The sequence below is a fragment of the Antechinus flavipes genome, chromosome 3 (assembly GCF_016432865.1).
Source record: "Antechinus flavipes isolate AdamAnt ecotype Samford, QLD, Australia chromosome 3, AdamAnt_v2, whole genome shotgun sequence".
NCBI classification, from domain to species: domain Eukaryota; kingdom Metazoa; phylum Chordata; class Mammalia; order Dasyuromorphia; family Dasyuridae; genus Antechinus; species Antechinus flavipes.
In genome coordinates this window covers 628,534,901-628,595,848 of record NC_067400.1, presented here as the reverse complement: position 1 = coordinate 628,595,848, position 60,948 = coordinate 628,534,901, and the positions used below count along the sequence as shown (strand labels likewise).

At 35.6% G+C, this 60,948-nt stretch overlaps 2 protein-coding genes and 1 pseudogene across 2 annotated transcripts in view; all 3 read left to right on the top strand.

Moving 5' to 3' along the window:
* Positions 1-5,598: 5,598 nt before the first annotated feature.
* LOC127556678 (vomeronasal type-2 receptor 26-like) lies at positions 5,599-11,643 on the top strand. The gene is made up of 2 exons (XM_051989974.1): positions 5,599-7,782; positions 10,266-11,643. Exon 2 carries the CDS (start codon positions 10,280-10,282, stop codon positions 11,168-11,170), a length of 891 nt encoding a protein of 296 aa, XP_051845934.1. The 5' UTR covers positions 5,599-7,782; positions 10,266-10,279; the 3' UTR covers positions 11,171-11,643.
* Positions 11,644-26,708: 15,065 nt separating this feature from the next.
* LOC127557650 (vomeronasal type-2 receptor 26-like) lies at positions 26,709-45,987 on the top strand (annotated as a pseudogene).
* Positions 45,988-53,042: 7,055 nt separating this feature from the next.
* The window catches only part of LOC127557649 (vomeronasal type-2 receptor 26-like), a 12,349-nt gene continuing 4,443 nt past the window's right edge, over positions 53,043-60,948 (top strand). The window contains exons 1-2 of the mRNA XM_051990960.1: positions 53,043-53,294; positions 56,882-57,109. Coding sequence (XP_051846920.1) covers positions 53,043-53,294; positions 56,882-57,109 — 480 coding nt within the window. The remainder of the gene's footprint in view (positions 53,295-56,881; positions 57,110-60,948) is intronic.

Genomic DNA, 60,948 nt, shown 5'->3' with positions numbered 1-60,948 from the left:
TGAATAATAAGTATTGTACCAGATAGAAATGAAGGAATTAATTCTATAGAGAGAGAAGATGAAGAAAATAGGTTCAGAGGTAGAATGGTGGAGCGATTAAATCTTTTCTTACCATAAACTCAATAAACTGAAAAAGGCTCCTGTTTGGTTCCTATTTAGATCAGCTATGGTGTCTTTGATCCGCTCCTGAGTGACCCACTTCAGTATCCTTCTGTTTATCAGATGGCCCCCACGGACAACTCTCTTGTACGTGGTATGGTCCAATTAATGCTGCATTTCAAATGGAACTGGGTAGGTCTTGTTGCCTCAGATGATTCTAGAAGTGAAAAATTCCTGAGAGATCTTCAAGAAGAAATGACCAGAAATGATGTCTGTGTGGCCTTTACAAAAAAGATCATCACTGGTCAGAAAGGGGATATTGGCTCTTTAAACTACTTTATAATAAACATATTAAAGTCAACAGCCAAGGTGATTGTCATTTATGGAAATACAAATTCACTCTTGAGCTGGATGTTTATGAAGAATCCTTATGTCATTGTAACAAGAGTGTGGATCACCAGCAGTCACTGGGATATTTCCAAAAAACCCAGTTACGTCTATTTCAATTATTTCCATGGAGCTCTGGTATTTTCAGATCAGACAAGTAAGATTCCTGGTATCAAACATTTTCTGAAAACCATTCACCCAAGCAAATACCCAGAGGATATCTTTCTTAAAAAATTCTGGGAAACAGCATTTGGGTGTACATATGAACAGGGAGAGGGAGATGAAGGGATCTGTTCATCAAATGCTTCTTTGGACACATTACGTTTGAGCTATTTAGACATCACTATGTCTGACAAGAGTTACACTGTCTACACTGCTGTATATGCTGTGGCCTGGGCCCTTCATAAAATGTTCTTGCTGACATCAGAAAAGGAATCTAATATATGTGGAGATGAGAGGGCTTTTCATCCATGGAAGGTAAGGTTGCACCCTACCTAAGCACTAATACTTAAATCTCTTATTGTGGGAAAGCCACATACTGAAAAGATATAAGGGATTAGGAAATCAACTTCTGACTTTTTTCAGTGAATGTCCTCTGTACAACAAACTGAGAATGAGACCTCATTTCTAGTCATTTCACAATTGAGATCATTTCAGATCCTGTGGCAGAATGCAGGAGTGAGAACCCAGATAAAGTGGTACTTGAAGGTTTTTGATGAAGAGGGTGTCAGGGAAGGGTAAGACCATTAAGACTATAAAGTCCTACTTTCACTATAGGCTAAATGGGAACCAGGCATCTCTCCTCACCCTGGCAGTCTTAGTACGCTCCACTACAACATAGTACAATGGACAGAGCTTTGTTCTAAAGTCAGAGAAACTGTACTCAAATCCTGACTCTAGAACATATTTCCTGATTTTTCCAAAGTTTAATCTGTAAATTTAAAAAAAAATGAATTAAATAGCCATAGATGTTGTTTCCAGCTTTAGATCTAATTTCTTTCCTTTTTTGCAATACAATGAGAGTTAAAGTGACTTACCCAGTGTCCCACAGTTAGAAAATGTCAAGTGTCTGAAGTTATATTTAAATTCAAATCCTTCAGACTCCAGGGGAGTCCACTATCTTATTTGCTACCCAGTTAATCCTTTTTATGTAAATATTAAAATGAGATTTTTAATCTTAGTAAAAGAATTTATATATCATCATTTGGAAAATATTAGCTTCTTAAAAATAAGAATTTCTCTTGTCTTTGTCTTCAGTCCCCAGTCCAAGCAGCATACTTGCATGATGTGGGAGGCACTTGAGAGGTGCTTGTTGAATGAAAAAGCATCTAAACTATTAGATTTTTATTAATCCTGTCTCCAACTCATCACTTACAAAGCTTCCAATCAGTCAAGAAATATGCATTTAGAATGGTTCTAAGTGAAAAGATGTTACACAATAGGATATAAACACAGAGATTTTTTCAAATTTCTCTAAAGGATCTGACAAGGGAAGAAGGCAACGAAAATGTATATGTGTAAATGCATCTATATATAGAGTTGTATATGGTTATATGTATATATGCATATTTATTATGAATATATAAATAATAAAGATAAAATTTAAAAAGATATAGGAACATAGTGCTTATATATGTATATAAAATAAATTTAATATATATAACACTAATAGAGAGCCTAATAATTACAAGATTTTTGGGAAAAGAAGATCAACAAGATCATCATAAAGAATATCTAAATATGTCCCTCTCTTGGTCTAAAGGTAAAACACTCTTGGTCAGAAATTATAATCAGCTCAGTACTACCTCTAAAAGAAAATGAAAAAAAAATTCTCAGCTTGGAATCAAAAGTATTGCATTGTCTGATTCCACTTAAACAAACTCATTTCACTCTTTGACTCAACATATTATGTTTCAGCATAAAACCTAACTGAGTGTACTATGAGTTAAAATTACATTACCAAACTACAAACTTTTGCCCAGTCACTTATACCTAAGACATACTGCAACCTCACCTCTGACACTACTTTCCTTATGGGCTCAAATACTTGCTGCCACTTAAGAAATCCTTTTTGAAATCCCTCATCTATAAGACCACATTGATTAAAAATAATATTCAGCATAGTATTGCGTGTAGTAGGTGCTACATAAATATTTAACCTTTCCCTTCAAATTTGATAATATTTCCTTTTCCTTGAATCACACAGTAGTTCTTCTTCAAGATCAATGAAATATCATGCAAAGAAACATGGTTTCCTTGAAGGTACATGCTTATTTTTTTCATATCAGATCTTGAGCACTCAATATAGGGACAGGAAAATACTGGGCACTGAATAAATCATTACAGCTCTATGGGTAAGCTCTGTTACACCCCACCTACAATAAACCACTAATGCAAGCTTCCTTTTTCGGTCTTCTTTCCAACTCCACCCTCATTGAATAGAGAATAAACATTTCTGGCCTTTTCCACTGGGTTAAATTCTTTCACTTCAATCTCGAGATTTGGCTAACGTTCTAGCCAGGTGAGAACTTTTTGGATCCTAGTTCTGTTATCCAGCTTATTAGCAATACATCCCAATTCCAAAACACTTGAAAAGCCATAGTATTCAACTCTCTTTGCTCATTAGAAACTATTGGGGGAAATAATAGAATGTATAGATTCTACCAAGTATTTTGTGTGACTCTTATTAGTGAATTTCCAACTACTTTTCTTCATTTTCAGCTCCATTCCTTTCTGAAGAACATCCACTTCAACAATAGTGCTGGAAAGCAGGTGGTCTTGGATGAAAAGAGGAAGTCTATGGGAAACTATGACATTCTCAACTATGTGACCTTTAGCAATGATACCGAAGTCCTGGTCAAAGTGGGAGAGTTTATTCCTCAGGCTACAGATGGTGAAGAATTCACCATCCAAGAGAAAGCAGTAGTATGGGGCACAAGGCAGAGAAAGGTGAAGGATAATTAAAATGTTAGCTTTGTGAAACATATAAATATAAAAATAGACCATCAAAATATTCACTAGCCTTTTTAAAAGAGGCAAATGCCACAAAAACAGTTTGGACAAAACAGCTTACAAATCAAGTCTTCATACACAATTCAATCCAGAAAGGGCAAAGAAAAAAAAAAAACAGAGCATGTGTTTCTTTGGATGAAAAGCCCAAGAAATAGTGAGATTTCCCTACTGCATGGCTGAGATAGTAGGAGAAGCATCTGGTCCATGGATTCCAAAAGAGAAGAAGTAGGAAACTTCTTTTGAGGGCTCATAATTTTTGACCATTTCCCGCAAAACTCAGTAAAGATGTCATGAAGATGCAGTGTCCTGATTAACATCTCAGCTCTCAATACACTAGACCTCTAGTATAATATCTTGGATTTCCTCATGCCTAGCTTGAGACCCCATTATTGGGAAAACATTTTCCATTTTTATTCATACATTTCAAACATGATATCATACAGACATAAATTTGTCAAACTTTTATAAACTAATTTCTCTGCTGGGACATCCCTTTCCTTATCTAGGCACTGACAGAATTAAAGAACAAAATATACAGTGACAAATGGAATTTGACAAATCTAAAATTTTACTATAATGAAACAAACCACAATATCTGATCAAGTCAGTATAAATAAATTAGTCACTTTCAGGTTTTCCAGTGATAAGGGTATAGTATTCTAGGAATGTAAATTGTGTTAAGATTGAACAGCCAGTAGGGCTGAAGAAGAAATTGATCTTCTTTTTATAAAACAATCCCTTTCTCCCTCATAAAAATACAATATACAAGATACAATTATCTTGTATTCATTCAAATAGAACTTAATGACTCGATAAATATTTGGGGAGATACAAAGATCAAGATCCTTCACAAGTGGCTCCTTCTTGTTGACATTTGACTAAAACTTATGGGTTCAAATATAATTGTGCTGAACACATGATTATTTTAATCTGCAGATAGGGTTCCAGTCCAACTTCACTTTCCCTCACTGTGGTGTTCTTGTTCTTTAAAATAATAATGGTTTTCTCTTGGAGAGCAGGTTTCTTGGGGAGGTTTTCTGAAGGCAGCCTCAGTTTCACTTAAGAGTAATAATCACCCAAACGCAGCCAGTTGATAAAAATTCAGATAGTTTATTGCTTTCACCAAAATAGCCCAGTTTGTTTTCTTGGTGGCCTCTCTCTCTCCTTGGTTCTAAGAGCTCTTGCAGCTTTGTCCTTTGCTTCTGCCTCTGCTTCCTTCAGCCTCCAGGCAGCACCAAGGTGAATGTTGAAAATGAATCTCACTTGCCTCCAAGAGAAGGCTTGTGGGCTTCCTCCCAGAGTGCTCCTCTCTGACCCCTGGGAATGTTCAGAAGTAATTCACTAACCCGAAGCTAAGAGGCTCTTTATATATCATCTTCCAAAGGTTGACTCCTCCTTCTGGATGCAGGGATTAAGGGAGGTGTGAATTTTGATATCTCATACTAAACCCTGAAATCTCCCAAATGTGTGAACTCCAATGAGTACTTAAATACATTAGTGAGCTAGAGGATTTGCCAAGTACCCTGCCAAATTAGCACTTTGTAAGGATTCCAACACCTCACAGCCCTCTTTCTTCTTGAGATAAAATTTAGTTTCCTAGAAAGCTGCAGGTAACCAAGTAGAATGTGTATTTATACTCTCTGTCAATATACAGGGCAGTATGGAAATTGAAGAAATAGCTGACTTTTTCAGAGCATTTCCTGCAATGTAGGGCTTCTACTCCAAAATGTATATAGAGCTATTGATTCTCCTGGCTTCTTCCTTTTCTACAAAAGCTCAGTCTTTACTTTGCTCATGAAAGTTATTGAAATACTGAGATTATTCAATCCCTCCACACCCAGACCCTCAGAATCTTTACTTCAGAAAAAGATTACTGCTTTTTATATAAATTATTTTGTTTATTAGCAATTTTCTCAAATAATAGCTTTAAATATTTCTAAGAAATGGATAGGTACTTTCACATTCATTTCTGATAATAAAATGCATAATGCCCTTACTTAACAAAAGTGATCACTTTTAAGTAGGAGGAATAAGCAATGAAGCACTACCTTTACACTCTACACACAGAAACACACAAACATACACACAAATACATAAACACAAACACTAGTTTTAATATTTCTTTTCCTGAGGAAATTCATGAGAATTTATTCAGAAAAAAGTCTTTAGTCTCCAACTTCTGATACTTTTACATGATTTGGAAAATGACTCCATTAACTTTTTAAATACTTCTCCAATACATTGGCAAAAGCCTCTTTTGGTCATAAATTCTGATATTTTCCACCCCAGGAGATTTTTAAATCCTTCTATAATAAGAAAAAACTGCAATTTCAGCCTTGGATGTTGTTATTCTTCATACATTCACGTTTTCCCAACTCTTTGAGACACCACAGAAGATGCCACACCATGGTCTTTTCTCCTCAACATCTCATGAATACTACTATTGTTTTCTTTCTTTTATAGTATATATCTGTCTCTTCCTCTGTAATTCACTTTTCTTTTTGTTACATCAGGGACTTTTCCAGTGGGTACCATTTTCTCAATATGGGGACAAAATATTTAGGCTACAGTTTCATTGCTTGACTGTCCAAATCTTTAGCCTGGATTCATTTTTGTCAGTACTGACTGGTTTCATCTCTGTGCTGTTTTAGGCAGTGTCAAAAATCTTCTCCAGCACCACAATTCAAAACAGTTAATTATGCAGGGTTCAGATTTTCCCAAAGTCCAAATCTCAAAACCATAGTTACCAGAAAAGTCACAGCTTTGTGCTGTTTTTTGCTCCTTTTTATATGCTGTTTAGATCTATCTGCTTCAATTCTTTCTCTGTTTGTTAACAAGGAAGTGATGCAACAAATCAGCAAGATCTTAGCTGTTATTTTGTTGTTTTTATTGTATATTTCTAGCTTTAAATGTAATTTTTTTCAATCAAATCAAGAGGGTTCTTGATTTTTCTTCCCTTTTCTCCTCACAAAGTTTTGTCTTATTATCAGAGATTGTTGGTATTTCTCTCAGAAAAGTTAATTCTAGATAATATGCAACATGTTCATAAGGAATCTACATTTTGAAACCATTAAGGTTTCTCTGATTTAATTCTATGTTATTTCTTAACTTGCATACAAATTACTCAAGTGACAGGAAAGGTGATTTGTTACTTTCACCTCTTGAAGGACTACACACATTCGTTAGGGTAACCCAATCCATGCATAGTCAATGAAGCAGACAGAGAAGATTACATGTTTGTTTTGTGGAACTCCCTTTCATTTTCCACAGTCAAGGGAATATTGAAAATTGCATCCCTCGTTCCTCTGTATATATGAAAAGCAGATGACTCTTCTTTATTCACTTATTATAGAAATAGCTTGAAAATCTTGAATATAAACTTTCAGGGATATAAAAAGAATGCAATGGCTCAGTAATCTGAACATCCCTTGGCTTTATAATGCTTTGGAATAAACTGATCTTTCCAATCCAGTCACCACTGTCAGGTTTTCTAAATTGACCGGCATTGGAATACAGCACTTAAAAACGGTGCTTTTTTTTAAGATTTTTAAACAGCTCAGCTGGAATTCCATTTCTTCTACCAGTCTTCCTAATGGCAATGCTTCCAAAGGAACACATCGTTTCATTCTCTAGGATATCTCCTTCTTGAAACAAACTCCCCACTGCTGCAATTATTGGTGATGTGAAAGCCTTCCTTGGATAGTTACATTCTCTATTCTTTCCAACTCTTCAGATTATGTCATGTTTCTATTAAATCACTAAGATTTTGTCTTTTATCATATTTATATTTGCATGAAATTTCCCCTGATATCTCGAATTTTCTGGAAGAAATCTCCTATCTTTCCCATTCTACTGTTCTATTTCTTTGTATTGCTTAAGAAAATGTCAACTATTTGTTCTTATCCTAATATCAAGTAGGATGTAAGTAGGAAGAAATATCACTTCTCAAATATTTAGTAATCTGTGTCTTTTTTGGAAAAAAAATAAACTGAATCTGTCTTTGACAGAATGACTATTTTACTGATGTAAAATATCATTGGGAAACTTTATCAAACCGTCAAACAGTGTATATATAGCTACAAACAAACTAAGCTTAGGTTAACAAATTGTGCTAACTAATGATCAATACTGCTTTAAAAGCCTTTGGATATTTTCCTGTGTAGCCTCCTCAGTCAAGGTGCAGTAGTTGTGGTCCTGGATTTCAGAAGAAATCCCGAGAGGGAAAGGCTGTCTGCTGTTATGGCTGTGTCCCCTGCACAGACAGGCACATTTCCAACCAGACAGGTGAGTCTGTGAGAATACTTTTGTTCTTCTTCACTAAACACAGATGAAGAATGACCAAATAATGCTGAATGAGTCTCCCAGGTGACAACTAGGCAATGGAAACCTGTTAGATCAGAAACCAAAAAAAGGCTAGAGGAAAGGTAAAAAAGATGAAAGGCACTGAAAGCCCAAAATGATCAATATCAAAAGTGTTTGTGGGCTTGAGGCGCACCAAAGCAGGAATTTCTTGCCTAGGATGTCTGTAATTCATTGGTAGAAATACATATGTAAAATGTGTTTTCCCATTGATGTGGAACTTTAGTGTTTTCCACACAAATCATTTCCATCACGACAACAATTACAAAATGCAATTCTTGATTTACTACTTGTAAAGAAATATGAAATGACCCTTCATGGCAGCACAGCTAATGAAGAGATGTGGGACACTAGCCAGGATACTGAAATGCCATCCATTGTAATTTTCAGTTCACCTCAGCTGTCTCACCTGACTGTTACTCATTTGATATGCAATGGCTGCCAAGAAGGCACAAATTTACCTAATCTAAAACCAACTGTCATTCACAACATTTCTTGGAATCTGCTTCTCACTAACTTCTGTAAGACCCAACTTTCACTTACTCAATAAAAAATTTTGATTTTGGAGAAGATTCAAATATGATTTGAAGATAGCTTAAACAGAAAAGGCTTTGCAAGTAAGCTGGAATAAGGCAATTCACTGCTAAAATGAAGTAAAGGAAAATAATGTATGTTGTGGAAATAATTTAACCCAGAGCACTACCTCCAGGCATAAGACCTCTGGGAAGAAAGATCTTGCAGTCGTCTTTGATCATTAAGAGAAAGTGGGAGCATGGTCCTTCCTCAGCAGATCAGGGAAAGTCATAGCTTATGTGGGCTTATTCTACCTCTCACCAATATATATCAGACATTTTCTTCTTTGCTTCATATAGAAGGAGTAGAGTAAGGAAATGCCTAAGACACAACTGGAAGAAATTTTTCCTCCTAGAACTGAAATATACCTCTATCTCGCCATTGTTCTTTTAGTAAAAACATCTCATTAGAACATCTTCTTTATGAAGAGAAGTATGGCTGCATATTTATAAGTTCATGGGTGCCGACAATCATTGTAATTCAAAATTGGAAGGCCCTCGGCAGTCATAAAGTCCACCATGTCAGATACCCAGCAAGTAACCATCCAGAATCCTCATGAATATGCCCCAGGAGAGGATCTCAGGGCATTTCTAGATCACTCACGTTATAAAAAATTTACTCTGACACGGAAACTAAATTACCTGTTCTCAATTCCCAGAGTGCTTTAGAGTTTGTCCTCTAGCATCAAACAAATCAAGTCCACTCCCTCCTTTGGCTATAAGAACTTTCTGTGAATAAAGACATCCCATCAGCTGCCAGCTTCATTCAGAAGCTTCTCTTCTCTAGGCAAATCATCCTCAGTACTTTCTATTGTTCCTAGAGCATTCAGAGTTGATGTCCATCAAAACAACCTGAGCATCATGTGGGTAAAGTCTAGAAGAAAATGTCACTAAGTAGCTGTATACAGACATGTCATTGATATCCAAAGCATCAACAGGAAAGAGAAACACATCAAGATCTTAAAAAGTTGTAAGGAAGTTATCATCACACACATGCCAGAAAGAATAATGTTTTCAGTATAATGGAGTCGTTTGCCTCTGAGGAAAAAAAAAAAACTATAAAGAACAGAGAGCGCTAAGCTGAGGAGATGAACCATTAAAAACATTATGGTCCAATTCCAGAAAATGAACTCAGCAATAACTTGATTTGACAAAGAGCTGTCACATTTATTTTTATTGTTGTTATTATTAATAAGAATAATATGTCATATTTTACAAGAATTCTGACAATATTATTCATATAAGAGCTATAATTTATGTAGCAGCTGTTTGTTAAATAGTTCAGAAGGCTTGTCGAGGGCCTGCAGTCAGGAAGATTCATTTTCCAACTTCAAATCTAGCCTCAGAAATGTACTAGCCATGTGATTCTGGGAAACTCACTTAACCCGGTTGACCTCAGCTTCCTCATCAGATAAATGGGATGGAGGAGAAAAGGAGAAATACCAATTTCTTTGCCCAGAAAACCTTAAATGGGAATATGAAGAGCCACATAAATCAAAATTGCTGAAATGTATATAGTACTTAAGATTGCCAAACTCTTTCCATATGTTAAATCATGTGATCTTCATAACATTCCATGAGATTGGCACAAATATTATTCCCTTTCTTCAGGTAGGGTAATTTAAATAGAAACAAGAAAATTGATTAAATATACATCATAAAGTCACAGAACTATCTGAAGCAGAAATCAAACTCAGACCTTCCAAATCCTCTGTTCATAACAACCAGATTCTGGAATCAAATTGAGCAATTTGAATATTTTTTAACTATTTTTGGTCGTCTGATAGGAAAAATTTTCTGAAAATAAAATATTAACACTTTGTTTCTTCTCTTCAGACACAGAGCAATGTATGAAATGCCCCGAAGATCAATATCCCAATAAGGAAAGGAATCAGTGCCTCCCCAAAGTAGTGACCTTCCTGGCCTATGAAGAGCCCTTTGGGATGGCTTTGGCTTCTATAGCTGCTTGCTTGTCTCTCCTAACAGCTCTGGTGCTCTGGGTCTTTGTGAGAAACAAAAACACCCCCATTGTCAGAGCCAATAACCGGGATCTCAGCTACATCCTCCTCATCTCCCTTATCTTCTGCTTTCTCTGCTCTCTGCTCTTCATTGGCCGCCCAACTGCAATGCATTGCCTCTTTCGACAAGCAACATTTGCAGTCATGTTCACGGTGGCTGTCTCCTCGGTTTTGGCCAAAACCATCATTGTGGTTCTGGCCTTCAGAGCCACCAGACCGGGCAGCAGGAACAGGAAATGGATGGGATCCAGGACCCCTATTTCTGTTGTTCTCTTTTGCACCTTGATTCAGATTCTGCTCTGTGCAATCTGGCTGCTGCTCTCTCCCCCATTCCCAGAAGCGGACATACACTCTGACCATGAGCACAATATCCTGGGATGCAATGAGGGCTCTCTCATTGCCTTCTATTTTGTCCTGGGCTACATGGGAGTCTTGGCCCTGGGGAGCTTCACTGTGGCTTTTCTAGCCAGAAATCTTCCTGACACTTTCAATGAAGCCAAGTTCATCACCTTCAGCATGCTGGTCTTCTGCAGTGTCTGGGTCTCCTTCCTCCCCACATATCAGAGCACCAAGGGGAAGATGATGGTGGCCGTGGAGATCTTCTGCATCTTAAGCTCCAGCACTGGATTATTAAGCTGTATCTTTATCCCCAAATGCTATGTGATCCTTCTGCAACCCCACAAGAACACCAAGAAAATTTTAAAAGATAATTACACTTCCTGAGTCAAGAATCATTCTGAAATAGTCTATGTGTCTTTCACTGATAGAATGATATTGAAAACAACACAAATCAATTTATCTTCAAAATTCCCAATGAAATCGTCATAAAATCTATATTCACTAATCCTACAACAAGGTGTTAAGACAGCGGAATTATACATGCCCCTATTTCATTGAATGCCCATCTTCTTCCCTGGAAGTAAATGCTCAGTTTAGCAGAAAAGTTTATCCTGGCTACATTCCAAATTCCTTTGCTTTTTGGAATTATTTAGAATAAATAATAATAAATGATAATAAATGAATAATAAATGATAAGTAAATAAATCATTAAATATTAAATAATTTGGAATTATTAGATTCCAGTCCCTGCGATTCCTTATGATGAAAGCTGCTAAGTCCTGAGTAATCCCTTATGTGGCTCTTCAGTATTTGGTTTTTTTTTTTTTTTTTTTTTTTTTTTTTTTTTTTTTTTTTTTTTTTTTTTTTTAGAAGGCAGAAAAGTTGTTTATTTTTTTTTATTTATTTATTTTTATTTAATAATTACATTATATTGACACTCGTTTCTGTTCCGATTTTTTCCCCCTCCCTCCCTCCACCCCCTCCCCTAGATGGCAAGCAGTCCTTTATATGTTGGATATGTTGCAGTATATCCTAGATACAATATATGTTTGCAGAACCGAACAGTTCTCTTGTTGCGTAGGGAGAATTGGATTCAGAAGGTATAAATAATCCGGGAAGAAAAACAAAAATGCAGATAGTTTACATTCGTTTCCCAGTGTTCTTTCTTTGGGTGTAGCTGCTTTTGTCCGTCATTTGTCAATTGAAACTCAGGTCTCTTTGTCAAAGAAATCCACTTCCATCAAAATATGTCCTCATACAATATTGTTGTCGAAGTGTATAATGATCTCCTGGTTCTGCTCATTTCACTTAGCATCAGTTCATGTAAGTCTCGCCAGTCCTCTCTGTATTCATCCTGCTGGTCATTTCTTACAGAACAATAATATTCCATAACATTCATATACCACAATTTACCCAGCCATTCTCCAATGGAGATAATTCCACTCCAATGGAGATAATTCCACTTCCTGAGTCAAGAATCATTCTGAAATAGTCTATGTGTCTTTCACTGATAGGATGATATTGAAAACAATAAATACAAATTAATTTAGCTTCAAAATTCCCAATGAAATCCTCATGAAATCGACATTCCCTACATAAATACTTCTTGCCTATTCCAAAAGCAGCTGGGGCAACACTTTAAACCTCTCAGTCTTATGGAGAAGACAGGAGGTGGGGACAACCTGTGTTGTAGTTGAAGCAGAGTGATACCAAGTGGCAAAGAGTCATGTACATAAAATAGCAAGCGGTTTAGGTAGTCTCCATGCCCAGTATTGCTTTGGTTATACAAAGGTATTAGGGTATATAAAGCTGAGAGAATTTGGAACAAACAGACTCCATCCACATGACCATCCACATGAGTCTCACTTCATAATTTCTCCATTAAGACCAAGGACTTGGGCTGGTACTAAGATCTTCCAGAGAGTTAATCTGGCCACAACATAATATAATCATAATTATCTATTTTGTGATCAATAATGATCTCTAGTTCCTCTTTGGTCACAAATTCCTTCCTCCTTCACAGATCTGAGTGGTAAACTATCCTATTTTGTTTATAATATTATTCTTTACATCTAGATCATGAACTTATATCAACCTTATCTTGGTATATGATGTTAGATGTGGGTCAATGCCTCATTTCTATTATGCTATTTTCCAATATTCCCAGCAGGTCTTTTTTTTATCCCAAAAGCTGGGATCTTTGAGTTTGTCAAACACTAGATTACTATAGTCATTGCCTATTTTGGCCTGTGAACCTAACCTATTCCACTAATCACCTAGTCTGTTTCGTAGCCAGTACCAAATGATTTTGATGACCATTGCTTTATAATGTAGTTTTAGATCTGGTACAACTAGGCCACCTTTAGTTCCTTTTTTTCCATTAATTCCCTTGAAATTGTGACCTTTTGTTCTTCCAGATGAATTTAATTGTTATTTTTTCTAGGTCAGTAAAATACTTTCTTAGAAGTTTGATTGGTATGCACTAAATAAATAGATTTATTTGGGCAGCATTGTCATCTTTATTATATTCACTGGACCTATCCAAGAGCACTTGATATTTTTACAATTGTTTATATCTGACTTTGTGTGGAAAATATTGTGTGGTTTTGCTCAAATAGTTCCTGACTTTCTCTTGGCAGATAGATTCCCAAATATTTTGTGCTAATAACATATATTTCCATGGAATTTCTCCTGCACACACAAAAAAGAAAATAGCCATGAAATGAACTTATTGCTTCAAAAATAAAGGCAGTAAGCAATTGTCCGCATCAGAAAGCTTGAGAAAAACCTCAGAGAAAATTCTTGGAACTTAGGTTTTGTTTCAGTACAGTTGAAACATTTCCACTGAATCAACAAACAGTAGGCCCAGATGGAAGCCAACGAGGCTTTAAGAAATTTCACATCAATTTTCATATCATTTATGTTCTGAAATTTCAGCTCAGAAATATTCACCTCACCAAATTTTATCTTTAAAAAGATGGAAAGGAAATGCAGGGGAAAGACTGAAGGAGTCCCTACTGTTCTGGAAGGTACACTTGGTAGTACTAATTAAAAACAATTCCAGGCTGTGGCTGTGGGCCAGGAGGGAATGACCACAATGGTGGTGACTGCAGAATCACAGGGAACAAGAGCATTCTGGGAAGAGATTGGCTGTTCTTTGGGACAGGCAAGAAGTTGTCCTTGAGGTTGATTCCTCAGACAGAATTCAGAAAAAAAAACTGGAGGACTAGGAAATCATTATTCACAAAAGGAGATTAAAATTTGATAATGATAATACTAAGCTTATAAAAATAAAATAAGACAAATAAAAATATAAAAATGAGTAAGAAGAGAAAAAAGAAACTGCATTTTGATAGCCATTTTGGTGTAAATGAAAATATGGGCTCATATTCAGAGGATGATAGTCAGATGGCAAAAACCACTTCTACCCCCAAAGACTATGGGAAGTGGTCATAGTATCAAACACAATGTCAGAAAAATTTAAAAAGGAACTAAAAAATCAAAAGAGATAACAAGAAAAATTAGAAAAGAAAAGCAATCTAAAATAATTGTGGGAGGAGAGTTATGCAATTAGAAATGGAAAACAAAATCTTACAGAAAAAAATAACTCCTTGAAAATTAGAACTGGCAAGTGGAATCAAATGACATTCCCAAAATATTATAATGTCGAAAAAAAGGAAGAGAATTTGAAATACCTAATCAGAAAAAAAAACAGATATAAAAAAGCAGTCAATAAAAGACAATATAAGAATGCTCAGACTTCCGGTTAAGATGGCAGAGAGGAGGCTCACAGCTGCATAAGCTCCGCGCTTTCTCTCACTATCCACTTCATTACAAGCCTCTGAATTAATGCTTGACTGAAAAAAAAAAAAAAACCACAAATAGTTACCAAGAGAAGCCATCCTTGAGATTCGCCAAAAAAGGTCTGTCTTTACTGGAGGGCAGGGAAGGTTTTAGATCGGGCGCAGGCTGAGGGCAGAGGCAGTGAGAGCACGGGAGCAGACGGGAGAGGAGGTGGGGAGTGATCGCAACCGTCTCTGCAGGGAGAGCTTTGCTACAGGTTTGGATACTTTGCTCCTGCAGCAAGTCAGCAGCCCAGCAGAGAAGCTAAAAACACCGGGGCTGAAGAATACAACCCCAAACAGCTGGAGTCTCTCGGACCTGGCCGCTCCTCCCCCCCTCCCCCAGTGACTCAGCACGCTCTGGGATCTCAGAGCGCAGGCACAGCACAGTCCTGCTAGTGCCTCACTACTGCCCCCCGCAGTCTGGAGAGGAAGCTCGGTAACACACCCAGCCCCTTCCCCAAAGAAAGACTCCAGTTTTTTCTGTTTTTCTTTGCTAGTTTGTCTCTGATTATTAGACAGAATGAGCAAGAAACTGAAGAGGACTTTAACCCTTGACAGCTTCTATACAGATAGAGAGCAGACCCTAAATCCTGAGGAGACTAAAAACAGACAGTCTCCAGGTGAATCCCCAAAGGAGGAGACCATCTGTTCCTCAGCACAGATGAACCTCATAGAAGTAATTAAAAAGGCTCTCACAAGGGAGCTAGAAGAAAAATGGGAGGCTTGGCAAAAGAGCCTGGAGAAGTCAGTTAAAGAGAGAGTGGATAAAGAAGTAAAATCCTTGAAAAATAGGATTGGTGAACTGGAAACAGAAAATAGCTCTCTAAAAAACAAAATTGGCGAAATGGAAAAAAATTCCACAGAACAAAAGAACTCAATGGGACAATTAGAAAAAGATCTTTAAAAAGTGAGTGAAGAAAATACCTCACTGAAAATCAGGGTCGAACAAATGGAATTGAATGATTCGAGGAGACAAGAAGAATCAGTCAAGCAAATCCAAAAAAATCAAACAATGGAAAAGAATGTGAAATACCTTCTGGGGAAGACAACAGACCTGGAAAACAGATCCAGGAGAGACAATCTGAGAATCATTGGACTCCCAGAAAAACATGATGAAAAAAAGAGCCTGGACACTATTTTCCAGGAAATTATCAAAGAGAACTGCCCAGAAGTCATAGGAACAGAGGAAAAAATAAACATTGAAAGGATTCATCGATCACCCACTGGAAGGGATCCTAAAATCAAAACACCAAGGAATTAGTGGCCAAATGCCAGAACCCTCAGATGAAGGAAAAAATATTGCAAGTGGCTAGAAAAACCCAATTCAAGTATCAAGGAGCCACAATAAGGATCACCCAGGATCTGGCAGCATCCACATTAAAAGATCGAAGGGCCTGGAATATGATATTCCGAAAGGCTAAGGAACTTGGTACGCAACAAAAAATAACTTACCCAGCGAGAATGAGCATCTTTTTCCAGGGAAGAAGATGGACATTCAACGAAGTAAGTGAATTTCATCTATTTCTGATGAAAAAGCCAGAACTTAACAAAAAGTTTGATCTACAAATATAGAACTCAAGAGAAATCTAAAAAGGTAAAGATTAATCTTGGGAACTATATTTTGACTATATAGATGTATAAAGAATACATGTATACCTTGTTCTAGAAATTGATGTGGAAAGGACATTGTACCAGAAAAAGGGTAAAGTGGGGGTAGTACATCTCATGAAGAGGCATAGGAAACCTATTATATCTGAGAGAAAGAATGGAGGGGGATGAATATAGTGGGTATTTTACTGCCTTCAGAATTGGCTTTAAGTGAAAAATCTTAAGACATATTCAATCTATGGTGAAACTTCTCCCACCTCATTGAAAAGTGAGAAGGGAAAAGTGAAAAGGGAAGGAATAAGCTAAGCAGAAGGGAATACGGGAACTGGGAGGGAAAGGGGTAAGATAGGGGGAGGAACTCTAAGGCGGGGGGAGGGATACTAAAAAGGGAAGGCTGTGAGAAGCAAGTGGTGCTCACAAGCTTAATACTGGGAAGGGGAGGAAAGGGGAAATAAGGGAGAAAAGCATAAACCGGGGTTAAAAAGGTGGCAAGTAATACAGAATTGGTCATTCTAACCATAAATGTGAATGGGGTAAACTCCCCCATAAAGAGGAAGCGGTTAGCAGAATGGATTAAAAGCCAGAATCCTACAATATGTTGTTTACAGGAAACACACCTGAAGCGTGGAGATACATGCAGGTTAAAGGTAAAAGGTTGGAACAAAATCTACTATGCTTCAGGTGAAGTCAAAAAAGCAGGGGTAGCCATCCTGATCTCAGATCAAGTTAAAGCAAAAATTGATCTAATTAAAAGAGATAAGGAAGGGCACTATATCTTGCTAAAGGGTAGCATGGATAATGAAGCACTATCTATCTTAAACGTATATGCACCAAGTGGGGTAGAATCTAAATTCTTAAAAGAGAAACTAAGAGAGCTGCAAGAAGAAATAGACAGTAAAACTATAATAGTGGGAGATCTTAACCTTGCACTCTCAGAATTAGATAAATCAAACCACAAAATAAATAAGAAAGAAGTCAAAGAAGTAAATAGAATACTAGAAAAGTTGGATATGATAGATCTCTGGAGAAAATGTAATGGAGACAGAAAGGAATACACTTTCTTTTCAGCAGTTCATGGAACCTATACAAAAATTGACCATATATTAGGACATAAAAACCTCAAACTCAAATGCAGTAAGGCAGAAATAGTAAATGCATCCTTTTCAGACCACGATGCAATGAAAATTACATTCAACAAAAAACCAGGGGGAAGTAGATCAAAAAATAATTGGAAACTAAATAATCTCATACTAAAGAATGATTGGGTGAAACAGCAAGTCATAGACATAATTAATAATTTCACCCAAGAAAACGATAATAATGAGACATCATATCAAAATGTATGGGATGCAGCCAAAGCGGTAACAAGGGGAAATTTCATATCTCTAGAGGCCTATTTGTATAAAATAGAGAAAGAAAAAGTCAATGAATTGGGTTTGCAAATAAAAATGCTAGAAAAGGAACAAATTAAAAACCCCCAGTCAAACACTAAACTTGAAATTCTAAAAATAAAAGGTGAGATCAATAAAATTGAAAGTAAAAAAAAGAATGCTCAGACTACAGGAAAGTTATGATTTTTAAAAATCTGGACCCCCTATTGCAAGAACTTATTAAGAAAACTTTCCTGAATTTCTAACATGGAAAAGTAGCAAAAAGAAGAATCCATGAGAAAGAGATCCCAGCAAAAAATCTTAGAGCAACCTACTTTACATGTATAGGACTGCTTGCCATCTGGTGGAGGGAGGGAGGGGAAAAATCAGAACAGAAGTGAGTGCAAGATAATATTGTAAAAAATTACCCTGGCATGGGTTCTGTCAAGAAAAAGTTATTTTAAAAACAAACAAACAAACAAACAAACAAATAAAATAAACTTAGCTACAAAAAAAAAAAGAAAGAAATCTTACAGCAATATGATGAGCAATTTTTAAAACTCTGCAATTAAAGACAAAAGATTGAAAGCAGCAACAATAACAAGAACCAAAACAATTTAAATAGTGTGGCGAAATAATCAGGATTTCCCAAACCTAATACCCTCTACCCTCAAAGTCCATGTATCTTGGAACATTTTATTTCTAAGGACAAAACTTGGGTTGCATCCCAGAATTACTTATCTAGCAAATGGAAAATAATACTGATTGAAAAAAAAAAAAGATGGATATTTGATAAAGCGAAGGACTGTGAGGAAAATGTTGATGTAAGAGAGCCAGGAGAAATAAAAGGTAATGATTTTTAATGAGTTTAATGATAAAAGGTAATCATTAAAAATCATTGAGAAGGCACTAGTTAAGTTCAAACTATTTATTTTTGTAATATGAAAGTGTTATTCATATTAGCAATTATTAGCTACTACAAGTAATAACAGTATTCTTAAAGCTATTATCATTACTAAGGTAGTTTGAAAGGAAGGTTTGAGGTTAGTTGTGTATGATGTGGCAATTCTTAAAAAATTATAGAATAGTTAAAAGGAGAAAAAAATCCTAAAACTGGGAGAAAAAAAAGGAAGAAAGAGTACAAAAGAAGCAAGTTGGGTTGAAGGATATTGGAAGCATATTCTTAATTAGACTGAAGACTTTTCAACTAGAATGCTCTCATCAAATACTTCCACTGTTGGAATTTCCAGAAAAACAGAAAAACAGCCCAATATATGAAGTTTTCTCCAGATGGAAGTTAAAATTTAAATTCTCCTAAGAAGGTTCTCAACTAGATTATGGTTAAGAAAGTTCACCTCTCATTGGAAATGAAAAGGAATTCAATGATATCACAAGAACAAAATATGGTTCCCACAGAAATGTAGCTAAAGTGAGGCTCTTTATATATGATTTTCCAAAGGTTGACTCCTCCTTCTGCAGGCAGGGATTAAGGGAGGTGTGAATTTGGATATCTCATACTAAACCCTGAAATCTCCCAAATGTGTGAACTCCAATGAGTACTTAAATATATTAGTGAGCTAGAGGATTTGCCAAGTACCCTGCCGCATTAGCACTTTGTAAGGATTCCAACACCTCACAGCCCTCTTTTTTCTTGAGATAAAATTTAGTTTCCTAGAAAACTGCTGGCAACCAAGTAGAATGTGTATTTATACTATCTGTTAATATATAGGGCAGTATGGAAATTGAAGAAATAGCTGACTTTTTCACAGCATTTCCTGCAATGTAGGGCTTCTACTCCAAAATGTATATAGAGCTATTGATTCTCCTGGCTTCTTCCTTTTCTACAAAAGCTCAGTCTTTACTTTGCTCCTGAAAGTTATTGAAATACTGAGATTATTTAATCCCTCCACACCCAGACCCTCAGAATATTTACTTCAGAAAAAGATTACTGCTTTTTATATAAATTATTTTGTTTATTAGCAAGTCTCTCAAATAATAGCTTTAAATATTTCTAAGAAATGGATAGGTACTTTCACATTCAGTTCTGATAATAAAATGCATAATGCCCTTACTTAACAAAAGTGATCACTTTTAAGTAGGAGGAATAAGCAATGAAGCACTACCTTTACACTCTATACACAGAAACACACAAACACACACACATACACAAACACAAACACTAGTTTTAATATTTCTTTTTCTGAGGAAATTCATGAGAATTTATTCAGAAAAAAGTCTTTAGTCTCCAACTTCGGAAACTTTTAAATGATTTGGAAAAGGACTCCATTAACTTTTTAAATACTTCTCCAATACATTGTACTAAATACTATTAGCAAAAGCCTCTTTTGGTAATAAATTCTGCTATTTCTCACCCCAGGAGATTTTTAAATTCTTCTATAATAAGAAAAAACTGCAATTTCAGCCTTGGATGTTGTTATTCTTCATTTATTCACGTTTTCCCAACTCTTTGAGACACCATGGAATATAGCACACCATAGTCTTTTCTCCTCAACATTTCATGAATACTACTATTGTTTTATTTTTTAAATAATATCTATCTATCTCTTCCTCTTTTATTCACTTTTTTTTGTCACATCAGGGACTTTTTCAGTGGGTCGCATTTTCTCAATACGAGGACAAAGATCTTAGCTGTTATTGTGTTGTTTTTATTGTATACTTTTAGCTTTAAATGTAAATTTTTTTCAATCAAATCAAGAGGGTTCTTGATTTTCCCCCCCTTTTCTCCTCACAAACTTTTGTCTTATTATCAGAGATTGTTGGTATTTCTCTCAGAAAAGTTAATTCTAGATAATATGCAACCTGCTCATATGAAGTCTACATTTTGAAACCATTAAGTTTTCTCTGATTTAATTGTATCTGTTATTTCTTGACCTGCATACAGGTTACTCAAGTGACAGGAAAGGTGATTTGTTACTTACACCTCTTGAAGGACTACACACATTTATTACGGTAACTCAATCCATGCATAGTCAATGAAGCAGGCAGAGAAGATTACATGTTTGTTTTCTGGAGCTCCCTTCCATTTTCCACAGTCAAGGGAATATTAACAATTTCATCTGTCATTCCTCTGAATATATGAAAAGCAGCTAACTCTTCTTTATTCCCTTATTATAGAAACCTAGCTTGAACATCTTGAATATGAACTTTCAGGGATATAAAAAGAGTGCAATGGCTCAGTAATCTGAATAACCATTGGCTTTATAATGCTTTGGAATAAAGATGTAAACTGATCTTTCCAATCCAGTCACCACTGTCAGGTTTTCCAAATTGGCTGGCATTGGAGTGCAGCACTTAAAAACGGTGCTATTTTTTAAGATTTTTAAACAGCTCAGGTGGAATTCCATTTCTTCCACCAGTGTTCTCAATGGCAATGCTTCCAGAGGAACACTTCATTTCATTCTCTAGGATATCTCCCTCTTGAAACAAACCCCCCATTGCTGCAATTTTTGGTGATGTGAAAGCCTTCCTTGGATAGTTACATTCTGTATTTTTTCCAACTCTTCAGATTATATCATGTTTCTATTAAAGCACTAAGATTATGTCTTTTATCATATTTATATTTGCATGAAATTTTCTCTGATATCTCGAATTTTCTTGAAGACATCTCCTATCTTTCCGATTCTACTGTTTTCTTTCTTTGTATCACCTAAGAAAACATCAACTATTTGTTCTGATCCTAATATCAAGTAGAATGTAAGTAGGAAGAAATATCACTTCTTAAATGTTTAGTAATCTGAATCTTATTTGCAAAAAAAAATTAAACTGAATCAGTCTTTGGCAGAAAGACTATTTTACTGATGTAAAATAGCATTGGAAGATTTTATCAAACCGTGAAATAGTGTATATATTGCTACAAATATTAGGTTACAAATTTTGTTAAGTAATGATCAATACTGCTTCAAACGCCTTTGGATCCTTTCCTGTGTAGCCTCCTCAGGCAAGGTGCAGTAGTTGTGGTCCTGGATACCAGAAGAAATCCCAAGAGGGAAAGGCTGTCTGCTGTTATGACTGTGTCCCCTGCGCAGACAGGCACATTTCCAACCAGACAGGTGAGTCTGAGAATGCTTTTGTTCTCCTTCACTAAACACAGATGAAGGATGACCAAATAATGCTGATTGAGTCTCCCAGGTGACAACCAGGCAAGGGAAACTTATTAATCCAGAGACCAAGAAAAGGCTAGATAAACAGTTAGAAAGATCAAAGAGACTGAAAGCCCCAAATGATCGATATCAAGAGTGTTTGTGGGTTTGAGATGCACCAAAACAGGAATTTCTTGCCTAAGATCAATTCAATTCAATTGTTCAGTGTTAGATCAGTAGAAATACATATTTAAATGTTTTTTCATTGATGTAGGACTTTAATTTTCCACAAATCTTTTTCATCAAGACAGCAATTACAAAATGCAATTCTTGATTTACTACTTGTAGAGAAATATGAAGTGACCATTCATAGCAGCACAGCTAAGGAAGAGATGTGAAACACTAGCCAAGGTAAGGACATGCCATCCATTGTCATTTTCAGTTTACTTCAGCTGTCTCACCTGACTGTTACTCATTTGATGTGCAATGGCTGCCAAGAAGGCAAAAATTAATCTAATCCAAAACCAACTATCATTTGGAACATTTCTTGGAATCTGATTCTCACTAGCCCCTTTAAATCCCTACTTTCACTTACTCAATACAAAACTATGATTTTAAAGATGATGCAAATATGATTTGAAGATAGCTTAAAAAGAAAAGGCTTTGCAAGTAAACTGAAATAAGGCAAATTACTGCTAAAATGAAGTAAAGGAAAATAATGTATGTTGTGGAAATAATTTGATCCAGAGCACTACCTCCAGGCATAAGACCACTGGGAAGAAAGATCTTGCAGTCATCTTTGATCATTAAGAGAAAGTGGGAGCATGGTCTTTCCTCAACAGATCAGGGAAAGTCATAGCTTATGTGGGCTTATTCTACCTCTCACCAATATACATCAGACATTTTCTTCCTTGCCTCATATAGAAGGAGTTGAGCAGGAAAATGCCTAAGACACAACAGGAAGAATTTTTTCCTCCTAGAACTAAAATATACCTCTATCTCCTCCATTCTTCTTTTAGTAAAAATATCTCATTAGAACGTCTTCTTTATAAAGGGAAGTATGGCTGCATATTTATAGGTTCATGGGCTCTGACAATCATTGTACTTCAAAACTGGAAGGCCCTCGGCAGTCATAAGCTTCACCATGTCAGATAACCAAAAAGTAATCATACAGCATCTTCAGGAAGATGTCCCAGGAGAGGATCTCAGGGTATTTCTAGATCACTCACATTACAAAAAATTTAACCTGACTCCGAACCTAAGTTGCCTCTTCTCCATTACCAGAGTGCTTTAGAGTTTGTCCTTTAGAATCAAACAAAGAAAGTCCATTCCCTCCTCTAGCTAAAGGTACTTTCTTTGAATAACGACATCTCATCAGCTGCCAGCTTCATTCAGAAGCTTCTCTTCTCCAGGCAAATCATCCTCAGTACTTTCCATTCATAGTTCTAGAGCAATCAGAGTTGATGTCCATCAAAACAACCTGAGGATCATGTGAGTAAAGTCTAGAAGAAAATGTCACTAAGTAGCTGTATACAGACATGTCATTGATATCCAAAGCATCAACAGGAAAGAAAAACACATCAAGATCTTAAAAGGTTGTAAGGAAGTTATCTTCACACACATTCCAGAAAGAATAATGTTTTCAGTACAATGGAGTCTTTTTCCTCTGATAAAAAACCTATAAAGAACAGAGAACTCTAAGCTGAAGAGATCAAGCATCAAAAAGATTATGGTCCAATTCCAGGAAATAAACTTAGCAATACCTTGATTTGACAAATACCTGTCATATTTATTGTTGTTGTTGTTATTATTACTGAGAATAATACCTCATATTTTATAAGAATTCTGACAATATTATTTATATAAAAACTATAATTTATGTAGCAGCTGTCAGTTAAATGGTTCAGAAGGCTTGTCCAGGGCCTGAAGTCAGGAAGATTCATTTTTCAAGTTCTAATATAGCCTCAGAAATTCACTAGCCATGTGATTCTGGGAAACTCACTTAACCGGGTTGAGTTCAGCTTACTCATCAGAAAAATGGGATAGAGGAGAAAAGGCCAAATACCAATTTCTTTGCCAAGAAAACCGCAAATGGGAATATGAAGAGCCACATAAATCAAAATTGCTGAAATGTATATAGTACTAAAGATTTGCCAAACTCTTTCCATATATTGAATCATGTGATCTCCTTAACACTCCATGAGATTGGCACAATTATTATTCCCATTTTCCAGGTGAAAAATTCAAATAGAAAGAAGAAAGTTGACTAAATCTACATCATAAAGTCACAGAACTATCTGAAGAAGAAATCAAACTAAGACCTTCCAAGTCCTCTGTTCTTAACAACCAGATTCTGGAATCAAATTGAGGAATTTAAATATTTTTTAAATTATTTTTGGATCTCTGATAGGAAAATTTTTCTGAAAATAAAATATTGACACTTTTTTCTTCTCTTCAGACACAGAGCAATGTATGAAATGCCCCGAAGATCAATATCCCAATAAGGAAAGGAATCAGTGCCTCCCCAAAGTAGTGACCTTCTTGGCCAATGAAGAACCCTTGGGGATGGCTTTGACTTCTATAGCTGCTTGCTTGTCTCTCCTCACAGCTCTGGTTTTCTGGGTCTTTGTGAAGCACAAAAACACCCCCCTAGTCAGAGCCAATAACCGGGATCTCCACTACATCCTCCTCATCTCCCTTATCTTCTGCTTTCTCTACTCTGCTCTTCATTGGCCGCCCAACTGCAGCCCATTGCCTCCTTTGACAAGAAACATTTGGAGTCATGTTCACGGTGGCTGTCTCCTCGGTTTTGGCCAAAACCATCATCGTGGTTCTGGACTTCAGAGCCATCAGACCGGGCAGCAGGAACAGGAAATGAATGGGATCCAGAACCCCCATTTCTGTTGTTCTCTTTTGCATCTTGATTCAGATTCTGCTCTGTGCAATCTGGCTGCTGCTCTCTCCCCCATTCCTAGAAGCAGACACACACTCTGACCGTGAGCACAATATCCTGGGATGCAATGAGGGCTGTCTCATTGCCTTCTATTTTGTCCTGGGCTACATGGGAGTCTTGGCCCTAGCGAGCTTCACTGTGGCTTTTCTAGCCAGAAATCTCCCTGACACTTTCAATGAAGCCAAGTTCATCACCTTCAGCATGCTAGTGTTCTGCAGTGTCTGGATCACCTTCCTCCCCACATATCAGAGCACCAAGGGGAAGATGATGGTGGCCGTGGAGATCTTCTGCATCTTAAGCTCCAGCACTGGCTTACTAAGCTGTATCTTCATCCCCAAATGCTATGTTATCCTTCTGCAGCCCCACAGGAACACCAACAAAATTTTAAAAGATAATTCCACTTCCTGAGTCAAGAATCATTCTGAAATAGTCTATGTGTCTTTCACTGATAGGATGATATTGATAACAATAAATACAAATTAATTTAGCTTCAAAATTCCCAATGAAATCCTCATGAAATCGACATTCCCTACATAAATGCTTCTTGCCTATTCCAAAAACAGCTGGGGCAACACTATAAACCTCTCAGTCTTATGGAGAAGACAGGAGGTGGGGACAACCTGTGTTGTAGTTGAAGCAGAGTGATACCAAGTGGCAAAGAGCCATTTACGTACAATAGCAAGTTGTTTATATAGTTCCCATGCCCAGTATTGCTTTGATTACACAAGGGTATTAGGGTATATAAAGCTGAGAGAATTTGAAACAGACTCCATCCACATGACCATCCACATGAGTCTCACTTCATCATTTCTCCATTAAGATCAAGGACTTGGGCTGGTACTGAGATCTTCCAGGGAGTTCATCTGGACACAACATAATATAATCAAAATTGTCTATTTTGTGATCAATAATGATCTCTAGTTCTTCTTTTGTCACAAATTCCTTCCTCCTTCACAGATCTGAGTGGTAAACTATCCTACGGTCTTCTAATTTGTTTATAAACCTAGATCTTTATATCTAGATCATGAACTTATATCAACCTTATCTTGGTATGCGATGTTAGACATGGGCCAATGCCTCATTTCTATTATGCTATTTTCCAATATTCCCAGCAAGATTTGTTGTTATCCCAAAAGCTGGGATCTTTGGGTTTGTCAAACACTAGATTGCTATAGTCATTACCTATTTTGTCCCTTAAACCTAACCTATTCCACTAATCAACTAGTCTGTTTCTTAGCCAGTACGAAATGGTTTTGATGACCATAGCTTTATAATATAGTTTTAGATCTGGTACAACTAGGCCACCTTTATTGACTTTTTTTCCACTACTTCCCTTGAAATTCTCGACCTTTTGTATTTCCAGATGAATTTTATTGTTATTTTTTCCAGGTCAGTAAAATACTTTCTTGGGAGTTTGATTGGTATGCACTAAATAAATAGATTTATTTGGGCAGCATTGTCACCTTTATTATATTCACTCGACCTATCCAAGAGCACTTGATATTTTTACAATTGTTTATATCAGACTTTGTGTGGAAAATATTGTGTGGTTTTGCTCAAATAGTTCCTGACTTTCTCGTGGCACATAGATTCCCAAATATTTTATGCTAAAAACATATATTTCCAATGGAATTTCTCCTGCACACACAAAAAAGAAAATAGCCATGAAATGAACTTATTGCCTCAAAAATAAAGGCATTAAGCAATTGTCCTCATCAGAAAGCTTGAAAAAACCTCAGAGAAAATTCTTGGAGCTTAGGTTTTGTTTAAGTACAGTTGAAACACCTCCACTGAATCAACAAATATTAGGCCCAGATAGAAGCCAACGAGGCTTTGAGAAATTTCACATTAATTTTCATATCATTTATGATCTCCTGAAATTTCAGCTCAGGAACATTCACCTCACCAAATATTATCTTTAAAATGATGGAAAGGAAATGCAGGGGAAAGATTGTAGGAGTCCCTACTATTTTGGAAGTTACACTTGGTAGTACTAATTAGAAACAATTCTAGGCTGTGGCTGTAGGCAAGGAGGGAATGAGCACAATGGTAGTGACTGCAGAATCACAGGGAACCAGAGCATTCTTGGAAGAGATTGGCTGTTCTTTGGGACAGGTAAGGAGTTGTCCTTGTGGCTGAGTCCTCAGACAGAATTCAGAAAACAACCATAGGACTAGGAAATCATTATTCACAAAAGGAGATTAAAACTTGATAATGATAATGTTAAGCTTATACAAATAAAATAAGACAAATAAAAATATAAAAATGAGTAAGAAGAGAAAAAAGAAATTGGATTTTGATAGCCATTTTGATATGAAAGAAAATATGGCCTCATATTCAGAGAATGATAGATGAAAAAAGCCACTTCTACCACCAAAGACTATGGGAAGTGGTCATAGTTCCAAAAACAATCTCAGAAAAATTTAAAAAGGAACTAAAAAATCAAAAGAGATAACAAGAAAAATTAGAAAAGAAAAGCAATCTAAAATAATTGTGGAAGGAAAGTTATCCAATTAGAAATGGAAAACAAAATCTTACAGAAAAAATAACTCCTTGAAAATTAAAACTGGCAAGTGGAATCAAATGACATTCCCAAAATATTATAATGTTGAAAAAAAGTAAGAGAATTTGAAATACCTCATCAGAAAAAAAAGCAGATCTAGAAAAGCAGTCAATAAAAGACAATATAAGAATGCTCAGACTACAGGAAAGTAATGGTTTTCAAAAATCTGGACTCCCTATTGTAAGAACTTATTAAGAAAACTTTCCTGAATTTCTAACATGGAAATGTAGCAAAAGGAAGAATCCATGTGAAAGAGATCCTAGCAAGAAATCTTACAGCAACCTATTTAACATGTATAGGATTGCTTGCCATCTTGGGGGGGGGGGGGGAATGGGAGGGAGGGAGGGGAAAAATCCGAACAGAAGTGAGTGTAAGGATACTGTTGTAAAAAAATTACTCTGGCATGGGTTCTGTCAATAAAAAGTTATTTAAAAAACAAACAAATAAATAAATAAATTAACTTAGCTACCAAAAAAGAAAGAAAGAAAGAAAGAAAGAAAGAAAGAAAGAAAGAAAGAAAGAAAGAAAGAAAGAAAGAAAGAAAGAAAGAAAGAAAGAAAGAAAGAAAGAAAGAAAGAAAGAAAGAAATATTACAGCAATGTGATAAGCAACTTTTAAAACTCTGGGGTTAAAGACAAAAGATTCCAAGCAGCGACAACAAGAAGTATCAAAACAATTTAAATAGTGTGGAGAAATAATCAGGTTTTCCCAAACTTAGTACTTTCTACCCTCAAAGTCCACGTGTCTTGGAACATTTTATTTCTAAGAACAAAAGCTTGGGTTCCATCCCAGAATTACTTATGTAGCAAAATGGAAAATAATACTGATTGAAAAAAAAGATGGATATTTGATAAAGTGAAGGACTGTGAGGAAAATGTTGATGTAAAAGAGCCAGGAGAAATAAAAGGTAATGATTTTTAATGATTTTAATGATAAAAGGTAATCATTAAAAATCATTTAGGAGGCACTAGTTAAGTTCAAACTATTTATTTTTGTAATATGAAAATGTTATTCATGTTAGTAATTATTAGCTACTACAAGCAATAACAGTATTCTTAAAGCTATTTTCATTACTAAAGTAGTTTGAAAGAAAGGTTTGAGCTTAGTGTATGTGATGTGGCAATTCTAAAAAAATTATAGAAGAGTTAAAAGGAGAAAAAAATCATAAAACTGGGAGAAAAAAGGAAGAACTAGTACAAAAGAAGCAAGTTGGGGTGAAGGATATTGGAAGTATATTCTCAACTAGACTGAAGAAGAAATGGTGTATACATCTGAAGATGTTTAGAGGTCTTCTCAACCACTAGAGTGGTAAGGAAACTGGCAGATAAGATTTAGGAAGGACTTTTAGAAAGGGGTTTTGATTATAATCAGGAAGATGGTGTGAATAGATAAGGGAAGGATTTTAGACAAAAAGGCAAAATAAAGAAGAAGAGGGAAGGAGAGAAGATAAGGACCTGGAGAGAGCTTTAAAAAGAGGATGAGAAGAAAAATAAGTAAAGTAAAAATAAAATGAAAGAAAATACACAAAAAGCCATTATAAATGAAGGTGAATTGATTGCACTCACCCATAAGACAGAAATCGATAGCAGGAAGGACTAAAAATCAGAATGTGAGAACATGTTATTTATTTAAAAACTCATTAAAAATGAGATATAAGTGGAGAGTTGGAATAAAATATTTAATGTATTAACTGATGCAAAAAAGACCACAGCAAGAGTTCCAAGCAAAATTATGGATAAAATAGATATAATTAAAGGAAACAAACAAGGTGATTACATTTTGATTAAAGGCACCATAGACAATGAAATAATATCAATATTGAATCGATATTCACCAAATATTACATATGTTTAAATTTTTTAAAAAAATGTTAAATGAATTTCAGGTGAAGATAAATGGAAATACTATAGAAGTAGAGAACTTGAAAACCAGTACTTGCTCTATTTCAAAGCAGGATGAGGGAAAAAGGAAAAGAAACTGTGTTTTCTAAATGTTTATAGCTGTTCTTTATGTTTACAAAGATGGTAAATTGCAGTGGTGTTTTCCAACTGGAGTACAAGAGTATGGAAGTATGGAGTATGGAGATCTTGGAGTATGCAGAGAAGCATCTGTTCCTTTTTACATCTTTTTTTTTTTTCTCAGTAGATGGGAAATTCCTTAACAGAAGGGACTACCAATTCAGATTTTTGGCTTTGGATCCCTAGATCACTGAATATAAAGATTAGGATTAGAGAACAGATACATGAATGCAATGGTATAAAGTCCTCTCCATTAAGAAAACTCTGTCTGCCATTGCAGTGGTAAGTTGTTAATTCTTTTAGTTTATTAAATTCTGTCATAGATTTAAATGATTCATTTTAATTATATAAACTGTTAATCCAGTATAAAGAGTTCTAGTACTTAAGAAAATGGAGCAATATCGTGCTGTCCTGTTTTAGGAATAGAATTGAGATATGACATGACTGGTTCAAAATTAGGCATTCATTAAGTTGAGACACTGAGTATTGACTAACTACATTAATAAAAGCAGGGTACTTCTCATGCAAAAGTTGTTAGAAATCAATCTATTTCTGGACTCTTTGTCAACCAATAATGGCAGGAAACATTTCTATGTGCTGCTAGAAGAATGAGTGAAAAGATACTTGGAAAAGGAGCTATGTAAGAGATAATTATTTAGAGAATGATCCCTGGCTGCAGGGCTTCCTGATTTAAGCATATGGGGAAGAGGAATTCAAGATCATTTAAATCTTGCCTGCTCAGTCATTACCACTTTCTGACATTGTCACCTCTCATGAATTCTACTATGATGCACCAGACCAGAATTACCCAAGTTCCTACATACATTCTCACCTGGCATGATATTGCTCTGCCTCTGGGGAGGTCACTGGGGCTCCAATCCACTTGATGCCAATTAGTAGTGAGGAGAACAGAGGAACTGGGAAGGAGGACTGAGAAAAACAAGTTCTTTCCTCAGACTCAGGGACACAGGTGCACAGCACCAAGCAACAAAGTTCCCAAGAGTCCCTGATGGCCTAAGCTCCCTCTCTGGGCTGGGGGGATATAAACACAGGATCTCATCAACAGAGACAAACAAGGACATCAATGATATTTTAGCCAGGGACAATCCTCATAAATAAACTCTGATCTAACTGGCAATGCCTGTCTGTGCTACGTGCCAGAGTCATATTTCCAGAGTAGTATTACAGTCTATCTGCACAAGAATGAGGAGCAGAATTAAGCTTGAGAAACTATCTAAGAGATTGTTTGCCTGCAGGAGAGTTTTCCCTTCCTAAGGCACCAGAAGTTGACATATCTGCTATTGCCCTGCTTCCTCCACCACATATCACAAACCTGGCTAAAAGGCAGATTGACCTTGGCTGGGAGTTGGACAGCAGTCTCCCTGATGTTCTCCCTGTTCTTCTTCTTCCTGATCTCAAAGGTGTCATTTTGGGAGTGTAAGGAGGAAGGGACCCTCTGCTGCCTAAGAAGGACTTTCAGTTCCACATACTACAGAGATGTTGATCTTGTTATTGGAGGATTTTTTTTCTTTAGTTCTCCATAAATTGAACAAATTTCTATTTTGGAAAAGGTTTGAGTTGAACCCTCAAAACAATACTAAGGAGTATGAATAAGTACTTATTGCCTTACATTTTAACTAATAGTTTCAATGATCAAAGATTAATGTTTTCTGTATAACCTGCAATTTATCTTTAGAAAAAAGAAAAGAAAAGAAAAAGCCAAGTAACACTTAAGCATAATCAAACAAGAATATTCCCTTAGTGGAAAATCAACAATAAGCATCTTATTTTGCACATCAGTACATCAGTTTTCTGTAATGGTGGATGCATATTCCTCATAATCTGTCCTTTACAATCATTTGTAGATCTTTACTTTTTTTCAGACTTCTGATGTCTTTGGACTTGTGTTATTTTTACAATATTGCTGTTAAAGTATAAATTGTTATTTGTAACAATACATTTACATAAAGGAATATATATTTATATATACATAGCTTAAATATTTTAAAAATCATCATACCATATTTGTTCGTACAATTTTGTACTGATTCTATGAAATCATATTGATTCATTTTCAATAGCAAAAGAGTATTCAATACATTGATATATAATTGTTCAGCCATTCCCTAATCAGAGGCCAATTCTTTCAAGTCCATATTTTTGTCACTTCAAAAAGAAGTACTTCATTTCATAGAGGTCCTATTTCTCTATTTTCAACACTTTAAGAGTTTATTTATTCAAGATATCATCAAAATTGAGTCAATTGTTCACCATAAATACAAATTGCTTTCCAGAATGTCAAAGTTTATTAATACCGCTATCAATAATACATTACTACGACTGTTACCCAACATTTTAATACATATTTCTCTCTTTAATAGTTAATCTTATCATTACGATATATGTGAGGTCAAGATTCACATTGGGTTTTATTTTCATTTTTGTAATTATTAGCCATGTGGAGCATTTTTCTATACAGGTAGAGATAGGTTAGATTCCTTGTATCGATAGTTTGTATTTAAAACCTTTCAAAATTTATCAGTTGGAAAATGGCAGTGGTACTTACAAATATGTAAAAATTACTTATATATCTTATAAATAAGAACGTTTCAATTAGAAGTGTAATAGAGTTTTACTCATGAACATTTTGGTCATGAATTCTTGTCCATCACTTAACCCTGGAAAATATGTCTTCCTTGTGCCTCTCTTTCTTTAAGATGTTATAAGTTTTTGTTGCTAAGTTATGTTAGATTTGAAGATTATAATGAGATATGTTTTCAGGTGAGGGACTCCATATCTAAAAATTGATGACCATTTTCCCCAATAATTATTTTATTCTCTGTATGCTTGGTCTCCATTTTTTTTAATTTAATAATTGATTTTCTAAAAAGTTTGGCAAACCGGAGAAATTGGCAATTTTGCAGATGAGCTGGTAACTTGTAGAGAGCCTTTTTATGTTCTAAATATGATAGTAAATTTGAATGAGAGTCGGAGAGAATCTCTAGTACAGTACCTAATGTCTTCAATCCAGAAAGAGGTAAGATGGGAAAAACCATTATAGCTTGGTTATATCTCCCTCCCACTGCAGATGGCTGCTCAAACACTATTATCAAGTGCTGGCATTAATGTTTGCCATAGAAGAGGTCCACAGGAACCCCAATCTGTTACCCAACTTTACTCTGGGATTCCACATCTACAATGCCTATGCCAATGATGACAGGATCTTGGAGAGTTCCCTCATGTGGCTCTCAGGCCAGGGACAGACCATTCCAAATTACAGCTGTGAGAAGAGGACGTCAGTGGTGGTCATTGGAGGAGCCACTTCTGATTTAACTGTCACCATGGGAAGCCTACTGGAGCTCTATAAGTTCCCACAGGTAAGAAATTATAAGTTCGATTTACCCTATACTTGTTGGAGAAGAGAGGCAAGATTTTGAAGGTTTACTAATTTATATTCCGCTTCCAAATAGTGTTGGAGAATTCTAGTGGCAAATGTATCTTTTCAAGTGTCTCTTAAAGAAGAAATAGAAAACAAAGAGTTTGCAGAAATCAGACTTGTTCCCTTCATCATGTCTTGTAGCAAGTGGCATGTTTTGCCCTACCAAGATTTTAAAATTAGGCAATTGAATGCTGTTAATATATATTAAATATTTCCAAATCCCTGGATTCAATCGTAGGGAAACAAGTAAAAAAACAAACAAACAAACAAACAAATATATATCGATTTCACCTGGAGCAGTTATTATGAAGGAGAGGACCCCTGACTGAAACCCTGAATAATAATAAGTATTGTACCAGATAGAAAAGAAGAAGTTAATTCTACATAGAGGGAGGATGAAGAAAATAGGTTCAGAGGTGGAATGGTGGAGCAATGAAATCTTTTCTTACCATGAATTCATTAAATTGAAAAAGGCTCCTGTTTCATTCCTATTTAGATCAGCTCTGGTCTCTTTGATCTGCTCCTAAGTGACCCACTTCAGTATCCTTCTGTTTATCAGATGGCCCCCATGGACACCTATCTTATACGTGGGATGGTCCGATTAATGCTTCATTTCAAATGGAACTGGGTAAGTCTTGTTGCCTCAGATGATTCAAGAAGTGAAAAATTCCTGAGAGATCTTCAAGAAGAAATGGCCAGAAACGTTGTCTGTGTGGCCTTTATAGAAAAGATCATCACTGGTTGGTCACTGGAAATTGCCATTTATAATAAATTTATAATGAACATATTAATGTCAACAGCCAAGGTGATTGTCATTTATGGAAATACAAATTCACTCTTGAGCTGGAGGTTTACCAAGATTCCTCATGTCATTGTAACAAGAGTGTGGATCACCAGCAGTCAAAAAAACTCAGTAACATGTATTTCAATAATTTCAATGGAGCTCTAGTATTTTCAGATCAGACAAGTAAAATTCCTGGGTGCAAACATTTTCTGAAAACCATTCACCCAAGCAAATACCCAGAGGATATCTTTCTTAAAAAATTCTGGGAAAAAGCATTTGGGTGTACATATGAACAGGGAGAGGGAGATGAAGGGGCCTGTTCACCAAATGCTTCTTTGGACACACTACGTTTGAGCTATTTAGACATCATTATGTCTGACAAGAGTTACACTGTCTACACTGCTGTATATGCTGTGGCCTGGGCCCTTCATAAAATGTTCTTGCTGAGATCGGAAAAGGAATCTAATATATTTGGAGACAAGGGAGCTTTTCATCCATGGAAGGTAAGATTGCCCCCTACCGAAGCACGAATGCTTAAATCTCTTATTGTGGGAAAGCCATATACAGAAAAGATATAAGAGAGTAGGAAATCAGCTTCCCACTTTTTCAGTGAGTTTCTTCTGCACAACAAACTGAGAATGTCACCTCATTTCTAGTCATTTCAGATCCTGTGGCAGAATGCAGGAGTGAGAATCCAGGTAAAGTGGTACCTGAGGGTTTTTGATGAGCATGGTATCAGGGAAGGGTAAGACCATCAACACTACAAAGTCCTGCCTTCACCATAGGCTAAATGAGAACCAGGCATCTCTCCTCACCTTGGCAGTCTTAGTACAACATAGACTATGTACATAGACTATGTACATAGACTTAGTACAACATAGACTACAACATAGTACAATGGACAGAGCTTTGTTCTAAAGCCAGAGAAGCTGTACTCAAATCCTGACTCTAGAAGATATTTCTTGATTGTTCCTAAGTTTATTCTGTAAATTAAAAAAAAATTGAATTAAACAGCCAAAGAATTTGTTTCCAGCTTTAGATCTAATTTCTTTCCTTTTTTTCAAGACAGTGAGATTTGAAGTGACTTACTCAGGGTTCCACAGTTAGAAAATGTCAAGTATCTGAAGTTATATTTAAATTCAAGTCCTCCAGACTCCAGAGATGTGCTCTATCTTATTTGCTACCTAGTTGATCCCTCTTATGTAAATATTAACATGAGATTTTCAATCTCAGTAAAAGAATTTATATATCATCATTTCTAAAATAGTAGTTTCTTAAAAATAGAAAGTTCTGTTATCTTTGTCTTCAGTCCCCAGTACAAGCAGCATACTTACATGATGTGAGAGGCACGTGATAGGTGCTTGTTGAATGAAAAAGCATCTAAACTATTAGATTTTTATTAATCCTGTCTCCAACTCATCACTTACAGTGCTTCCAATCAGTCAAGAATTATGCATTTAGAATGCTTCTAAATGAAAAGATGTTACACAATAGGTTATAAACAGAGATTTTTTTTAATTTCTCTAAAGGATCTGACAGGGGAAGAAGGCAACATAAATATGGGGTGTGTAAATGCATCTATATGTACAGTTGTATAAAGTTATATATATATATATATTATATATTATGAATATATAAATAATAAAGATAAAATTTAGAAAGATATAGGAACATAGTGTTTATAGAGGTATATAAATTAAATTTAATATATGTAACACAATAATATAAATCCTAATAATTACAAGATTTTTGGTAAAGGAAGATCAACAAGATCATCATAAAGAATATCTGAACATGTCCCTCTCTTGGTCTAAAGGAGACACACTCTTGGTCAGAAATTATGATCAGCTCATTATACCTTCTAAGAGAAAGTGAAAAAAAAATGCTCAGCTTGGAATCAAAAGTCCTGCATTGTCTGATTCCACTTATACAAACTCATTTCACTCTTTGACTCAACATATTATGTTTCAGCATAAAACCTTACTGAATGTATTATGAGTTAGAATTACATCACCAGACTACAAACTTTTGCCCAGTCATTTAAACCTAAGATATACTGCAACCTCACCACTGACTCTACTTTCCTTATGGCTCAAATGCTTACTGCCACTTAAGAAATCCTTTTTGAATTCCCTCATCTATAAGACCACATTGGTTAAAAATAATACTCAGTATAGTGTATTGCATATAGTAGGTGCTATATAAATATTTGACCTTTTCCTTGAATCACACAGTAGTTATTGTTCAAGTTCAATGAAATATCATGCAAAGAAACATAGTTTCCTTGAAGGTACATGCTTTTTTTTTTTTCATATCAGACCCCATGCACCCAATATAGTGACATGAAAATAGTGGGCACTGAATAAATCATTACAGCTCTATGGGTAAGCTCTGTTGTACCCCACCTACAATAAATTACTATGGCAAGCTTCCTTTTTCTGTCTTCTTTCCAACTCCACCCTCATTGAACAGAGAAAAGACATTTCTGGCGTGTTCCACTGGGTTAAAAACTTTTATTTCAATCTGGAGATTTGGCTAAAGCTCTAGTCAGATTAAATGCTCTTGGATTGAACGAGCAAATATAAGAAAGATGACAATACTACCTAAACTAACTTATTTAGCTCTATACCTATCAGACTCCCAAAAAGCTATTTTGATGACCTAGAAAAAATAACAACAAAGTTCATATGAAAAAACAAAAGGTCCAGAATTTCAAGGGAATTGATGCAAAAAAAAATCAAATGAAGGTGGCCTATTGTATCAGATCTAAAATTATATTAAAAAGGAGCAGTTACTAAAACCATCTGGTATTGGCTAAGAAATAGACTAGTTGATCAATGGAATAGGTTAGGTTCAAAAGACAAAACAGCCAATAACTTTAATAATCTAGTGTTTGACAAACCCAAAGACCCCAGTTTGGGGGATAAAAACACATTATTTGACAAAAATTTCTGGGAAAATTGGAAATTAGTATGAGAGAAACTAGGCACTGACCCACACTTAACATCGTACACCATGATAAAGTCAAAATGGATTCATGACCTAGGCATAAAGAATGAGATTATAAATAAATTAGAAGAGCATAGGATACTTTACCTGTCAGACCTGAGAACAAGAAGGAATTTATGACCAAAAAAGAACCAGAGATTACTATTGACCACAGAATAGAAAATTTTGATTATTTCAAATTGAAAAGTTTTTGTACAAACGAAACTAATGCAGACAACATTTTTACAATCATAGGTTCTAACAAAGGCCTCATTTCCAAAATATAGAGAGAATTGACTCCAATTTAAAAGAAATCAAGCCATTCTCCAATTGATAAATGGCCAAAGGATATGAACAGATAATTCTCAGACAAAAAAATTAAAATTATTTATAGACATATGAAAATATGCTCCAAATCGTTATTAATCAGAGAAATGCAAATTAAGACAACTCTGAGATACCACTGCATACCTGTCAGGTTGGCTAGAATAACAGGGACAGATAATGCAGAATGTTGGAGGGGATATGGGAAAACAGGGACACTGATACATTGTTGGTGGAATTGTGAACACATCCAGCCATTCTGGAGAGCAATTTGGAATTATGCTCAAAAAGTTATAAAACTGTGCATACCCTTTGATCCAGCAGTATTTCTACTGGGCTTATACCCCAAAGAGATACTAAAGAAGGGAAAGGGACCTGTATGTACCAAAATGTTTGTGGCAGCTCTGTTTGTAGTGGCTAGAAGCTGGAAAATGAATGGATGCCCATCAATTGGAGAATGGTGGAGTAAATTGTCGTATATTAACGTTATGGAATATTATTATTCTGTAAGAAATGACCAGCAGGATGAATAAAGACGGGACTGGCGAGACTTGCATGAACTGATGCTAAGTGAAATGAGAAGAACCAGGAGATCCTTATATATCTCAACAATGATACTGTATGAGGATGTATAATGATGGAAGTGGATCTTTTTGATAAAGAAATCTAATTCAGTTTTAATTGATCAAGGATGGACAGAAGCAGCTACACCCAAAGAAAGAACAGTGAGAAATGAATATAAACTGTGTGCATTTTTGTTTTTCTTCCCAGGTTATTTATACCTTCTGAATCCAATTCTCCCTGTGCAACAAGAGAACTGTTCGGTTCTACACACATATATTGTATCTAGGATATACTGTAATCTATTGAACATGTATAGGACTGCTTGCCATGTGAGGGAGGGGGTGGAAGAAGGGAGGGAAAAAATTGGAACAGAACTGAGTGCAAGGGATAATGTAAAAAATTGCCCTGGCATGTGTTCTGTCAATACAAAGTTATTTAAAAATAAAAATTAAAAAAAATCTCTAGCCAGGTGAGAACTTTTTGGATCTTGGTTCTGTTATCCAATTTATTAGCAATCCATCCCAATTCCATGACACATGAAAAACCATAGGATTTAACTCTCTTTGCTCATTAGAAAATATTGGGGGAACTAATAGAAAATATAGATTCTACAAAATATTCCTGAATGACTCATTATTTTCTTCATTTTCAGCTCCATTCCTTTCTGAAGAACATCCACTTCAACAATAATGCTGGAAAGCAGGTGGTCTTGGATGAAAAGAGGAAGTCTATGGCAAACTATGATATTTTCAACTATGTGACCTTTAGCAATGATACCGAAGTCCTGGTGAAAGTGGGAGAGTTTATTCCTCAGGCTACAGATGGTGAAGATTTCACCATCCAAGAGAAGGCAGTAATATGGGCCACAAGGCAGAGAAAGGTGAAGGATATTTAAAATGGGAGCTTTGTGAAACATATAAATATAAAAATAGACCATCAAAATATTCACTAGCCTTTTTAAAAGAGGCAAATGCCACAAAAACAGTTTGGATAAAACAACTTACAAATCAAGTCTTTATACACAATTCAATCGAGAAAGGGCAAAGAAAAAAAAAAAAAAAACAGAGCATGTGTTTCTTTGGATGAAAAGCCCAAGAAATAGTGAGATTTCCCAACTGCATGGCTGAGATAGTAGGAGAAGCATCTGGTCCATGGATTCCAAAAGTGAAGAAGTAGGAAACTTCTTTTGAGGGCTCATAATTTTTGACCATTTCCTGCTAAACACAGTAAAGTTGTCATGAAGTTGCAGTGTCCTGATTAACATCTCAGCTCTCAATACACTAGACCTCTAGTATAATATCTTGAATTTTCTTATGCCTAGCTTGAGACCCCATTATTGGGAAAACATTCTCCATTTTTCATCATACATTTCAAACATGATATCATACAGACATAAATTTGTCAAACATTTATAAACTAATTTCTCTTCTAGGGGATCCCTTTCCTTATCTGGGCATTGACACAATTAAAGAACAAAATACACAGGGACAAACGGAATTTGACAAATCTAAAATTTTATTATAGTGAAACAAACTACAATATCTGATTTGTATAAACAAATTAGTCACTTTCAGGTTTTCTAATGATAAGGTTATAGTATTCTAGGAATGTAAATTGTGCTAACATTGAACAACCAGTAGGGCTGAAGAAGAAATTGATCTTCTTTTTATAAAATAATCCCTTTCTCCCTCATAAAAATACAATATACAAGATACAATTATCTTGTATTCATTCAAATAGAACTTAATGACTCGGTAAATATTTGGGGAGATACAAAGATCAATATCCTTCACAAGTGGCTCCTTCTTGACATTTGACTAAAACTTATGGGTTCAAATATAATTGTGCTGAACACATGATTATTTCAATCTGCAGATAGGGTTCCAGTCCAACCTCACTTTCCCTCACTGTGGTGTTCTTGTTCTTTAAAATAATAATGGTTCTCCCTTGGAGAGCAGGTTTCTTGGGGAGGTTTTCTGAAGGCAGCCTCAGTTTCAGGTAAGAGTAATAATCACCCAAACGTAGCCAGGTGATAAAAATTCAGATCGTTTATTGCTTTCACCAAAATAGCCCTGTTTGTTTTCTTGGTGGCCTCTCTCTCTCCTTGGTTCTAAGTGCTCTTTCAGCTTTGTCCTTTGCTTCTGCCTCTGCTTCCTTCAGCCTCCAGGCAGCACCAAGGTGAAAGTTGAAAATGAATCTCACTTGCCTCCAAGAGAGGGCTTGTGGGCTTCCTCCCAGAGTGCTCCTCTCTGACCCCTCGGAATGTTCAGAAGTAATTCACTAACCCGAAGCTAAGAGGCTCTTTATATATGATCTTCCAAAGGTTGACTGCTCCTTCTGCAGGCAGGGATTAAGGGAGGTGTGAATTTGGATATCTCATACTAAACCCTGAAATCTCCCAAATGTGTGAACTCCAATGAGTACTTAAATATATTAGTGAGCTAGAGGATTTGCCAAGTACCCTGCCAAATTAGCACTTTGTAAGGATTCCAACACCTCACAGCCCTCTTTCTTCTTGAGAAAAATTTAGTTTCCTAGAAAGCTGCAGGCAACCAAGTAGAATGTGTATTTATACTATCTGTCAATATATAGGGCAGTATGGAAATTGAAGAAATAGCTGACTTTTTCACAGCATTTCCTGCAATGTAGGGCTTCTACTCCAAAATGTATATAGAGCTATTGATTCTCCTGGCTTCTTCCTTTTCTACAAAAGTTCAGTCTTTACTTAGCTCCTGAAAGTTATTGAAATACTGAGATTATTCAATCCCTCCACACCCAGACCCTCAGGATGTTTACTTCAGAAAAAGATTACTGCTTTTTATATAAATTATTTTGTTTGTTAGCAAGTTTCTCAAATAATAGCTTTAAATATTTCTAAGAAATGGATAGGTACTCTCACATTCAGTTAAGATAATAAAATGCATAATGCTCTTACTTAATAAACTTAATAAACACACAAACACACACACACACAGACACACACACACACACAAACACTAGTTTTAATATTTCTTTTCCTGAGGAAATTCATGAGAATTTATTCAGAAAAAAGTCTTTAGTCTCCAACTTCTGATACTTTTACATGATTTGGAAAATGACTCCATTAACTTTTTAAATACTTCTCCAATACATTGGCAAAAGCCTCTTTTGGTCATAAATTCTGCTATTTCCCACCCCAGGAGATTTTTAAATCCTTCTATAATAAGAAAAAACTGCAATTTCAGCCTTGGATGTTGTTATTCTTCATACATTCACATTTTCCCAACTCTTTGAGACACCACAGAAGATGCCACACCATAGTCTTTTCTCCTCAACATCTCATGAATACTACTATTGTTTTCTTTCTTTTATAGTATGTATCTGTCTCTTCCTCTGTAATTCACTTTTCTTTTTGTTACATCAGGGACTTTTCCAGTGGGTCCCATTTTCTCAATATGGGAACAAAATATTTAGGCTACAGCTTCATTGCTTGACTGTCCAAATCTTTAGCCTGGATTCGTTTTTGTCAGTACTGACTGGTTTCATCTCTGTGCTGTTTTAGGCAGTGTCAAAAATCTTCTCCACCACCACAATTCAAAACGGTTAATTATGCAGGGTTCAGATTTTCCCAAAGTCCAAATCTCAAAACCATAGTTACCAGAAAAGTCACAGCTTTGTCTGTGCTGTTTTTTGCTGCCTTTTCTATGCTGTTCAGATCTATCTGCTTCAATTCCTTCTCTGTTTGTTAACAAGGAAGTGATGCAACCAATCAGCAAGATCTTAGCTGTTATTGTGTTGTTTTTATTGTATATTTCTAGCTTTAAATGTAAATTGTTTTTCAATCAAATCAAGAGGATTCTTGATTTTTCTTCCCTTTTCTCCTCACAAAGTTTTGTCTTATCAGAAATTGTTGGTATTTCTCTCAGAAAAGTTAATTCTAGATAATATGCAACCTGCTTATAAGGAATCTACATTTTGAAACCATTAAGGTTTCTCTGATTTAATTCTATCTGTTATTTCTTAACTTCCATACAAGTTACTCAAGTGACAGGAAAGGTGATTTGTTACTTTCACCTCTTGAAGGACTACACACATTTGTTAGGGTAACCCAATCCATGCATAGTCAATGAACCAGACAGAGAAAATTACATGTTTGTTTTGTGGAACTCCCTTCCATTTTCCACAGTCAAGGGAATATTGAAAATTGCATCCCTCGTTCCTCTGTATAAATGAAAAGCAGATGACTCTTCTTTATTCACTTATTATAGAAATAGCTTGAAAATCTTGAATATAAACTTTCAGGGATATAAAAAGATTGCAATGGCTCAGTAATCTGAACATCCCTTGGCTTTATAATGCTTTGGAATAAACTGTTCTTTCCAATCCAATCACTACTGTTGGGTTTTCTAAATTGACCGGCATTGGAATACAGCACTTAAAAACGGTGCTATTTTTTTAAGATTTTTAAACAGCTCAGCTGGAATTCCATTTCTTCTACCAGTCTTCCTAATGGCAATGCTTCCAAAGGAACACTTCATTTCATTCTCTAGGATATCTTCTTCTTGAAACAAACTCCCCACTGCTGCAAGTATTGGTGATGTGAAAGCCTTCCTTGGATAGTTACATTCTCTATTCTTTCCAACTCTTCAGATTATGTCATGTTTCTATTAAATCACTAAGATTTTCTCTTTTATCATATTTATATTTGCATGAAATTTCCCCTGATATCTCGAATTTTCTGGAAGAAGTCTTCTATCTTTCCCATTCTACTGTTTTATTTCTTTGTATTGCTTAAGAAAATGTCAATTATTTGTTCTGATCCTAATATCAAGTAGGATGTAAGTAGGAAGAAATATCACTTCTCAAATGTTTAGTAATCTGAGTCTTTTTTGGAAAAAAAAATCAACTGAATCTGTCTTTGGCTGAATGACCATTTTACTGATGTAAAATAGCATTGGGAAACATTATCAAACCATCAAATAGTGTATATATTGCTACAAACAAACCAAGCTTAGGTAACAAATTATGCTAAGTAATGATCAATACTGCTTCAAAAGCCTTTGGATATTTTCCTGTGTAGCCTCCTCAGTCAAGGTGCAGTAGTTGTGGTCCTGGATTCCAGAAGAAATCTCAAGAGGGAAAGGCTGTCTGCTGTTATGGCTGTGTCCTCTGCGCAGACAGGCACATTGCCAACCAGACAGGTGAGTCTGTGAGAATACTTTTGTTCTACTTCACTAAACACAGATGAAGAATGACCAAATAATGCTGAATGAGTCTCCCAGGTGACAACTAGGCAATGGAAACTTGTTAGGTCAGAAACCAAGAAAAGGCTAGAGGAAAGGTAAAAAAGAAGAAAGGCACTGAAAGCCCAAAATGATCGATATCAGGAGTGTTTGTGGGTTTGAGGCGCACCAAAGCAGGAATTTCTTGCCTAGGATGTCTGTAATTCATTGGTAGAAATACATATTTAAAATGTGTTTTCCCATTGATGTAGAACTTTAGAGTTTTCCACACAAATCTTTTCCATCAAGACAACAATTACAAAATGCAATTCTTGATTTACTACTTGTAGAGAAATATGAAATGACCCTTCATGGCAGCACAGCTAATGAAGAGATGTGGAACACTAGCCAGGGTACTGAAATGCCATCCATGGTAATTTTCAGTTCACCTCAGCTGTCTCACCTGACTGTTACTCATTTGATGTGCAATGGCTGCCAAGAAGGCACAAATTTACCTAATCCAAAACCAACTGTCATTCGCAACATTTCTTGGAATCTGATTCTCACTACCTTCTGTAAGATTCAACTTTCACTTACTCAATACAAAACTATGATTTTGGAGAAGATGCAAATATGATTTGAAGATAGCTTAAACAGAAAAGGCTTTGCAAGTAAGCTGAAATAAGGCAAATCACTGCTAAAATGAAGTAAAGGAAAATAATGTATGTTGTGGAAATAATTTAACCCAGAGCACTACCTCCAGGTATAAGACCTCTAGGAAGAAAGATGTTGCAGTCATCATTGATCATTAAGAGAAAGTGGGAGCATGGTCTTTCCTCAGCAGATCAGGAAAAGTCATAGCTTATGTGGGCTTATTCTACCTCTCACCAATATATGTCAGGCATTTTTCTCTTTGCTTCACATAGAAGGAGTAGAGCAAGGAAATGCCTAAGACACTGCAGGAAGAAATTTTTCCTCCTAGAACTAAAATATACCTCTATCTCCTCCATTGTTCTTTTTAGTAAAAACATCTCATTAGAACATCTTCTTTATGAAGAGAAGTATGGCTGCATATTTATAAGTTCTTGGGCTCCGACAATCATTGTAATTCAAAATTGGAAGGCCCTCGACAGTCATAAAGTTCACCATGTCAGATACCCAAAAAAGTAACTATCCAGCATCCTCATGAATATGCCCCAGGAAAGGCTCTCAGCCTATTTCTAGAGCACTCACATTCCAAAAAATTTACCCTGACAAGAAACCTAAATTGCCTCTTCTCAATTCCCAAAGTGCTTTAGAGTTTGTCCTCTAGCATCAAACAAAGCAAGTCCACTCCCTCCTTTGGCTATAATAACTTACTGTGAATAAAGACATCCCATCAGCTGCCAGCTTCATTCAGAAGCTTCTCTTCTCCAAGCAAATCATCTTCAGTACTTTCCATTCATATTCCTAGAGCAATCAGAGTTGATGTCCATCAAAACAACCTGAGGATCATGTGGGTAAAGTCTAGAAGAAAATGTCACTAAGTAGCTGTATACAGACATGTCATTGATATCCAAAGCATCAACAGGAAAGAGAAACACATCAAGATCTTAAAAAGATAATACACATTCCAGAAAGAATAATGTTTTCAGTACAATGGAGTTATTTTTCTCTGAGAAAAAAACTATAAAGAACAAAGAACTCTAAGCTGAGGAGATCAACCATTAAAAAATTATGGTCCAATTCCAGGAAATAAACTCAACAATAACTTGATTTGACAAATAGCTGTCACATTTATTATTGTTGTTGTTATTATTACTAAGAATAATACCTCATATTTTACAAGAATTCTGGCAACATTATTCATGTAAGAGCTATAATTTATGTAGCAGCTGTTTATTAAATAGTTCAGAAGGCTTGTCCTGTGCCTGCAGTCAGGAAGATTCATTTTCCAAGTTCAAATCTAGCCTCAGAAATTTACTAGCCATGTGATTCTGGGAAACTCACTTAACCTGGTTGACCTCAGCTTCCTCCTCAGATAAATGGGATGGAGGAGAAAAGGCCAAATACCAGTTTCTTTGCCAAGAAAACCTTAAATGGGAATATGAAGAGCCACATAAATCAAAATTGCTGAAATGTATATAGTACTTAAGATTGCCAAACTCTTTTCATATGTCAAATCATGTGATCTTCATAACACTCCATGAGATTGGCACAAATATTATTCCCTTTCTTCAGGTAGGGTAATTTAAATAGAAAGAAGAAAATTGACTAAATCTACATCATAAAGTCACAGAACTATCTGAAGAAGAAATCAAACTTACACCTTCCAAGTCCTCTGTTCATAACAACCAGATTCTGGAGTCAAATTGAGCAATTTGAATATTTTTAAACTATTTTTGGTTGTCTGATAGGAAATTTTTTTCTGAAAATAAAATATTAAGACTTTGTTTCTTCTCTTCAGACACAGATCAATGTATGAAATGTCCTGAAGATCAATATCCCAATAAGGAAAGGAATCAGTGCCTCCCCAAAGTGGTGACCTTCCTGGCCTATGAAGAGCCCTTGGGGATGGCTTTGGCTTCTATAACTGCTTGCTTGTCTCTCCTCACAGCTCTGGTTTTCTGGGTCTTTGTGAAGCACAAAAACACCCCCCTAGTCAGAGCCAATAACCGGGATCTTAACTACATCCTCCTCATCTCCCTTATCTTCTGCTTTCTCTACTCTGCTCTTCATTGGCCGCCCAACTGCAGCCCATTGCCTCCTTTGACAAGCAACATTTGCAGTCATGTTCACGGTGGCCATCTCCTTGGTTTTGGCCAAAACCATCATCTCGGTTCTGGACTTCAGAGCCATCAGACCGGGCAGCAGGAACAGGAAATGAATGGGATCCAGAACCCCCATTTCTGTTGTTCTCTTTTGCACCTTGTTCAGATTCTGCTCTGTGCAATCTGGCTGCTGCTCTCTCCCCCATTCCTAGAAGCAGACACACACTCTGACCGTGAGCACAATATCCTGGGATGCAATGAGGGCTCTCTCATTGCCTTCTATTTTGTCCTGGGCTACATGGGAGTCTTGGCCCTAGCGAGCTTCACTGTGGCTTTTCTAGCCAGAAATCTCCCTGACACTTTCAATGAAGCCAAGTTCATCACCTTCAGCATGCTAGTGTTCTGCAGTGTCTGGATCACCTTCCTCCCCACATATCAGAGCACCAAGGGGAAGATGATGGTGGCCGTAGAGATCTTCTGCATCTTAAGCTCCAGCACTGGGTTACTAAGCTGTATCTTCATCCCCAAATGCTATGTTATCCTTCTGCAGCCCCACAGGAACACCAAGAAAATTTTAAAAGATAATTCCACTTCCTGAGTCAAGAATCATTCTGAAATAGTCTATGTGTCTTTCACTGATAGGATGATATTGAAAACAATTAACACAAATTAATTTAGCTTCAAAATTCCCAATGAAATCTTCATGAAATCGACATTCCCTACATAAATGCTTCTTGCCTATTCCAAAAGCAGCTGGGGCAACACTTTAAACCTCTCAATCTTATGGAGAAGACAGGAGGTGGGGACAACCTGTGTTGTAGTTGAAGCAGAATGATACCAAGTGGCAAAGAGTCATGTACATAAAATAGCAAGTGGTTTAGGTAGTCCCCATGCCCAGTATTGCTTTGGTTATACAAAGGTATTAGGGTATATAAAGCTGAGAGAATTTGGAACAAACAGACTCCATCCACATGACCATCCACATGAGTCTCACTTCATCATTTCTCCATTAAGACCAAGGACTTGGGCTGGTACTAAGATCTTCCAGAGAGTTAATCTGGCCACAACATAATATAATCATAATTATCTATTTTGTGATTAATAATGATCTCTAGTTCCTCTTTCGTCACAAATTCCTTCCTCCTTCACAGACCTGAGTGGTAAACTATCCTATTTTGTTTATAATATTATTCTTTACATCTAGATCATGAACTTATATTAACCTTATCTTGGTATATGATGTTAGATGTGGGTCAATGCCTCATTTCCATTATGCTATTTTCCAATATTCCCAGCAGGTCTTTTTGTTATCCCAAAAGCTGGGATCTTTGAGTTTGTCAAACACTAGATTACTATAGTCATTGCCTATTTTGGCCTATGAACCTAACCTATTCCACTAATCAACTAGTCTATTTTGTAGGAGTACCAAATGGTTTTGATGACCATTGCTTTATAATATAGTTTTGGATCTGGTACAACTAGGCCACTTTTATTTCCTTTTTTTCCATTAATTCCCTTGAAATTGTGACCTTTTGTTCTTCCAGATGAATTTTATTGTTATTTTTTCTAGGTCAGTAAAATACTTTCTTGGGAGTTTGATTGGTATGCACTAAATAAATAGATTTATTTGGGCAGCATTGTCAACTTTATTATATTCACTCGACCTATCCAAGAGCACTTGATATTTTTACAATTGTTTATATCTGACTTTGTGTGGAAAATATTGTGTGGTTTTGCTCAAATAGTTCCTGACTTTCTCTTGGCAGATAGATTCCCAAATATTTTGTGCTAATAACATATATTTCCAATGGAATTTCTCCTGCACACACAAAAAAGAAAATAGCCATGAAATGAACTTATTGCTTCAAAAATAAAGGCAGTAAGCAATTGTCCACATCAGAAAGCTTGAGAAAAACCTCAGAAAAAATTCTTGGAGCTTAGGTTTTGTTTCAGTACACTTGAAACACCTCCACTGAATCAACAAACAGTAGGCCCAGATGGAAGCCAACGAGGCTTTAAGAAATTTCACATCAATTTTCATATCATTTATGATCTCCTGAAATTTCAGCTCAGGAATATTCACCTCACTAAATTTTATCTTTAAAAAGATGGAAAGGAAATGCAGGGGAAAGATTGAAGGAGTCCCTACTGTTTTGGAAGTTACACTTGGTAGTACTAATTAGAAATAATTCCAGGCTGTGGCTGTGGGCAAGGAGGGAATGAGCACAATGGTAGTGACTGCAGAATCACAGGGAACAAGAGCATTCTGGGAAGAGACTGGCTGTTCTTTGGAACAGGAAAGGAGTTGTTCTTGAGGTTGATTCCTCAGACAGAATTCAGAAAAAAAATCGGAGGACTAGGAAATCATTATTCACAAAAGGAGATTAAAACTTGATAATGATAATATTAAGCTTATACAAATAAAATAAGACAAATAAATATATAAAAGTGAGTAAGAAGAGAAAAAAGAAAGTGGATTTTGATAGCCATTTTGGTGTAAAAGAACATATGGGCTCATATTCAGAGGATGATAAATGAAAAAAAACACTTTTACCCACAAAGACTATGGGAATTGGTCATAGTTCCAAAAACAATCTCAGAAAAATTTAAAAAGGAACTAAAAAATCAAAAGAGATAATAAGAAAAATTAGAAAAGAAAATCAATCTAAAATAATTGTGGGAGGAGAGTTATCCAATTAGAAATAGAAAATCTTACAGAAAAAAAAATAACTCCTTGAAAATTAGAATTGGCAAGTGGAATCAAATGACATTCCCAAAATATTATAATGACAAAAAAAAGCAAGAGAATTTGAAATATCTCATCAGAAAAAAAAAGCAGATCTAGAAAAGCAGTCAATAAAAGACAACATAAGAATGCTCAGACTACAGGAAAGTTATGATTTTTTAAAATCTGGACCCCCTATTGCAAGAACTTATTAAGAAAACTTTCCTCAATTTCTTACATGGAAAAGTAGCAAAAGGAAGAATCCACATGAAAGAGATCCCAGCAAGAAATCTTACAGCAACCTATTTAACATGTATAGGTCTGCTTGCCATCTGGTGGAGGGAGGGAGGGGAAAAAGCAGAACAGAAGTGAGTGCAAGATAATATTGTAAAAAATTACCCTGGCATGGGTTCTGTCAAGAAAAAGTTATTTTAAAAATAAATAAACAAACAAACTAACAAACAAACAAACAAATAAAATAAACTTAGCTACCAAAAAAAAAAAAGGAAAAAAGAAATCTTACAGCAATACGATGAGCAATTTTTAAAACTCTGGGATTAAAGACAAAAGATTGAAAGCAGCAACAACAACAAGAACCAAAACAATTTAAATAGTGTGGAGAAATAAACAGGATTTCCCAAACCTAATACTTTCTACCCTCAAAGTCCATGTATCTTGGAACTTTTTATTTCTAAGGACAAAACTTGGGTTGCATCCCAGAATTACTTATCTAGCAAAATGGAAAATAATACTGATTGAAAAAAAAAAAAAAGATGGATATTTGATAAAGTGAAGGACTGGGAGGAAAATGTTGATGTAAGAGAGCCAGGAGAAATAAAAGGTAATGATTTTTAATGATGTTAATGGTAAAAGGTAATCATTAAAAATCATTGAGAAGGCACTAGTTAAGTTCAAACTATTTATTTTTGTAATATGAAAATGTTATTTATATTAGCAATTATTAGCTACTACAAGTAATAACAGTATTCTTAAAACTATTATCATTACTAACGTAGTTTGAAAGGAAGGTTTGAGCTTAGTTGTGTATGATGTGGCAATTCTAAAAAAATTATAGAATAGTTAAAAGGAGAAAAAAATCCTAAAACTGGGAGAAAAAAGGAAGAACTAGTCCAAAAGAAGCAAGTTGGGGTGAAGGATATTGGAAGCATATTCTCAATTAGACTGAAGAAGAAATGGTGTATAAATCTGAAGCTGTTTAGAGGTCTTCTCAACAATTAGGGTGGTAAGAAAATTGGCAGAGAAGATATAGGAAGGACTTTTAGAAAGGGGTTTTGATTATAATTAGGAAGATGGTGTGAATAGATAAGGGAAGGATTTTAGACAAAAAGGCAAAATAAAGAAGAAGAGGGAAGGTGAGAAGATAAGGACCTGGGGAGAGCTTTAAAAAGAGGATGAGAAGAAAAATAAGCAAAGTAAAAATAAAATGAAAGAAAATTCATAAAAAGCCATTATAAATGAAGGTGAATAGGTTGAACTCACCCATAAGACAGAAATCGATAGCAGAAAGGACTAAAAATCAGAATGTGAAAACATGTTATTTAATAAAAAACTCATTTAAAAATGAGATATAAGTGGAGAGTTGGATTAAAATATGTATTGTATTAACTGATGCCAAAAAAGACCACAAAAACAGTTTGCTTAGAGTTCCAAGAAAATTATGGATAAAATAGATATAATTAAAAGAAACAAACAAGGTGATTGTATTTTGATAAAAGGCACCATAGACAATGAAATAATATCAATACTGCATCGATATTCACTAAATATTACTTATGTTTAAATTTTGAAAAGAAATGTTAAATGAGTTTCAGGTGAAGATAAATGGAAATACTATAAAAATAGGGAACTTGAAAACCAGTATTTGCTCTATTTCAAAACAGGATGAGGGAAAAAGGAAAAGAAACTATGTGTTCTAAATGTTTATAGCTGTTCTTTATGTTTACAAAGATGGTAAATTGCAGTGGTGTCCTTCAATTGAAGTACTACTATGCAAGATCCAAGCAGAGAAGCATCGGTTTCTTACATCTTTTTTTCTCAGTAGATAGGAAATTTCTTAACAGAAGGGATAACAATTCAGATTTTTGGCTTTGGATCCCTAGATCAATGAATATACAGGTTAGGATTAGAGAATAGATACATGAATGCATTGGTATAAAGTCCTCTCCATTAAGAAAACTCTGTGTGCCATTGTAGTGGTAAGTTGTTAGTTCTTTTATTTTATTGAATTCTGTCATAGATTTAAATGATTCACTTTAATTACATAAACTGTTCATCCAGTATAAAGACTTATAGCATTTAAGAAAATGGAGCAATATTGTGCTGTCCTGTTTTAGGAACAGAACTGAGATATGACATGCCTGATTCAAAATTAGGTGTTCATTCAGTTGAGGATCTGAGTATTGATTGACTACATAAATAAAAGCAGGCTTCTTCTCAAGCAAAAGTTGTTAGAAATCAATCTTTTTCTGGGGTCTTTGTCAACCAGTAATGGCAGGAAACATTTTTATGTGCTGCTAGAATGAGTGAAAATATATTTGGGAAAGGAGCTATGTAAAAGATAATTATTTAGAGAATAACCCCTGACTGCAGGACTTCCTAAGTAGAGGATATGGGGAAGAGGAGTTTAAGATTATTTAAATTTTGGCTGCTCAGTCACTACTACTTTCTGACCTTGTCACCTCTCATGAATTCTACTATGATGCACCACACCAAAATTACCCAAGTTCCTACATATATTCTCATCTGGCATGATATTCCTCTGCCTCTGGGGAGGTCACTGGAGCTCCAAACCACTTGATGTCAATTAGTAGTGAGGAGAAGAGAGGAACTGGGAAGGAGGACTGAGAAAAACAAGTTCTTTCCTCAGACACAGAGACACAGGTGCACAGCCCCAAGCAACAAAGTTCCCAAGAGTCCCTGATGGACTAAGCTCCCTCTCTGGGCTGGAGGGATACAAACATAGGATCTTATCAACAGAGACAAACAAGGACTTGAATGCTATTTTAGCCAGGGACACTCCTCATAAATAAACTCTGATCTAACTGGCAATGCCTGTCTGTGATACGTGCCAGAGTCATATTACATTCTATCTCCACAAGAGTGAGGAGCAGAATTAAACTTGAGAAGCTAAGAGACTGTTTGCCTACAGGAGAGCTTTCCTTCCTAAGGTACCAGAAGATGACATATCTGCTATTGCCCTGCTTCCTCCACCACATATCACAAACCTGGCTAAAAGGCAGATTGACCTTGGCTGGGAGTTGGACAGCAGTCTCCCTGATGTTCTCCCTGTTCTTCCTCCTGATCTCAAAAGTGTCATTTTTGGAGTGTAAGGAGGAAGGGACCCTCTGCTGCCTAAAAAGGACTTTCAGTTCCACATACTACAGAGATGGTGATCTTGTTATTGGAGGACTTTTTCCTTTAGTTCTCCGTAAATTGAACAAATTTCCAGTTTGGAAATGGTTTCAATTCAACCCTCAAAACAAAACTGAGGAGTGTGAGTAAGTACTTATTGCCTTACATTTTAAATAATAGTTTCACTGATCAAAGATTAACTTTTTTGGTATCACCTGCAATTTATCTTTAGAAAAAAGAAAAGAAAAGAAAAAGCCATGTAACAATTAAGCATAATCAAACAAGAACATTCCCTTAGTGGAAAATCAACAATAAGCATCTTATTTTGCACATCAGTACATCAGTTTTCTGTAATGATGGATGTATATTCTTCATAATCATTCCTTTACAATCATTTGTGGATCTTTACATTTTTCAGAGTTCTGATGTCTTTGGACTTGCGTTATTTTAACAATATTGCTGTTAAAGTATAAATTGTTATTTGTAACAATACATTTACATAAATATATATACATAGTTTAAATTTTTGAAAACTCATCATACTATATTGGTTCGTAAAATTTTATACTGATTCTATGAAATCATATTGCTTCATTTTCAACAGCAAAAGAGTATTCAATACATTCATATGTAATGGTTCAGCCATTCCATAATCAGTGGGCAACACTTTCAAGTCCATATTTTTGTCACTTCAAAAAGAAGTACTTCATTTCATAGAGGTCCTATTTCTCTACTTTCAACATTTTGAGAGATTATTTACTCAAGAGATCATCCAAAGTCAGTCAATTGTTCACCATAAATACAAATTGCTTTCCAGAATGTCAAAGTTTATTAATACCTCTATCAACAATATATTAGTATAACTGTTACCCAACATTCTAATATATCTTTCTCTCTTTAATCATTATTCTTATCATTATGATCTATGTGAGGTCAAGATTCAGATTGGGTTTTATTTTCATTATTGTAATTATTAGCCATTTGGAGCATTTTTCCATATAGGTAAGGATAGGTTAGATTCCTTATATTGCTGGTTATATTTAAAACCTTTAAAAATGTATCAATTGGAAAATGGCAGTGGTAGTTACAAACATGGAAAAATTACTTACATACCTTCTAAATAAGAATGTTTAAATTAGAAGCGTAATAAGTAGAGTTTTATTCATGAACATTTTGGCCATGAATTCTTGTCCAGCTCTTGAGCCTGGAAAATATGTCTTCCTTGTACCTCTTTTTCTTTAAGATGTTATTGGTTTTTGTTTCTAAGTTATGTAAGATATGAAGATTATTATGAGATATGTTTTCAGGTGAGGGACCTCATATCTACAAACTGATGACCATTTTCCCCAACAATTTTTTTTTATTCTCTCTATGCTTGGTCTCCATTTTTTTAATTTAAGAATTGATTTTCTAAAAAGTTTGGCAAACCAGAGAAATTGGCAATTTTGGAGATGAGCTGGTAACTGGTAGAGAGCCATTTTATGTTCTAAATATGATAATAAATTTGAATGAGAGTCGGAGAGAATCTCTAGTACAGTACCTAATGTTTTTAAGTCAGAAACAGGTAAGATGGAAAAAACTATTATAGCTGGGTTATATGTTCCTCCCACTGCAGGTGGCTCCTCAAAAACTATTATCAAGTCCTGGCATTAATGTTTGCTGTTGAAGAGATCAACAGCAACCCCAATCTGTTACCCAACATTACTCTTGGATTCCACATCTACAATGCCTATGGCAATGATGAGAGGACCTTGGAGAGTTCCCTCATGTGGCTCTCAGGCCAGGGACAGACCATTCCAAATTACAGCTGTGAGAAGAGGAAGTCGGTGGTGGTCATTGGAGGAGCCACTTCTGATTTTACTGTCTCCATGGGAAGCCTACTAGAGCTTTATAAATTCCCACAGGTAAGAAATTATAAGTTCAATTTACCCTATCCTGGTTGGAGAATAGAGGCAAGTTTGTGAAGGTTTACCAATTTATATTCGACTTCCAAACAGGGTTGGAGAATTCTAATGGCAAATTTATCTTTCAAGTGCCTCTCAAAGAAGAAATAGAAAACAAAGAGTTTGCAGAAATCAGACTTGTTCCCTTCATCATGTCTTGTAACAAGTGGCATGTTTTGCCCTAACAAGATTTTGAAATTAGGCAATTGAATGCTGTTAATATATATTAAATATTTCCAAATCCCTGGATTCAATGGTAGGGGCACAAGTTTAAAAAAAAAAACATATCTATTTTACCTAGAGCAATTATTATGAAGGAGAGAACCCCTGGCTGAAGCCCTGAAAAATAAGTATTGTACCAGCTAGAAATGAAGGTGTTAATTCTATAGAGAGAGAAGATGAAGAAAATAAGTTCAGAGGTAGAATGATGGAGTGATGAAATCTTTTCTTACCATGAACTCATTAAACTGAAAAAGGCTCCTGTTTGGTTCCTATTTAGATCAGCTATGGTCTCTTTGATCCGCTCCTAAGTGACCCACTTCAGTATCCTTCTGTTTATCAGATGGCCCCCACTGACACCTATCTTGTACGTGGCATGGTCCAATTAATGCTGCATTTCAAATGGAACTGGGTAGGTCTTGTTGCCTCAGATGATTCAAGAAGTGAAAAATTCCTGAGAGATCTTCAAGAAGAAATGACTGGAAATGATGTCTGTGTGGTCTTTACAGTAAAGATCATCACTGGTCTGAAAGGGGATATTGGTTCTTTAAACTACTTGCTAATAAACATATTAAAGTCAACAGCCAAGGTGATTGTCATTTATGGAAATACAAATTCACTCTTGAGCTGGATGTTTATGAAGATTCCTCATGTCATTGTAACAAGAGTGTGGATCACCAGTAGTCATTGGGATATTGCCAAAAAACCCAGTCACATCTATTTCAGTAATTTCCATGGAGCTCTGGTATTTTCAGATCAGACAAGTAAGATTCCTGGGTTCAAACATTTTTTGAAAACCATTCACCCAAGCAAATACCCAGAGGATATCTTTCTTAAAAAATTCTGGGAAACAACATTTCAATGTACATATGAACATGGAGAAGGAGATGAAGGGGTCTGTTCATCAAATGCTTCTTTGGACACACTACGTTTGAGCTATTTAGACATCACTATGTCTGACAAGAGTTACAATGTCTACACTGCTGTATATGCTGTGGCCTGGGCCCTTCATAAAATGTTCTTGCTGAAATCAGAAAAGCAATCTAATATATTTGGAGATGAGGGGGCTTTTCATCCATGGAAGGTAAGGTTGCCCCCTACCTAAGCACTAATACTTAAATCTCTTATTGTGGGAAAGCCACATACTGAAGAGATATAAGGGATTAGGAAATCAACTTCTGACTTTTTTCAGTGAATGTCCTCTATACAACAAACTGAGAATGAGACCTCATTTCTAGTCATTTCACAATTGAGATCATTTCAGATCCTGTGGCAGAATGCAGGAGTGAGAACCCAGATAAAGTGGTACTTGAAGGTTTTTGATGAAGAGGGTATCAGGGAAGGGTAAGACCATTAAGACTACAAAGTCCTACCTCCACCATGGCCTAAGTGAAAATCAGGCATTTCTCCCTACCCTGGCAGTCTTAGTACACTTTTCTACAACATAGTACAATGGACAGAGCTTGTGCTCTAAAGCCAGAGAAACCGGATTCAAATCCTGACTCTAGAGCATATTTCTTCATTTTTCTAAAATTAATGTGTAAATTTAAAAAATGAATTAAATAGCCATAGAGGTCCTACCAACTTTAGACCTGATTTCTTTCCTTTTTTGCAAGACAATGAGAGTTAAAGTGACTTACCCAGGGTCCCACAGTTACAAAATGTCAAGTATGAAGTTAGATTTAAATTCAAATCCTTCAGACTCCAGGGGAGTCCTCTATCTTATTTGCTACTAAGTTAATCCTTTTTATGTAAATATTAACATGAGATTTTGAATCTCAATAATAGAATTTATATATCATCATTTCTAAAATATTAGCTTTTTAAAAATAGGAATTTCTCTTATCTTTGTCTTCAGTCTCCAATACAAGCAACATACTTACATGATGTGGGAGAATTGATAGGTGCTTGTTGAATAAAAAAGCATCTAAACTATTACATTTTTATTAATCCTGTCTCCAACTCATCACTTACAGAGCTTCCAATCAGTCAAGAAATATGCATTTAAAATGCTTCTAAGTGAAAAGATGTTACACAATAGGATATAAACACAGAGATTTTTAAAAATTTCTCTAAAGGATCTGACAAAGGAAGAAGGCAACATAAATATATGTGTGTAAAGGCATCTCTATATATAATAGTTGTATATAGTTATATGTACACTTATGTATATTTATTATGATATATAAATAATAAAGATAAAATTTAGAGATATAGGAACATAGTGCTTATATAGGTATATAAAATAAATTTAATATATAACACAATAATATGAATCCTAACAATTACAAAATTTTGGGAAAGGAAGATCAACAAGGTCATCATAAAGAATATCTGAATATGTCCCTCTCTTGGTCTAAAGATGACACACTCTTGGTCAGAAATTATAATCATCTCATTATAACCTCTAAGAAAAAATGAAAAAAAAATGCTCAGCTTGGAATTAAAAGTCCTGCATTTTCTGATTCCACTTAAACAAACTCATTTCACTCTTTGACTCAACATATTATGTTTCAGCATAAAACCTTACCGAGTGTACTGTGAGTTAGAATTACATTACCAAACTACAAACTTTTGCACAGTCACTTAAACTTAAGACATACTGCAATCTCACCTCTGACTCTACTTTCCTTATGGGCTAAAATACTTGTTGCCACTTAAGAAATCCTTTTTGAATTCCCCCATCTATAAGAGCACATTGACTAAAAATAATACTCAGCATAGTGTATTGCGTATAGTAGGTGCTATATAAATATTAACATTTCCCTTCCAATTTGATAATATTTCCTTTTTCTTGAATCACACAGTAATTATTCTTTAAGTCCAATGAAATATCATGCAAAGGAACATAGTTTCCTTGAAGGTACATGCTTATTTTTTTTTCATATCAGACCTTAAGCACCCAATATAGGGACACAAAAATAGTGGGCACTAAATAAATCATTACAGTTCTATGGGTAAGCTCTGTTGCACCCCACCTACAATAAACCACTATTGCAAGATTCCTTTTTCTGTCTTCTTTCCAACTCCACTCTCATTGAATAGAGAATAGATATTTCTGGCCTGAATTTCCACTGGGATAAAAACTTTTACTTCAATCTTGAGATTTGGCTAACGTTCTAGACAGATGAGAACTTTTTGGATCCTGGTTCTGTCATCCAGTTTATTAGCAATCTATCCAGGTTCCATGACATTGGAAAAAACCATAGGATCCAATTCTCTTTGCTCATTAGAAAATATTGGGGAAAATAATAGAAAGCATAGATTGTACCAAATATCCCTAAGTGACTTTTATTAGTGAATTTCCAACTAATTTTCTTCATTTTCAGCTCCATTCCTTTCTGAAGAACATCCACTTCAACAATAGTGCTGGAAAGCAGGTGGTCTTGGATGAAAAGAGGAAGTCTATGGCAAATTATGATATTCTCAACTATGTGACCTTTAGCAATGATACCGAAGTCCTGGTGAAAGTGGGAGAGTTTATTCCTCAGGCTACAGATGGTAAAGAATTCACCATCCAAGAGAAGGCAGTAGAATGGGCCACAAGGCAGAGAAAGGTGAAGGATAATTAAAATGCAAGCTTTGTGAAACATATAAATATAAAAATAGACCATCAAAATATTCACTAGCCTATTTAAAAGAGGCAAATGCCACAAAAACAGTTTGGAGAAAACAGCTTACGAATCAATTCTTCATACACAATTCAATCCAGAAAGGGCAAAGAAAAAAAAAAAAAAAAACAGAGCATGGGATTCTTTAGATGAAAAGCCCAAGAAATAGTGAGATTTCCCAACTGCATAGCTGAGAGAGTAGGAGAAGCATCTAGTCCATGGATTCCAAAGGAGAAGAAGTAGGAACCTCCCTATGAGGTCTCATGTTTTTTGACCATTTCCTGCTAAACTCAGTAAAGTTGCCATGAAGTTACAGTGTCCTGATTAACATCTCAGCTCTCAATACACTAGACCTCTAGTAAAATATCTTAGATTTTCTCATGCCTAGCTCAAGACCCCATTATTGGGAAAACATTTCCCAATTTTTATCATACATTTCAAACATGATATCATACAGACATAAATTTGTCAAACATTTATAAATTAATTTCTCTGCTGGGGCATCCCTTTCCTTATCTAGGCACTGACACAATTAAAGAACAAAATACACAGGGACAAACGGAATTTGACAAATCTAAAATTTTACTATAGTGAAACAAACCACAATATCTGATTTGTATAAACAAATTAGTCACTTTCAGGTTTTCTAATGATAAGGTTATAGTATTCTAGGAATGCAAATTGTGCTAACATGGAACAACCAGTAGGGATGAAGAAGAAATTGATCTTCTTTTTATAAAATAATCCCTTTCTCCCTCATAAATATATAATATACAAGATACAATTATCTTGTATTCATTCAAATAGAACTTAATGACTCGGTAAATATTTGGGGAGATACAAAGATTAATATCCTTCACAAGTGGCTCCTTCTTGTTGACATTTGACTAAAACTTATGGGTTCAAATATAATTGTGCTGAACACATGATTATTTCAATCTGCAGATAGGGCTCCAGTCCAACTTCACTTTCCCTCACTGTGGTGTTCTTGTTCTTTAAAATAATAATGGTTCTCTTTTGGAGAGCAGGTTTCTTGGGGAGGTTTTCTGAAGGCAGCCTCAGTTTCACTTAAGAGTAATAATCACCCAAATGCAGCCAGGTGATAAAAATTCAGATCGTTTATTGCTTCCACCAAAATAGGCCGGTTAGTTTTCTTGATGGCCTCTCTCTCTCCTTGGTTCTAAGAGCTCTTTCAGCTTTGTCCTTTGCTTCTGCCTCTGCTTCTTTCAGCCTCCAGGCAGCACCAAGGTGAAAGTTGAAAATGAATCTCTCTTGCCTCCAAGAGAGGGCTTGTGGGCTTCCTCCCAGAGTGCTCCTCTCCGACCTCTGGGAATGTTCTGAAGTAACTCACTAACCTGAAGCTAAGAGTCTCTTTATATATGATCTTCCAAAGGTTGACTCCTCCTTCTGCAGGCAGGGATTAAGGGAGGTGTGAATTTGGATATCTCATGCTAAATCCTGAAATCTCCCAAATATGTAAACTCCATTGAGTACTTAAATACATTAGTGAGCAAGAGGATTTGCTAAGTATCATGCTAAATTAGCACTTTGTAAGGATTCCAACACCTCACAGCCCTCTTTCTTCTTGAGATAAAATGTAGTTTCCTAGAAAGCTGCAGGCAACCAAGTAGAATGTGTATTTATACTATCTGTTAATATATAGGGCAATATGGAAATTGAAGAAATAGCTGACTTTTTCACAGCATTTCCTGCAATGTAGGGCTTCTACTCCAAAATGTATATAAAGCTATTGATTCTCCTGGCTTCTTCCGTTTCTACAAAAGCTCAATCTTTACTTTGCTCCTGAAAGTTATTGAAATACTGAAATTATTCAATCCCTCCACACCCAGACCCCCAGGATGTTTACTTCAGAAAAAGATTACTGCTTTTTATATAAATTATTTTGTTTGTTAGCAAGTTTCTCAAATAATAGCTTTAAATATTTCTAAGAAATGGATAGGTACTTTCACATTCAGTTAAGATAATAAAATGCATAATGCTCTTACTTAATAAAAGTGATCACTTTTAAGTAGGAGGAATAAGCAATGAAGCACTACATTTACACTCTACACGCAGAAACACACAAGCACACACACACACACACACACACACACACACACACACACTAGTTTTAATATTTCTTTTCCTGAGGAAATTCATGAGAATTTATTCAGAAAAAAATCAGTAGTTTCCAACTTCTGATACTTTTAAATGATTTGGAAAATGACTCCATTAACTTTTTAAATACTTCTCCAATACATTGTACTAAATACTATTAGCAAAAGCCTCTTTTGGTAATAAATTCTGCTATTTCCCACCCCAGGAGATTTTTAAATTCTTCTATAATAAGAAAAAACTGTAATTTTAGACTCAGATATTGTTATTCTTCAAACATTCACATTTTTTCCAACTCTTTGAGACACCACAGAAGATTCCACACCATGGTCTTTTCACTTCAAACTCTCATGAATACTACTATTGTTTTCTTTCTTTTATAGCATCTATCTATCTCTTCCTCTGTAATTCCCTTTTCTTTTTGTCACATCAGAGACTTTTCCAGTGGGTCCCATTTTCTCAATCTGGGGACAAAATATTTAGGCTACAGCTTCATTGCTTGACTTTCCAAATGTTTAGCCTGGATTCATTTTTGTCAGTACTGACTGGTTTCATCTCTGTGCTGTTTTAGGCAGTGTCAAAAATCTTTTCCAGCACCACAATTCAAAACAGTTAATTATGCAGGGTTCAGATTTTCCCAAAGTCCAAATCTCAAAACCATAGTTACCAGAAAATTCACAGCTTTGTCTATGCTGATTTTTGCTGCTTTTTCTTTGCTGTTCAGATCTATGTGCTTCAATTCTTTCTCTGTTTATTAACAAGGAAGTGATGCAACCAATCAGCAAGTCTTTAGCTGTTATTTTGTTATTTTTATTGTATACTTCTAGCTTTAAATGTAAACCTTTTTCAATCACATGAAGAGGCTTTTTGATTTTTCTTCCCTTTTCTCCTCACAAAGTTTGGTCTTATTATCAGAGATTGTTGGTATTTCTCTCAGAAAGTTAATTCTAGATAATATGCAACCTGCTCATATGGAATCTGCATTTTGAAACCACTAAAGTTTCCCTGATTTAAATCTATCTGTTATTTCTTGACATGCATACAGGTTACTCAAGTGACAGGAAAGGTGATTTGTTACTTTCACCTCTTGAAGGACTACACACATTTTTTAGGGTAACCCAATCCATGCACAATCAATGAAGCAGGCTGAGAAGATTACATGTTTGTTTTCTGGAACTCCCTTTCATTTTCCACAGTCAAGGGAATATTGAAAATTGCATCCCTTGTTCCTCTGTATATGTGAAAAGCAGCTGATTCTACTTTATTCCCTTATTATAGAAATGTAGCTTGAAAATCTTGAATATAAACTTTCAGGGATATAAAAAGAGTGCAATGGCTCAGTAATCTGAACATCCCTTGGCTTTATAATGCTTTGGAATAAACTGATCGTTCCAATCCAGTCACTACTGTCAGGTTGTCTAAATTTTCTGGCATTGGAGTGCAGCACTTAAAAACAGTGCTATTTTTTAAGATTTTTAAACAGCTCAGCTGGAATTCCATTTCTTCTACCAGTCTTCCCAACGGCAATGCTTCCAAAGGAACACTTCATTTCATTCTCTAGGATATCTCCTTCTTTTAATTTTTTTAAATATCTTTTTTTTGATAGAACTCATACCAGGGTAATTTTTTACAACATTATCCCTTGCATTCACTTCAATTCCGATTTTTCC

Excerpts from the sequence above, each read along its gene's own strand:
- LOC127556678 (XM_051989974.1), top strand. The coding sequence starts at position 10,280 with ATGAAATGCCCCGAAGATCAATATCCCAATAAGGAAAGGAATCAGTGC.